This window comes from Glycine soja, chromosome 8 (assembly GCF_004193775.1).
Source record: "Glycine soja cultivar W05 chromosome 8, ASM419377v2, whole genome shotgun sequence".
NCBI classification, from domain to species: domain Eukaryota; kingdom Viridiplantae; phylum Streptophyta; class Magnoliopsida; order Fabales; family Fabaceae; genus Glycine; species Glycine soja.
In genome coordinates, this window is record NC_041009.1 from 13,723,396 (window position 1) to 13,774,980 (window position 51,585).

The following is a 51,585-nucleotide window of genomic DNA, read 5'->3' on the forward strand; positions in this document are numbered from 1 at the left end:
TAGAATTATCAGTAGAAATTTTACTGTCTTTGCAATACTGTAGATTGAGTGGTTCATGAGCAGGTAACACTTTCCTCACTTCACTCGCCTCTGCAAAATAATTAAATTTTCTCTCATGTGTATCACTCTCTCTCTTATGTGTATCACTCTTTTCCTCGGGTGTATCACTCTTCTTTTTCATATTCCTTTGTGGTGCCTCACTATTTTCTTTCTCTTGTTCTCTCTTTTCTCTCATTCTGATTTGGTCATCACACACTTCTCTAGGGGATAGAGGTTTAAGAGTAAACGAGGAAGATTTGGCTATTCGTCTGTAGGGCTTTTCTTTGTTACGGTTCAACAAATGTTGCATTTGTGTAGTCCACGCGTCCAGAAATAAGCATTGAGATTCGTCCAGTTGATGATATACACCACCATTGTCACCAGCTCTTGCCATGATTAAGGAACAAAGAATTTTGCAGTAAATTAAAAAAAATTCAGGACCTCACCACACTCTACTCACGTGTTTCTCTCTTTAATGGTAGTTCACTCGTGTTTGATGCTCTCAATATAGGCTTTTGTGTGATGTTTTCACTCTTGCCTTTTACCACTCACTCCCTCTTAAGTTCCTGGATGGATCGAATTAGACACACAAGATAATATAAAATAAAAGGAAAGACAATATAATTATCAGAGTAACAGATTTGATTTGGGATAATAACTTGGACTTGATTTGGATAGCAGATTGGATTTGATTTGGATAACAGATTAGATTTGGATAACAAATCTGATTTGGATAAAAAATTTGATTTGATTTGATTTGGATAATAGATCAGATTTGGATAACAAATTAGATTTAATTTGGATAACAGATATGATAACAAATAAGATAACAGATAGGATAATAGATAAGATAACAGATATGACAATTAAACTTCAAATGCTCATAACTTTTGTTACGGTTGTCCGTTTGAGGCCCACTATATATCAAAACGCTCAGAATTCAGAGGAGAATCTAGATAAGGGGATTTGGTACACGATTTTCTGCCAAAAAAAAGCCTCTAACTGCCTCAATTTCGTGTTCAAAGATCAAACACCCACTTTCTCTTTTTTCTCTTTCTTCTTTTCTTCTCTTTTTTTTTTCAAAATTTCTGCAACTTTTTTTTTTTTTACTTGAAACAGAACCCAAACAATTTTTTTTTTTGACACAAAGTCTGAAAGACACTAGAAACAAGAACAACAACAAGAACACAAACGTGACAAGAACAAGAACGAAACAAAGACACAAACAAGAACGCAACAAAACGCAAACAAGAAAAACAAATAACAGAACAAGGACAAAACACGAACCAGGACAAATTACAAAGAAAAATAATAGGATAAGATAGAACCTGTATCAAGAGCCGAAGCTCTGATACCAGATGATGTGAATCTTACGGGGCGGATCATTTGATACAGGCTACGAAGGTTTGGATGACGCCACTTCCAGTGAAGGAAGATAAGTCAGGGTAGACGCCACTTCCAATGAAGGAAGATAAGTCAGGGTAGACGCCACTTCCAGTGAAGGAAGATAAGTCTGGGTAGACGCCACTTCCAGTGAAGGAAGATAAGTCTGGGTAGACGCCACTTCCAATGAAGGAAGATAAGTCTGATATTGGTTCAACAAGGAACCCAGAGAGAAACTCTCACCCAATTTTATCAAAATGCCAAAAGTTTTTTTTATTCAAAACAAAAACCAATACTTATAGTGTATCTGAACTAAAAGATAAAAATAGACATGGGCCTTCTAAATAGTTTGGGCCAAAATTACAATAAATAAAAATTATAACTAAAAAATATATTTAACTTGGGCCTTCAGCAACAATTAATAGTCTTGATAGTATCTCTGCCTCTGGGCCTTCATCCTTCTCCACTTGGGCCTTCATCCTTCTCCACTCGGGGGCTTTGTCCTTCTTCACTTGGGCCTTCGTTCTTCTCCACTTGGGCCTTTAGCCTGTATTTGGCCAGTTTCATGATTCTCATCACGTATACTAGGGGTTTGATTCTCAAGTTTGTATATCAAAAAAATATACATTGATTTACCCAAAAAATTCTAATAGTGGACTTAATTTGATGTCGCATCTTAAACAGTTTTGATAATATGGATTTAATTTTTTTTAAAAAAAATAGTTATATTAAGACTTAAGATGTGTTTGGAATAGATACTAAAATTAAATTATTTCAATTGAATTAAATTATGATCTATGTTATATAAAAATAGTTAATTTATTACTTACCCGTCATTTATTTATTTTTCTGTAAAGTAATCCACGTATAAAGCACTCTATAACATGAGGATGATTGGTTGTTCCGAGGTAGAGGTCTTCAAAAAATTGAGAGGGAGGGATTAAAATTCCACTCAAGGTGTATTTTAATTGTGGAGAATATTTTTTAATAGGATCCCAGCAAAAATGAACTTACTTAGAAGGCATATCAACATTCAAGCTCAAGAGTTACTTTGTGTATTTTGTAATGACATGCTGGAAGACACATCACACTTCTTGTTCAATTTCACAACCTCACAAAATATTTGGAAAAGATGGTATTATTTGATTGGGCTAAGTTCGGCACTTCCTCATACACCTATTAAGCACTTTTGCCTACACTCTCATGGATGGTGGGTTGGTGTTCCATTATTTTGGAATTTATGGTTACATAGAAATGCAATTGTTTTAAGGACATTCTCTGGATAATGAGAAGTTGTGGCATAATATACTGTTTTTGGCATGTTCATGGCTTAAGGGCCTCCATAAACACCCTTGATTTGTATTTTCTTAGATGGTGCAGTGTTGAACTTGTTACTGGTCTATTAACGTTTTTTGTTAGTACTATAAGGGTAAGAATAAATTTGAATCATTTTCAAAACATAAAGGATTGAAGAAAAAATTTAGGAGATTGATGCAGATTAAATTGAACAAATAAAAATAAAATAAAGGGCTGAAAGTGAATTTTAGCCTTAATTATGAGACCAAATCTTTTGAGACGGATCCAGAACAAATGTTGTACTATTAAAAGAAAAAATATATATTTTGGGGGTGAACTAAAATCATACTTTTTCTTTTCTTTTTCAAGATAAATCATACTTATTTCAGAATGGAGGAAAAGGCACAATAAACTAAACTTCAAGGAAATGATAGGGAGAAAAATTAGAAAGAAAATAAGTTTCACATAGGTTTATCTAGTGCAAAATCATATAAAGAATGCAAATGAAGTGCATGAAGAAAAGACCAACGCCAACGCAGTCAACAAAGACCGATTGTACATGAAAACCATTTAGAATAAAAAATTGTGAATTAATTTCGAAGAATAAGAAATGTGATACGTGGCAAGCCAATTGTACATCCACCTGGCAACAGAGGTTCTAATGCAAACACCGACCTCATTTATTTTCATCATATAATAAAATATAATAACGCGTTTATAACTGTCCCACACGTTATTTGATGTTCTATTGCATTAAGGAACCATAGATCATAGTCCCCGACGAATCTATATATACCGTCAGGCATGCATATTGGCTTCCATAGTTTCCAATTTCACATCCTCTTATTGTTAATTAAACCCTTTGTTTGCACAAGAAAAGAGTAATAACTTGATCATCATCAACATGAGTCGCTTCAACAATCAGCAAGAAGCCCCTGGTGAGTTTTGATTATAATATCATTCAGCAAAATGGCACAGCATAATATGGTTTCATATGTGAATTTTCATTTGATCCAAATCAATTGACACCGTATTTGCATGCTCAATACTCAATAATATGTACTTTCTTTTACATAAAGCTAAAGCTAAAATTAATTTGTTACTTTCCTTGAGAATTGTGAATATCTTTCTAAATGTGGGATTAATGACATGATATTTTGATGCAGCAGTATCATATCCTCCAGCTCCATATGTTAGTGCCCCACCACCTATGGGTTATCCTTCCAAAGATGATCCTACAGCTGTAGGGTACCCCCAACAAAGAGTTCCAGAGGAAACCACAAGCAGGGGCGATGGATTTTGGAAAGGATGGTAAGTTCATACATAGCAAAAATCACTACACCTTCTATTTTCATAAACATGCACCAACCATTTGTTTTAATTACCTTCTTTTCTTGCAGTTGTGCTGCCTTATGTTGCTGCTGGGTCCTGGATTGTTGCTTCTGAATGAATCATAGCACATATTTGTGTTTGTCACCATTTTTTTTTTCACATTGCTAGTTTCCTATTTGTATTCTTTGTAGTTTAGAAGAATAAAGATCTGTCCTCTTGGACAGCTTGTATTTTATCCATTTGGTTGATGTTGTTCTTTTTCCTTGTACTTTGAATTTTTTTATGATGTATTTATTTATTATAATAAGATTAATTTTTTTATTAATAAGACAAAAGTTATCATGAATTGTTGAGTTTGAGAACATTCTAGTAGCTTAACTTGGTGTTTCAATTTCAGACACCTTTGCTACATATATGAATGATAATTGAATACCAATTCAACAAGTAACTTGCCTCAAAAAAATAAATCAACAAGTAACTATTATAAATACTTATGAAAGAGAGAGGAATTAATAATTAAATAAATTTGGTTGTATGAGGATTTTAGTATCCAACTCGTTCTATACATATTAGTTATGTAAAATGTTATATTTAAGACTAATATATAATTTTGATTTTTCTATTTTGGTAGTTCTATTAAAAATAAAGCCATTTAATTCAAATAGAGGCATTTACTTTCTAGGTTAAAAAATTAAAAAAATTGGTTTGAGTGTCTAAATCAGTAAGTTGAATGTTAAGTTATTAACGTTAATTGTGTTTTTATTTTATTTATTGATGATTGGATTATTCAATTTAATAAATTATTATTTAAAAATATATAAAAATATTAATTTTTTAATTTTCATTTAAAAAATAATGAGCACTCAAAAATTAACTAAATTTAATAAATGCAAGGTAGTAGACAATTTTGACCAATCGAAAGAAAGATAAAAGGCTAATAACCAAATGTGAAGTAAAATAAACTAGATGAGTTTCCCGTGCTTTTGCACGGTAGTAGACAATTCAATTTTTATGAAACTAAAAATGATAAATGCAAAATAAATAAATAAAATATGAATGCCGTAAAAAAAAGTGAGAGGCAGAGGAGTGTGCCAGTGCATTAAGTGTTAGCAAATTAGAAGTTACACAAAGGCAAAAAGAAAAGAAAGAGAGACTAATAGCATAACCCATTTGGGTTCTTGGATATTTTTTAGTGAGTATTATGATATTACATATTGGATATAAGAACGTTTATTATTTTTGTCTGCTAATAGAATTTAATTTGAGTTTTTAAATTTTACTTATTAAAAAAACTTGTTTTTATTCTTAAATGACATTAAAAAATAATATTTTTTGATAAAAGTAAAATTCTTTAAAGTTATTCTCCTAAAATTCATCTTCTAATACGAAGAACTTCTTATTAAAAATAACACTAGATATGATGGATATGAATTCTTGAAGTCAAGAATCCGCGTTAAAGACATTCTGAGAGAAAAGGAAACAAATATGAATTCAACATACATCAAATGGTGACACGTGTTAAAAAACAGTAATGACATGCGGACAACGAATTGGAAATTAGATGGTTTTATTATAAGTATTGATTGTAACAACTCAAAGTCAACATTAAAAACTTAATAGTTAAAATTAAGATTATTAAATTCGAAACTTTACTTAATTTGTGAGAGTTTCATAAATTTAATTCGTTTAATTTCGTAGACGTGTAAGAATTCACTTCTTATAAAGATAATAATAAAATATCTATAAATAATATACTAATTAAATATTTCAACAATATAATAAAACAAAATGATAAATCATAAATTTCACAATATTTAAATAATTAAGTCTAGTAATATATGAATATTAGATAATAGCTTAGAGATGTTATAGTAGTGATAGATCATTCCTATGGAGAGTTTGATGTTATTAGAGAATTAGAGTTTGATGTTATTAAAGGTGAGAATTTTCGTATTTGAGAATAACACACTAAATGAAAAAATGTTAAATACTAAATAAACAGAAAATAACTTAAAATGACTTACATTTTGGTCTAACTTTTTCAATTTATTGACTCTATAGTTTACTTAAAGTTTATAGAATCTAGTTATAATATGCTAAAAAAAAGAGTTTACTCAATAGTCAACTAACAAAGAATAAGTAAACTTCGTAAATTTGTAAAAGTCAACGAGTTAACTAAAGAGTTTAATAACTATGGTCAAATATTAAATTGAACGTTAGGAGTAAATTTTCTCATTTTAAAAAATTAGGGATTAAATTTATGTCTCAACTTTTTTAATAGGAGATAAAAAGTGTGGATCGAGAAAAAAAAAAGTACTAGAATAATATTTGCAACCTATATTTAATGTAAAAACAAAAAAAAATAGTACACTAATGGTCCTACAACTTTAACATCATAATAGACAAATCTTATCCAATATCTTATTTTTATCATTTTAAAATTAAAAACTACTTCTTGTTATTGCTATCTAATATCTTCATCTTCATAGTAATTTGTTGGTGGTGTTGTGAGTGAGATCATTCTTCGAGTTTGTTAGTCGCGGAATATCAGTGGATGATCACTTATAGCTTCGTCTTTATATTTAGGAAACGAAATGACAAAATTTTCACATAATTAAAAACTAGGTAATTTAATCTCTTTACTGATATTTTTAGTGGCCCTTTTGTTCATGTCTAAATCATTTTCCAAACATTTTCTCGATAGATCTCATGCTAATATACTTTCGTATACAATCAATATTCATTATTATTAAAATACATCCATCTTATCATGTATCAACTACGCTACACTTTTAGTCGAGCGTCAAATAATTATAACATGCATCAATTTGGAAGTTCGTAATACTTGCTTCCACGTTAAATTAATAATTTTGACATGAATATATATATAAGTAAATATAGATCATGAATGTACAACCAAACATAGTTAACATTTTTCATTTATACTACTCTCAAACTTTCTCATGTTTTTAGGTAAAAAAAAAATCATGTTTTTTTAGGTTAAATTTTCTCATAACCCTTCTAAATCACAATATTTATTACCATGTAATACAATAGATTATGTATTAAAGCATAATAAAAAAATCTTAATTTCGTAGACATTTTACAGTCACATAATTTTTAATGTCTTTTTTTTCTTTTTCTTTTTAACTATCAAAGTTGTATTATATGTTTGACATCTTTCTTAATTTCTTCATAGTTTTATAACATTGATTTTGGATACTTAAACTTAGAAACATGTAATTTCATCCTCAAATTCTTGCTAAAATTTCTAGGCATATACCCATACCCATACTCATTTAACTCCAAAAATTTAAGTTTGAAGTTAATCATTCCCTTTAATCTTTTTATCAATATTACAACATTTACTATGTTCACTTATACCCCTATTTGGCACATCCCAACCAAAGTCAATTTTGACTAAAATATCATCCAGGACCATCTAGGGAGTGGCAATAGCGTTTTCAAACCAACTCTCATTGTCTTGAGGTGTATTTAGAAAACCATTCCAACCACATTGAAGGGTAGTTTCTCACTTTCCCATGTAAAAACAGAAAAGCAAGGAGTCCCCGGATTGGTGCAGTCGGACTGAACGTAGATACAAACACGAAATTAGTTGCCTTCTGATTTACAAATTTTCAAACAATTGGTACCACGAGAAAAATGAATTGCCATATTTTATAAGAAAAAATGAATTTCCCACTCAATCAGTTTTGGTAAATTAAGCAGCAAAATATATTGACGTACTTTTCTGTGAAACATTCTAATTAGCGTGCCCAGAAATATACCTCCAGAAGTCCATGTACCATAATAAGCACCGGAAATGTGCTAATTAACGAGTACCGGAGTCTTATATTTTAATCCATTGCTTGTTTCAAAATAAAATGCTTCACGTATATAACATGTAGAACCAATAGTGCATAATTGCATATTGATAAGATACCATAGATTGAAACAAGTGCTTGCTGAGATTCTCACTCCCAGCCTGAATTCAATCACAGCATAGGATACAACTTCAATAAGAGGTACAGTTGGGAAAATAAACCAATAACGATGTGAAAACAAAATAGAAGACAACAATCAAAAAACGTTTTCTTCTCCACCTCACAAAAATGGTTCCCAACAATTGCCTCCCTTCCCACATATCTAAATTCATCTCAGTTTTTTATAGCTGCTGGTGTTTCTTGTGATCAGTGTTCAACTCAGATGGGGGGCGGGAGGGACATCAAGAGTGATTCCAGCTTGGATTTGTCCCCACCCGATAAGACGCCAATGCTTCTCAACACGTCGACTAAGTGCAATCTTCTCACCCTTGCTAGTGCACACAGGGGAAGTAAGTTGCAACTTCGCCAAGTCATTCTTCACAGCAACTACTCTAGCCCCCGTCGACATTGATCCAATGTTCAACATTAGCATCTCTCCTTTGGCCAGCTTGGATACCTTCCCCTGTCTCTCAGACCCTTTTGTTCGGACACCAAGAAGTCGTCGAAGCAGGAAAAAGTTTACCTGCAAGACCAAATCCAAAATTCATCTATAAATAAAGAATTTCAACCACAACGGAGGAAGTAGGGAACTGAGTCTCATCGTTCATGAGATGTGACAAAATAAGGTTTTGTTGCACAAGATTGAATTATTAAGCATATAGAGTTTAAAGAAAGTCCACATCTTAACCACTGACACAACCCCAACAGATTGGCAAACAAAGAGATTAATGAATATAAGGATCTTCATCCTCTCTAATCTTATGAATCATAAAACTCAAAAAGTTGACTGATCATTCATGGCAGGAGGCAAATTGACAATTGGGCATAGCCACCTACCTCCAGTTCAACAAAAACCTCAGGTAGTGATCCAACCTCTCCTAAAACTTGACCTACCAACCTATCAGCGCGTGTCAAAGTGGGATCCATTGTTGTCCCAACACCAATTAGGCCTCCAGGCACAGCAAATTGAAGCTCATTTTGTTCAGCGTACAATGAAACTATTCTTGAGTATATGGGTGTGCATCTGATATTTCCACTCTCGTCTTTAACAACAATGCCAGGACGAACTTCAATGAATTGATTGACCTTCAAAACACCCTGCAAAGAGCAAATTGACAGATGAGTCTGATGCTCATGGTCTTCCAGCAACTTGAAAGTTCATAATAACAAATCAATTGGTTTGGATGCAAAAATACCACACAATTGCATTCCTTTATTTTGGTTTGGGAATAAAATGGCAGTCTTCCTAGGTATTTTGGAAAATTGCAACCACAAAAATATTCCAAAACAAAAAAGACAATGCAATGCAACAAATTAGTAAGGTGCTTGTTTCATATTCATGGATTCATAGTGGACACCATGGCATTATTTGTAAAATCACTTTGAAATTGTAGCATGGAATTATCAGTGCAGATCAAGCATGATATATTGGAAATTGACCAACCAACCTACCCTCAGAATGCTTCCACCAGCTACACCTCCTTTAATTTCATCAACCTCATAACCAGGTTTATTGACATCAAATGACCGAATAACAATCATGTTAGGTGGAGAAACAAAGTTCCTTTCAGGGATTGGGATCTTCTTCACAATATATTCGCACACAACATCAATATTATACTTCAACTGTGCTGAAATAGGTACTACTGGTGCACCATCAGCAACAGTTCCCTGGCAAATCACAAAAAAGGGGGGAAATTGTCATTTAAGTTATCAAAAAGGAATTCACTTGTGTAGAAGAAATCTCTTTAAAGAAAACTTACTTGTATAAACTTTGAAATTGCCTCATGCTGATTGATTGCGACATTTTCTTGAATCAAGTCTACCTTGTTCTGAAGGATTATTATGTGCTGTAGACGCATGATTTCTACAGCAGCTAAATGCTCAGATGTTTGTGGTTGTGGGCAGCTTTCATTAGCAGCTATGAGTAGCAACGCTCCATCCATGATTGCTGCTCCATTAAGCATTGTAGCCATAAGAATATCATGTCCCTACAGAAATTGGAAAAGTAAAAACAAACAAATGATTTAGCATTTGATTGGAGACCTGTAATTACCTGCTTATAAAAAGGATACTCATAAAAATATGGAAAAACTTATGTGTTCTGTTAGGTAGCCCCTCTAGTTAGTTGAAATAGTTAGTCAGTGAGCTACTTAAGAGTGTACAATACGATTGACTATAAACAAGAGAGAGGAAGATTGGCAAGGGTTATCTTTAGCTTTGAAGAGGAATTTGGAAAGGGAGAAAGCCAAGCCTCTTGAATACCACAAATGTAATAGTTTTCTATCAATACAATTAACAACAATAATCTTATACTGTTATCCTACTAGGTGAGGTCAGTTACATCACACAATGCTGTTGGCCTCAGATAAAAACCAAATTCTCAAGAATACTATTCATCATGAGGTCCTTTTCAGTAATTTCTTTCAGTGTCCTTGACCTCCCTCTACCCCTTTTCACATGACTAGAAAGCACGCAATGTGATCTACCTCTCCTCACCAGTAATCTAAATGACTTTCATTGCATATATCCAAATTCTAAACCATTTTTAACTAATTTTCTGTCATTTCTCCTTAATGAATAATACCAATACCTTCTCATTTACAATCAATTCATATCTTGTCCTTTTTTGTACGGCCACATCCATCTTTCTTCAATAAACACATTGTCTTTCAAACTCTGAACCAGTACCTATCATGACTTTTTCTTACTCTATACCATTGAATGTATACCACTAGCACTTACATAGCATTATAAGTGTAACTACAGACAGTAATAACTAACATGGCTTCAGGGTATACATCTCTCTTCCACAGGAGAAAACCTAAGGATTATTCAATGTGTCATTCATACATACATCACGCATATATGCACACAATACCATGCCTTCCTGCCATTTAAGGAATTGGTATAGAGTACCAAGGACAAATGATGTATTAAGTAAACATATCTCAATATTATATCTCTAACTAAATGTACAGGTATATTATATCTAAATACTAACGAAACTATGAATAAAACAGCCCTAAAAAATAAATGTAAGTTCAGGACTTTACCGGACAATCCACAAATGAAACATGCCTTAGCAATTTCATCTTGCTGTTTTCAAACCCTGGCACGTCACACATAGGACTATCTTCCTTTCCACTTCCATAAGCCCTGTAGAAAAAAATTGATCAGCTCACCAAAAGTTAAACTAACTTGATATCATAATGGCACACAAATAAATACCCACTTGTAGCACATAGGCCTTGGACATCGTTCATCTTCACACTTGTATATTTTTGCATTTGCATAGCCAAGCTTGATTGTAATGTTACGCTCCAACTCATTTTTGAAACGCACAGTCTGCACAACATTCACGGAAACAACACAGGTCAACAGTGTAAATATCCAAAGCTAAAAGAAAATGTGTATTAAGAATAAAAGATGGAATGCTTATGTATAATCCTTTGTTTTAAAACCGAAGATGGAAAAAGTAGGTAGCAAACAAAATTGATCTAAATGTTGTCAAACAACTATGTGGCCTCTAGGAAAAGATAACCACATCTTAGAGGAAGGCTTCCCTCAACCAAAGTTAATCAAGAGAACCCAAGTCCTAAAATATATATCATTAGCAATAGCCTTAGACTTAAGATGCTGAGTTATACTCCTTTCCTATGACATAAATCACATCAATAATCTATGTTTAAATAGGTCCCTGATAAAAAAATCTTTCCAGAAAGGATTATAAATATACAATATATAGATACTCACTACTACCCTCAACCCTACTACCCAACAGAAGAAGACAAAGGAATACCTGGACACCTGATATTGCTTTCACAACTGTTGACTTGCCATGGGCCACGTGACCTATAGTGCCTGTCAGGATGCAATTCATTTCATCAGCCTCGACAGTCACAAATCAAAAAGAAGCTTACACAATATTTTTAATGAGAACTATTTTAGTTCTAGAATTTAATTTTCATGTGCCATGACTGTAAAGATTTTTACACTGTCAACCAATTAGAAATCACTTTAGTATGTGGTTGGATAATTTTACAGAAGTCAACAGTCTTACTATGCATGCCAAAATGTTTCGATAATAATATAAATAAATTTCACACTTCCAATACATTCTAATACTATTCTAATGTGGATGTACCAAATTTGAAATAAATTAATCATAAAATATGAGAGAAAATATTACCGATATTAATAGTAGCCTGCCGAGATATGACTTCTGGAGAAAGTGGATGCAACTTTGTTACATCCAACTTACTCAGGTCTTGCTCCATCAAACCCTTCCGTGACATTTTGACAGCTTCTAATGAAATTTAAAGTGATGATACTGCTTTATGACTTGACAACTAAACTATCTGCATGAACATATCACAGGACAAGAAAAAACATGCATCAGAATCTATAATTTCTTTTCTTTTTGTACTAGTATGCATATAAACATATTAAACAGAATCTAATTCTCTATTGTCTTATCCCACCATGATCCCTCATCAGTTAAAATATGTATGCTTCACGCAGATTCATTATTTTCTCAGTTTCTCTACAAATTAAAAATGAAAACTTACAAGAATGTAAAAATATTATTGTTCCACATTTATGCATAATTTTCTAATATAAGAGAGAGGTGCACAGAATCCCCTTGTGACATTTATGAATAGATTCTTCAACTTTCAGTTCAGGAAGTTAAGCCCTAAAATCATAGAAAATAGTTTTTCTACATACATTTTTTTGCAAAGGAAGCAATAGTAGATGGATGATTCATAAACTTAAGCTTGAGAGTGAAAGTAAAGATGAATTTACTAAACTAAATTGAAGTCTACTCAAAATAAACAGGAATCGATATACTTCTCCATTCTCCCTTTTCATAATTTCAACTCCCAACAGCAATTAACACATTGAGAAACAACATAGTTGATAACTATTTTTAACTTTTGGCAAAATCATTGTCTCAAATTACATCTAACAAGGTGCTCCAATTCTACCACATTATCTATTTGGTTTCACCACAGAAGAAAATATCATCTTAGTCCTCATCTTACCTTATATTCTAACTCCCATCCCCAATTCCAATACGGACCAAAAAATTATCCTTGAAATTGAATTTATCCTACATTCCCCTCTGTTTATAATCAGGAACATTTGACTTCAAAATGCATAATAACAAATACACGACAGACCATTACATTCAAGGATGTTTGATTAACCTAAATTTGTTCCTTGTGAAATCAGACACTACCACCGACATGCAGTAATGGCAGCAGAAGGAAAAACGGGGCTTCCACAGAAAACAACACTACCTATCTATCACATCAAAAACTAATCTAATCAATTTCGAATTAGATAATAGTGAAAAATCATCTTCTTCCCACACCAAAATACTCAACAATCTCCTTTTAATTCCAAAATCAAAGACGGCACCAAATGCCTTTCAATCGAAAACAACAAACTGCAAACATCATTCCAGACCCATTTACAGCGAATACACCAGCAATTCAGAAAAAAAAAACATTTCTCCGAGGCAAAATCAATATTGAAAAAAAAATCAAAACAAAAAAACGACGATGTATATGGTGTAAATGGTATTTTTCGTTTCTAATTCCTGAGAACACAGACCAATTCAAAATTATAATCAGATCCTGAAAAGAAAGGAACAGGTAAAATATAAACAAATTAACATAAAACTACGATTAATCAACAAAACCTAAAAACATAAAATAGATGGTCAATAAGGGAAGAAAGATGAGTAATGACAGGAAAATGATTTAACCTTAGCTCTCATCATAAACGAGAAGTCTCTCACGCTTCTCTCGACGATGGCGCAAATTTCTGCAGAAGACGATCCCTTAATGTGAACTGTGGCGACAAAACCCTAGTTTGTGTATTTATATCTAGCAAAAAACGCGAAACCCTAACCCCTTTATGGGTCGGGTCGGGTCACAAGGGAGGTGCTATTGTAATTGTAATAATATTGAAAAAAATATATATTTGATGAGAGAAGTTGAGAAATTTCCGGGCTCCCTCGAGGTTAAAATAACATTTGAATAAAATAAAAATAATTGTAACTTGTCTATTGTTATTTTTATTGTCTATTATTTCTTTTTTAACTATTTTTTATCTTTTTATTTATGTTTTTTAAACTGAAACATCGTGTTATACTTGTATTTATTGTCACTCCTATATCTTAAATACCAAAACAATAGTTGTAATAATTTATATTAAATAGGAAAATCAATTGCAGTTTAGTTATACATTTTATTTATTTATTAGACAAAGTTAGTACTCATCTAAAAACAATATAAAACACAAGACTTTCACTTAATAATGAAATTTGTGCCTAATCTAAGACATAAAAAAAGTAATTAAATTTGTGCCTCACTCTTGAAGTTGGGAGAACATGGTTTGTAGAATACAAACTAATTAAATTTTGGATTGATGATATTTTTAGTTTTATTTCTTTTTCAAAATCCAATTTTTGTTCCTTACTTTTTAAAATCAATTATTTTAAAATAATAAACTTAAAAAATAAAGACAAAATTATTAAAATATAATGTATTAAAACAAATTTTACTAAAAAAAGGAACAAAAAAGTATTTTAATCCATATTTTTCTGTCGGTAAGTTTTACGTGAATAGGAATTATGGGTAGGAGAAGATTTATTTTGAATTTAAGCTAATTCACTTTTAATTTATAATTTTTCTGTAACTAATATAGAATTGAACAAGAGTGACTTTAGATAGAGAATTTTCATTGAGGGAGTAATTTATTAGAGAATTTAAATTTTTTTAATCTAAAATTCATTATTTATATTTTTCTGTGAAGAATATAAATTTTTAAAATTTTAAAACAGAATTTTAAATTACTAAAATATGAAATTTTAATTTTTGAGTCAAATGAAACTTTGTTGTAACAATGTGATGTACTTTGTTATAAAAAAATTACTTACAAAAAAAAAAACACTTTTGGTAGCACAAAAGTAGAATGATCACATTAGAGCAAGTTTTACAAAATACCATGAAGCAAGTACATACAAAATCAATATTTCAACTTCAATATCAATTAGTGAAATGAACCTCAAACATAGTAGTTGAACATGAATACAAGCAGTAAAAAATACTAAGTTATATGATATAGCGGGTTTTCTCAACATCAGTCATAGAAATTGTGAAATCCATATATTTTATCTATATGAAACTGCTATTAGAAGAGCTTCTAATCAACTTCTCAAACTCATCAATAGTTCTAGGTGCATCTTCCTTGATTAATCTTTCTTTAACAATCCTTATTTTCTTCCCCCTTCATGGTATACTTGCCACATTAGAAATCAAAAAAGCAAAACAGAAAAAAATGATTAAGGGGTAAAAATTAGTCCAAACTTCTACAACCTCTTCCATATCTAAGCTTCAAAAAGAAAACACAAAAGAACGGAGAAATAAAACATAGATAATAGAGTTCAAAAATCATGGATCATTTTAAACTTGTCCACTATAAAAAGTTAAACCATATGTATTAACATTTGGATATTTAGCATAATCGAGCTAATGAGTATTTAGAGCAATAGTCTATTTATCTTACACCAAACCAAGAAACTTCAAACCCTTATGAACTAAAATATAGCAATTATAAAACATACAAAAAATAATCAGATTTCTAGTTAAGAAAAATCAAATTATCCATTAAAAAAATGTAACACAGCCAAACAAAACACAAACTATATATATGTTTCTTTTATCATATTGTAGTATAGTAGTCCAAGTCCACATTTTCATATGAAAAAAATCATAAAAATAAGAGAAATGAAATACCATGAAAGAAAAATGTTAACTAAACAAAGAGAAAAGATACCCACACATTTCCTTTTTTTGTTCCATTCTTCCTTTCCAGAAAAAACCTGCAAAGTGAACAAATATAGATACTAGGCAAAAAATAAATAAAACACATTTTAAATGGTCATATTCTAAATGTAGTGTGATAGTGAGTATGCATTGATAAACATTTATGTAAAAACAAATCAAGAAAATTCCATGTTAATTATGAAGGCTAGATAACTTGGTTGCATGTATTTACCCAATTTTTCAAATACATTATCACTTTGAGATGCCAGTCAATCCTATAATTTGCGCATTTGGTTGATAAATATTTTTTCTAGTGTTACATCTTGAATGAAGATAAAGCTCGTGCTTGTTCTTAATTGTGGCATGGTCTTTGAACCATTCTTATGAATATAAAGAAATGAGTAATTTGCCATTTTAATTTTTTCTGATAAAAAAGATATATACTGAAGAATACTGACAAAATGCATACCCTTATCAAGAAAGTATAATAAGATTTTTTTTACACCAATCTTTCAGTTTTGTTAGTTTCTCTAATTGTTCCACCTTCATATCTTACTTTGCATTTTTCTATCTTGGGGCTAAAAAAATTCATCCAAACTTCTATAACTTCTCTCATACCTAAGCTTAAAAGAAAAGAAAACAAAATAACTGAAAATAAAATACGATAACAGAGTCCAAAATAGCGACAGGACGGGAGCGGTGAGAGGTGGAGTGACAAGAACTCAATGACAACGAAATTCGAAACGGAGTGGACGATACAACTCAAAAATAACGAAATAGTGACTCGAAAAATAACGTCGACATCAATACACGTTTATCCAAGATGGTTTTTTTGTTCGATTTTGTAAAGGGGATAGATAAAAAAGAAGAATAGAGAATGAATGAAAATGAAAATGAGGGATAGAAAACTAAAAAAATGTGACATTTTAATTCAACAAACCTTTTGAATATCTGACCTATTTTAATAACAATTTAAGTAAGAAATTTTGTTTGTGATCAAATTTTCAACCTTAACAATGAAAAAAAGAATTATATCATTTATTTATTTCTATTTATTATATGATTTATGATATTTATATTTTTTTAAAAAATTGTTTTTCATTTCTAGTCTAATGCTATACTTATTTTTTTATTTAATTATAAATCATTCAACATATTTTGTTTTTTAAAAAAATGTTTTACATGCAACATAATAAATTAAAGTTCGAATCTCCGATGTATTAACATTTATTAACGGATTATGTTTAAGAAAGAATTGTGATTGGAGGAACAGAATTTTGGGAAACAAAAAAATAAAAAATACGGAGGTATGGTTTATTCATTTGTCTATTTTTCTATTATTTCTGTCTACAAATACAGAGTTTGCTAGAAGAAGGTGAATTGTGGCGGTCTTTAAAGATCCATCAAGAACTGTACTCAGAGCTCCTCTCTTCAACACAAACTCAATTTCTGTCTCTCTTTTTCTTTAATCCTCGCACAAAACGAAGAAACCATGAAATCCGACAGAGAGAAGGAGAAAGAGAAAGAGAAAGATCGCTGCATCAGTTCTCATATGCAGACCCTTCATCGCCGTCTTCTCCACGCCTTAAACCTTGGCACCAGGTCTCAACTTGCACCCCCACCCCACCCAGTCACTTCCCTCCCGTGAAATTTTCTTGAAATTTTCTATCTTTTTTACTTCCCACATAGCGGGCACCCTTCTACCCATCATTTAATTTTATATCTCGTTGGTTCAAAGTGATTGAATTGTGTTTTTCGTTTCTTGGCTTTTTCTTTTGGTCCCGGGTCAGAGACCACGGTGTCCCCCAACCCATTGGTCAGAGAATTATCTGCTCGCGGTGTGTGGCTGCTGCTGTCACAAGAGAATTTTGCACATGGTGAGAATCACCCACTCATGTGAATGCAGCAGGGCGTTACACCATTGTGCCAACCCTTCGGGTCTTTAGTTTCATGGGTTGTTGTGAATCTTTTTGAATCTTTCTCTCTTTTTTACAGACATTTTGATGAGAAGACTTGTAGATGGAAGTGGCAGTGTGCCAACATTGAAGTGCAGAAAAATGTGCTACGATCAATTGGTGCGTTTCTTGATTTTCATTATCAGGAGATGCACGTGCAGCACGTCATGCTATTGCTAAGGTGCATTGTTTACATGCTTATTTATTTATTTATTTGGGGCTTTAACTGTAGTTAATAGAACATGTGAACCTGAATTTGGAGTTTCATGCTAGTTCATTAGAGTTCTAAATCATACATGACTGTATTTACTTGAAAAGATTGAAGAACTTAGAGATTTTTAATTATGAATTTGCTTGAGTCAATTGCACTCGGCATACTTAGGAAGTTAGGATTATATTTACATCAGGGGAATCACCTACAATGACTTATTGCATTACAATTCAATTACAAATAATTAGAAGAAAGCATTTCCTAAGGGGCCATTTGGTTTGAGATTTCCCTTTGTTCCCTGTTTTCTGATGTATATACAAGAATAAGTGAAAATAGAAAACAGTAAAAAGTCATTTTTTACTGTTCTTACTTTTGAAATCAGTAAATAAAGTGAAAACAGAAAATATTTTCTCAAGGCAAACAGATACTTTTTGAAACTGGTTACTAATGCAATACTATGTGAATTCCAACATATATATTTATGTAGAATGGTTTGATATAAATTAGTTGGTCTGATATTTTCAATATCATTGAAATATGTACTTCCCCACGTTGCTTTACTTCTTTAGGAGCCTGTTGCCGATATTTTGGGAGCGCACTATTATGGATTCTTCAATGCAAAAGGTTTGTCATGCTTGAAAAGCTTAGTACATACTCTGGATTATACATCATCCCTAGAAAGTTATGGATCATTTGATAAACTTCAACTGGCTATTAACTTAATTGGGTTGACTTGTCTTTCAAGTTTACCAGAGTATCAAAGATGTATCATAGAGAGCAAAGGGATAAAGGCAATTGCTCTTCTTGTGAAACAATGCTTAAGTAATGACATTCATGTAGACAGGCGCGAAACTTCACTCCTCATTTGCACACAACATTCCCGGAAAGGTCTTGTTGCTATATTGATAAAGAAGATTGGTAAGGTTCCAATGTTCTCTTATTTTATAGTTTGTTGGGATTGGCTGAAATTCTTCATCAGTGTGACCTTCTACAAGATAATTCTCAACAATTTTCTAGAGAGGTGACAAATATTAGGAGCTCAATTAGTTAGCAAACTTCATGAGATCTGTAGTGGCAACTCTTTCAGTCCTGGAGTGAGATGGTATGTTTCGCATATTCTAACTTATTTTGGATTTTACGGTTTCCCAAATGAATTAGCCAAAAGAATTGGGAAATCTCTCAATAAGGAAGAATACTCAGATATGTGGCTCATTGTATCTTCTCATGTTGAATATGAAGCATTGGTGTTATTGTTGAAATATGAATACTCGGGATGTTTACATGCAGGAGAAGAAACAGTGAAGAAGCTGAAAATTCTTGCTAAGCGCTGCAAACTACAGCCTCTCTTGCAAATGCTTTATAGACAGCGTCCAAAGTGGGGTACACCTTTCCCCAGCATTAATCTTACTTCATCTCTTGGTATAGCTTCTTATAAAATATCTTGAAATTGCATGTGATTGGTGTAATCTTGCATTTTCTTTTTTGTTTATGGCTATTCCCATCTTTGTTTCCCACAAAACCCTGTGCAGTAATTCACATATACTAGAATAGCAGCCTTCAGCTTAATAGTTTGTTAGGTTCATTTGGTGTTTTAAAAATAAGAGATATGTTTCTGAGAGGACTATTGCACTTGGAAGCTATGAAGCACGAAGTTGGACATGAACACGGACACAACTAAAATCTAAAAAACATAGGACACGGGGACATGACATATGTGTGTGTGTGTGTATATATATATGTATCTATGATCAACATGACAAAAATGTGAATTGATAATTAAGATTTATATCAAGACGAACAAAGGTTGTGCCAAAGACACACGAAAGGAGAGGAAAGTCAGTGAACTAGAAAAGAAAAAGTGACGAACAGAGGGACCACAATGTGAAGTCAGCCAAGCAAGACGACTAGACGCCGACGAGGCAATGACGAAATGAAAATAACCAATGACACCGACGTACTTAGAATGTGAACAAATAGTGTCGTACAAAAGGGGCAAACTGCAAATGTGAATAGAAGAGAAGGAAGAACTTTATTTGAAAGAGGATATCAAAATAAGCTAGTTTTAATAAGAAATTTTTATAATCTAAACTTTTAGGTTGATTTAAAAAAATTTAATAATAAAAATCAGAGAAGTATCTAATGTGCGTCCAGAGAAGTGTCTGATGCCTGTCCAACTACTTGGAGAAGTGTATGCGGTGTGTCCAAGCCCAAAAAAAAAACTGGACACCGCAAAAACGTGTCAGACACGGTGTCCGCCGCATGTCCAAGGAGTGTGGGTGTCGGAAACGTGTCCAACACGTGGACACGACATTCATCGGAAGTTTCCGTGCTTCCTAGTTTGGAAGCAGTTGCTAAATGGAATTGTATTATTATTATTATCAAGTATATAGTTAGACAACTATTAGCTAAACTTACTGATTGGAGCTTGCTTATTGATTAGATATTTATTGACTTTGATTTAGGCGAAGTAAAGGGTTTCTACTTTCTATACAATGAAGAATAGTAACAGTGATATTGCTAACATTTGTTTGCAAGGTTTGGGAGAGAAATTTTTATTTTTTTCAATTTGTTTTCAGGGAGGTTACATTGGAAGCTAAATCAAATAAACTTGTTGGGTGGACATGCAATATTTGTTCTGACATGGTACCCTATATGCATGTTCACAAAGTTATATTGCTGTCTGGTTGTGATTATTTAAAAGGTTTATTCCGGTCAGGAATGCAAGAAAGGTGATTATTGATCAAGACATTGATAATTGATCTATTTTACAGTTTTTTCTGATATACAAATGATGAAAATGTCACCCAAAAGCTTTGCCTATTATTCAAGCTGGAGCTCATGAAAATTGAACATGTAGATGGTCCAAAGGAAAGCATGCATGGGTGTCTATATCTTATCTCTGTTCACAATATCTATCTAATCTGTTTTATGATTAAACTCTTATTAAAGACCTGATAAGAACCTTGGGGCTTCTAACCCCCAGTACTAGAATCCTATACTTTTAATGTGGGACTCAAGCTCCACACCTTGCTATAGGATCGTGACAAGGCCATGATTCAAATCTTTTCTTCACAAGCATATTCTAACTAAATATATTGCCTTTGGAAACTCATTGACACTTGTTCTTGAGTCTTGAGTTCTATTAATTTAATCTAAGAATTGGTTGGAAATGGTTTGGAACCATGTCTGTTGTTAGAATTATATATTATTCTCTTAATTATCATTAGAGAGCAATGAGGGATTTGTTCATTATTACTTAAATTAGATTGATTCTATGTAATTAATGTAGATCCTATTTGCTCATTATAAATAAAGGATTAGTGGGTCATCCAAGACACATCATTACTGTAAAAGATTGTTATAGGCGTCATCATGGTTTGCATTGTTATGTTCATCCCATGTTAACTTCATTTGAACTCTCAAGTTAGTCTGGTACATCCTTGGAAATTAGACGTGGAAGAATTTTTCTTTTCTAATGAGAAACTATTCAAGCCTTCTTTGTTTGCTTTAATTTTTGTGTCCCGTTTGCATTTTGATTGCCTTGTCTGTTCCCCTAATGGTCTGTCTTAAATGTTATTCATTCTTGCAGTCATTCAGAAGTCATAAAAGTTGATATTAGCTGGGAAGCATTGATCAAACTAGTGCAGTGGTTTTATTCTGATGATCTGCCTAATCCTCCTTCTGGATGTATGTGGGATAATATGGATGATGAAGAAAAGCTATTCAATCTACACCATATGTGGAGCTTTGTTGACTTGCTGAGTTCTGGATTTTGGAAAATATTCAGGAAGCCTGCTGCAATGTGATTATGTCTTGTCTTGATAATGAACAGTTTTTTATTCTATGCATTTTTATTCAAATTCATACTATAAACTCTAGATGCTATTATCGCTTAGAGAATTAAGGGTTTTGATGCTATTATTGATTGAATTTTATCCCAATTAAATCCCTCCCCCATACCTTCGCATAGCGAAGAGCCTCTGGGCAATGGGGTACGAAGTTTTTTTTAAATTCATATGAAAAAGTTGGGATGACGGTTTTGAGGCAATTATTGTATGAATTTGATTCATACTATAAAACCAAGACGATATGCTTTGAGAATTGACGGTTTTGATGCATTAATTGTATGAATTTCATTCTTACAATAAAATCGAGATGGTTTGCTTTGAGAATTGACGGTTTTGATGCAGTTATTGTATGAATTTTTATCCAAATTCACACTAGAAAATTGGGATGGTATGCTTTGAGAATTGACGGTTTTGACGCAATTGTTGTATGAATTTTTATCCAAATTCATACTAGAAAATTGGGATGGTATGCTTTGAGAATTACGGTTTTAATGCAATTATTGTATGAATTTTAATTCAAATTCATACTATAAAATCTGGATGGTATTATTGAGGGATTTGATGTTATTATTGTATGAATTTTATTCAAATTCATAGAAAAAATTGGGACGGTATTTTTATAAAAGAGGAGTTGAACAACACTCACAAGGTGTGAGATGTTGTAGCCCTCAAGAGTTACAGACACCAGAACAACCAACTAACAAAATACACCACATAAGTAAGCACTAGAGACGTCCATGTGCAACCAAACAGATTAACTCTCCTAATGCCATAGACAACACAGTATTGTTACTACTGCTAAACTGCAACAAAGCCCCCAACAAGAAAATTGGGTATGAGAATTGACGATTTTGATGCAATTATTGGAATCATACTATAAAATCGGGATGGTATGTTTTTAGAATTGACAATTTTGATGCCCATTATAGTATGGATTTTTGTTCAAATTCATAGTACAAAATTAGGATGGTCATGGAGTTGGATTAAGGTTAAATTCAAAAGAGTATATTTCTCTTTCTATCAGTGGCAGATGCTTATGTATGAAAGATGTCGCGTGAGTTAGGCTTGATGGAAGGCCAACCACTGGCAACCTCTGTTTTTGTCGTGGATTTTTCGATGTTCTGATAATATGTTCATCACAGTAGACATATGTTGACTTGTATGTGGGGTTTTAGTACTCTGTTGTGCTGGGTTGGTTTTGTTTGTTAGGTTGACTCTTACAAGGCTTTCTGTTTGTTGTCATCCTCTATGTTTGTTTGTTGGGGGTCATATATCAGACCTTGTGAATTACGTTTCAGCCTCCTTTTCATTTTATTAATAAAACTTATCTTTGCCTTCAATTTTTTTTTATTCAAATTCGTACTAAAAAATCTGAATGGTATTATCACTTTGATAATTGATGGATTTGATGCTATTATTGTATGAATTTTTGCCAAATTCATACTAGAAAATTGGGATGGTTTGCTTTGAGAATTGACTTGATGATTTTGATGCAATTATTGTATGATTTTTTATTCAATTTGATACTGTTAAATCGGTATGATATGCTTTGAGAATTGACAGTTTTGATGCAATTATTGTATGAATGTGATTCATACTATAAATCCAGAATGGCATGCTTTTAGAATTGACCAAAATGTGCAATTATTCTTTGGCAGACTGGTTTCTGTTTCAACTGTATGTGTTTAGGTGCACTTCCTAGTGCTGTTGAATGTTGATGGATAACTACAATGTGGGAGAGCATCTAATTTGGAGCCATATTCGATGGTATTAGATTATAGCTGCTTGCATGGTTAGTCTTGTAGCATGTATGAATGTAGTTATGCAGGACATGCTGTTATGGAGTGAATGTATGTCTATTTTATATATCAGATGTTTATATGAGCAGGACTGGAGGCTATCAGATTCGGATTATTATGTGTGAGCAAAGTTTCGGGGAAGGCTACTGTTATTGCTGCAATAGGTGTCAGGTATACAAAGAAATATGCCGATGGGGGATATACAATCTCTGGTATGCAGGTGTGCAAGATCTTATGCCCAAATATGTTTTTGCAGTGGGGGACATTCATAAGGCCTTTCACGAGTTTTTAAAGGAAGGTTAGGGTGTTAAGAATTGCCATTTGTGTAAGTATGAATGTCTTGGTGATGGTATAAAGTCAAGTGGTCTTATGCAGACAGAACTTTTTCGGCACTCATAATGTTAGGTTGCGATGCATGGGAGTAATTGAACAGTTTTAGCAAATAGTGGATATGGGGGGATAGTATGATCATATGTGAAGCAACTAAGATGGGACTGCTTGCTGTATTATGGGTAAGTTTTGGTCAGGGTAGACTAGTAATGCTGCAACTTTATGTATTTGCAGAGCAGTTTTTAACATAACTTCTGTTAAATCTGCCTACATCTACTATTAATGAAGTTTATTTTGCCTTTAAAGAAAATGATGAAACCAAGTTTAGCAATACTAAAAAACCTTTGGCTGGTAAGTGACTCCATTTTGGTAGTGCAGGCCTTTCTAATCATACTTTGGTCCCTTTGGAAAATATTCAGGAAGCCTGCTGGAATGGGATTATGTCTTGTCTTGATTCTTCCAGTCAGTTGTCGATTAAAATAATCAAAATGGTATATAATCACTATTTGTGGAAGTTGATTGAGGTTGCAGCAAATCTCATGGCTCCTTCATATCGTCAATTACAAAATTCTGGTAAACTTGAAGAATTTGATGATGCGCTAGTGCACTTAATTTATTCTGCTTCTATTCAACTTTACCAAGAAGGCACAAATTGCTTTAGGTGATTCAATATTTCCTCAAGATGATTCATAGTTTAGGAGATTGAGGCATATGCTAAAAATTTTTAGGAGCTAAAAACTTTGTCATGTTAGGTATGCTGACCTTTCTGTCACATTATTTTTTTATTTTGAAGGTTTTAAAATTACTTTTAGAATTTTAATATGAATCCCAAAACTGGTTCTTTTCTGCTTCTTCATTAAAATCTGAAAGGCAAAATCTGCTTAATTAGGGACATTAAGCATGTTCTATATATTAGTCTTCCTTCCATTTCCTGGACAATATTTGTCTTTTCATTTTGCACTTATTATATCAGTGCTGCTTTTGCATAGCTGAAAGCTCTATATAATTCCCCTTTTCAAATAACTGAGAAAACCAGTTCAAGTTCTCCTGTTTTATGTAACTTCCCGATTATTTTATTCATAGATTTTCTGGCTTCTGTAATTCATCAAACTCATAGTATTGCTAAGCTGTTTCCTAATCTGTAGGAGTTTTTTTGTCAAATATCATGTTGGATAAAAGTTTTTTTTTACAAAGGAGAGAAGAGACATCTGGGGGAGAATTAAAAAATTTCCTTATTAAAAAAAAAAGGAAAGAAAACAGTGAGCTGAAGTAGCTCAAAGCAAGTAAAACAATTTGTTGTAGTGGAGGTTAGAAAAAACTTGTTGCTCTTTTAGAACTATAATATTATGTTGGGTCTGTTAAGAATAAATCTTTCACTTAGTAGTTCTTATAAACAATTCATAGTAGTCAATGTGGATTTGCTCTCTCCTTTATCTTCTTTTTTTATCTGTTTTTCGAATATAAATTGCAGTTGAAGATATCATGTCATTTGATTTCAGTTCATAAACCATCAGTTTAAAGCTCAGTCTACAAATCATATTAAGTAACTATGAGTTCCTCCATCTAATTTATTGGTAGGTATTTCTCTTATATTCTGAAAACACATTTTAACTAGTTATGCTTTTCATATTAATAGGTATCCATGATGCAAAAAATCTGCTTTGAGAAATTTTCTATCCCGTTCCATCAAAAAACCATGCCATACACCAGTTAATTATTACTTTGAAGACTTTCTCATCTAATAACAATAATTGAAAAGAATTAATTTAGTGTTCCATTTGGTTCACGCATGAAATTAGTTAGTGATGTGTTTTTCCTTCTCTAATTTGCCTAGATTATGGTTAAAAGTAAAATAGTTAATACAACTCCCCCCTATTAGCCTTAGGAATGGGCATTTGGAAGAGTAGATTTCTGGGAACTTCAAGTGGATGGTAGTTTTTGCTTTCTGCAACCCTGTTTGTTAAGGGGTGGGTGTCAACACAAGTTAACTTATGAACAACAGTATCATTGAGGAATTTAGAAAGGATTTGATTCACACTCTTTCCCATTATCTAAATGCAATCTTTTAATTGGGCTCCCAAACTGTGTTTGAATCATAAAGTAAAAAAGTTGACTTACAGCTGAAAAATGATAAAGAATTTAGGTGGGAAAGATGACGAAAGAGGGGAAGAGGGAAGAAGAGAACAGAACAGAGAGGATAGAGAGATGAGAAAAACAAAGATACGAGAGACCTGTAAATGTAAACTGCACTTCTGTTATTATTGTTCTAGTCTGTCTAAAATACATAGCCCTATTTTGTTTATAGGCAGCTACCCAACAGTTATGAAATCCTATTTGATGGTAGCAGGCTAACTAACTAATTAACATTCTTATCCTATTTGTATTTACATAACAATACCCCTTCCCCAAAATAGAACCCTTGTCTTGAACTTCAAACGAGATGGTAAGAGGAAAATCTTCAGTTCAATCCCAAAAAAGTTTTGAAGAACTCTTTCCAAAAATTACTCAATAACAGGATCCTTATCACTAGTTATCTCTACCGGTGCTCCATGTAGTCTATAGATTTGATACATGAAGTGCTGGGCAAGTGTTAATGGCTGCTTATGGATGCGAAAGCGCCACAAAAAGGGCATACTTTCTCATACAATCTATCAAATGGTATCCTTGCCTTGGTTTTGGCAGTAAAAAAAAATTGGGCTGTTTAGATGCTTCTTCTACAGTTAAAGTGTGTGTTTGTATTAATGTTTTGTCATCCATTGCAGACGTTCCTAGGAACCAAGTGTGACTGCAAGAATTTGTATGATCTCCGTTGAATGGAATTTTAATGAGTAATCAAACACAGCAAAAACTTTCAGTTTTTTTGAAGAGTTCTTGGGGGCGAAAGGAACATTCTTGGCTATCCCAGTCGCTGACTTCTCTCTTTTGGCTAGGTCCCACTTCCCGCTAACTCATTCTTGCTGGACTTCCACTTGTGTACTTTCTGCCATGTTAACATTGGCAACTGCCATGTTACTCATGTTCTTATTCAACATTTTCCTCTCAGCCTTCGTTGCAGTATGATTTCTTGTATATGCACCAAGCTCAAAGCTTCTCTCATGATTTTTTGGCTAGGCCAGCATATTGTTCTGCAGACCAGCTGCCCTGTAAGCATCAACAAGGTATTATTGAGACAAGAAAAGTTTCCAGAAAATTGCATTAAATTCATCATTGAATTCTGCCAAGGTGCCATGTCTAGACTCTAGACACATCAAATTTAGAAAGTGATCTTTTTGATGTGTGTACGATGGTGCGCTTTGCTACCACGTCGAAGATTTTTGGAGGCATGGTCTCTTTCACATATTAGTTGCTGGAGCTGATTAGATATGCCCTCCACCATGTATGATAAATAATGTATAAATAAGAAAAAAGAAAAATAAAAGGGCCTAAATAACTCCTAGAACTGAAAACAGACAGCGTAAGATAGTACTGAAAGCAATAACATAAGACCCGACTCTTAGCTTTCCTTTTATTTTTCTTAGTTATGACTAGCTTAGGAAGTTTATGTCATAAATGTTTTAGACTTTTGATGTATTTATTCCTATGCATGGTACTGCTAGACTTGTTAGTTGATGTTATGGGTTGTATTTTTTGTTATGAGACACCAAACTACTTATTTCCTCTTATGCATATGGTGGTAGGACGTGTGGTTGTTTAGCATGAAGATGTTGTTTGGTTTGGAAAGCAAAAAATTTGTCTTTCCTTAATAACTTAATTTAAGGATTTCCTAAAATTAAATGAAGAATGAAGTTTTCCGCATCTATAGAAGTGAGTTGTCATGTAGCAAATGTGGGTCGTTACTAGGGGTGAGAATAGGTCAGGCCGGTCTATATATATATATATATATATATATATATATATATATATATATATATATATATATATATATATATATATATATATATATATATATATATATTATTTTTTTGTACCAATATATACGTGTCATTGCATTGAACAGAACACACGGTATAATTAATATTTTTTTTTGAAACTAGCCGACTTTGATTACAAACTACTGCTCCATAACTTTCATTCTTATAATCAATTAAGACTTTAATTACAATTTAAGTTGTGTGAGTCATGTGTTGACTTTCATTCTTTTTACTAGTTTTCATTCCCTTTATATTTCTCATTATTTTTATTGGCTTATTTTCCTATTCCTTTTGAAGTAAGACAGAGAACACAAGCTTTGATAGAAAGAACACAACCTAACAAAAATTGTAGAGCAAACAAAAATCGTATCCTTTTCACTTCAAGCTTTGATAAAGGTAAAACTTCAAAACTTTGCCATTTTTTCTTTCATCTTCTTATTCTTTTAACAAGTTTCATTATGAGTCTTGTTTATGTTCACGTTGGTCTTTTGTTACTTGGTGATATATGATTTCAGTTTTGGATTATTTTATATCACATGGTGATTTCAGTTTATATTATTAATATATTTGTAAGACTACCAACTAAATTAACGTTAGATTAAAAATTAAGTCAAATTATATATTAAGGCCTTGTCTAGTCTATTATAGAAGGTGTGCTATTTTTTTCGTAAAAACAACTATCAAAGGGATATTAAAGGTTTAATGTGAAGAAGATTTTTAAAAAGGCTGTCAGGCTAGGCTTTTAAAAAGGTCAGGTCGAGTTAAAATAAAAGTCTTTGATAGGTTATAGGTCAAACTCAGACCTAAAAAATTCATTTGGAGACTAAGCTCAGGCCTTTTAAAGTCTGATCTAGTCTATTCCCACCCCCTAATCGTTACAGTGATAATAACTATTTTTCGTGGTTTTTGAAGCCCTTTATCTTTCAAATATGACGCGATAGAATGAGACTGAAGAATCCAATAAATAAAATGAAAAGAAAAAAACAAAAAATTAATCAAGTGGATTATAACATTAGGATGAATTTATTATTAACTAATCCTACATAGAAAAAAAGTAGCACAATAAAAAAAATTTTAAAAAAATGACCAGAAGTTCAAGCTTCATGTGAGAAACTGAAGAGTAAAAGGATTTTTACTAATTCAATATAAAAAAAAAATATGAAGCAAACCATGAAAGCCATGACCAAAAAAGGAATCTACCAAAATGACATTAACTTCAAAGAAAGAAAAGTTTAACCGTCGATGAGTTTTATAATTGAAGAAGAATCTAATCAAAGTCTTTTGTTTGAGAATCTCAAAGGAGGTTCATTTCTTTTCTTGTCACTGTTTTCATGGTTTGCTCTATATTTTTGTGAATTAGTGAAAATGATTTTTTCTTCCGTTTCTGGTATGAAGCTTAAGTTTTTGATCTTTTTTTCTTCTCTGACTCTATTTTTCATTTAAAAGATTTAAAACTTTTAATTAAACAATGTTTCTTATATATGAAATAGGAGAGAAGTACAAAATGAGAATATGTGGAGAGAGATGATAATACTATCTTATGTGAGAACATGAGTACAAAATTTTAAATTAAATTCTAATATATCATCAAATCAAGATTAATCAAACAAATCTATAAAAATCTTAATCGTGACTCCCTCAAATATCTCAAGTAACATATATATATATATATATATATATATATATATATATATATATATATATATATATATATATATGGAGTTTATTATAATACTCTCCCTCATGTTTACGAAGGAGTACAGTAGCAACATGCACCTTTTTTAATTGGAAAAGAAACCCACTTTTTTTGTTTTAAAATTAATTCAATTTAAGGACACTCAAGTAAATTTGTCTAACTACTCACTCATTCTACACCTTTCTCTCTCTTACCTCATTACTGTTCATTACTGAAAATAAGCATCGTTTCTCTAATGGATTTCCCACGTGTTAGCTTGATCTTTATTCCAATCAAAGAGACAAACTCATTTTAGAATTTTTGTTGCTAGTTTAAACAGTGATTAATTTGTTCCAAACAAATCTCTTTTTATCTTTACTAATATGAGGAATTCTTCAAGAAGTTTGCCGAATTTTGAAAAGCACTGAAACTGGCGTTTTCTGCTTCCATAACTACTGTTCCGCTGTGCCTCACTACTAGGACGTTCACACGCAAATCCCTCTCCTACATGTTTTCTAGTATTAACGTTAATTGTCATTTAGGATAAAGATATTAGTGATGGTGTTAAAATAGAGACTTGCAACTCAGAATTGGATCCAATAGTGGTTGAGAAGATGGAAGAGATCAGGCATAATGGAAAAGGATTCGTGAGGCATTGAATTGGAATTGAGAATAGGATGAGTGTATTTAGCAAAATTTAGAGAATTAGCAAGTTTTGGAAAGAAGAGCAAGGATGATGAGTGTTTCAGTTTCAAGGAGACTGCGGTCAACCATACCCAACAAGAAAAGACGCGTGAAAGAGAAAAGGATTTTTTTTTTGTTTTATTTTTTTAATTAGATAAAAATACATGGTTATCCTTTGTTTTCGGCTGGTGTTAAATAAAAAGATAATGACTTTTGTCCAATTAAAAGGGGCATGTTGCTATTGTACTCTTTCATAAAAATGAGGGGAAGTTTTACCGTAAATCCATATACACACACGAAGAGATCAAATTACTCTAAGAATAATTTTAAGGGTGTGTTCGGATGAGTCAATTTAAAATTTTAAAAAATTTTAAATTCTAAGAATTTCAAATGCTTCAATTTAAATTTCTTTATTTTTAAAATTCTGTGTTTAGATACTATGGCTATGTTGTTGAACCAACTTGAAAAACCTCATCAACTGGTTCTTCTCCTTCAGCGAAAGTTTCTTGTCTCTGAAAATTGCTCCTCGAGAATCCGACACGTTAGCCAAACCCGCGTTTGCTTCATAGACAAAGCTCTCGTTGATTCCTTTGAACTCCAAATATTGTGCCGCGCCCGATTTCATCAACAGATTGATCGTCTTGTCCGCGAAGAACAATGCCCTCAGACCTCCCAAATCGATGTTGCAAATTTTCACTGAGAAACACAAATTCATCGCAAGTTGCGATTTCCACATCGATGCAGAGGGGTTGGTGGACGAGATCGACAACAACGATGTCGTCAAAATCAGAGGATGTGACGACGGTTGCGACGAAGGGGAGGGAGTGCGAGGAAGTGAGATAGGAAGTGAGATTGTGAAAGGAGAGAAAAGCAAAGTGACTATCGTAGAAGGAGTTGGGGTCGAGATGGAGGATGGTTTTGCCGACGGCGAAGGCGGTGACTGCAATGATGGATTCGATAGGGCAATGCCGACGATGATAGGATCGAAGTTGACGGGATCAATGGAAGGATAAGAGAAGACAATGATGATGAGGTACGTGGAGATGAGTTTGAGAGAGAAAAGTTCAAAAATAATTTATAGAATTTTCAAATTCACTCCTTTGAAGTTAGAATTTGAAATTCTATTATTTCAACTAACTAAAATCCCTTTTAAAATTCAAAAATTTTGAATTTTTTTTATTAAAATATCCAAATAGTTACTGAATTTTCAAATTCACTCCTTTGAAGTTAGAATTTGAAATTCTATTCTTTCAACTAACTAAAATCCCTTTTAAAATTCAAAAATTTTGAATTTTTTTATTAAAATATCCAAACAGTTAGTTTTGATAAAAAAAAAAGAATTTAATTCTCTATAAAAAAATAGATTACCTAATTAAATTACCCTATCTAAATACTCTAAAAGAATTAAATTTCATCCTAATTATTTATTCCCTTAAATCATTAGATCTTAAAATAATCAATAGTGAAAATAAAGAGTAACTCTTGTGATCCCTTTGATGAATCATATGTAAAAGATTAACATTTCACTGAAAAACATGATCGTTCTAGTACAGAAGTCAGCAAAGTCTAGAACCATCCATCACATCTCAAAAACAACATTTGCATTACTTTAACTATTCCAAAATTCCATATTATTGCTTATAATAGAAAAACATTAAATTGAAGACAAAACAACATGGGGCTAACAACAATAGAGCAATAATAGTCCAATTGACTTGAGAAACAAGAAATGATGATACAAAACTACACATCTACACCAATGGAAAAGAAGAGAAAACTGAAACCATGAAACTAGGTTAACACAATTTATTCTTAGGCATGCCAATGCCACCTTGCCGACTGGTTAAATTGGTGCATCCCATCCTACTTCAATTTGGACACATGATATCTATAAAGGTCGATATGGAGTATGAACACAACCACAATCCCATGCCTGTATGGTAATAATAAAGGAACATGGGAATCCAACTTAAACACCTAAAGCCTGGACACACTACCCACTACTTTGCTCTAGAAACCACAAATCGAGCAACAATAAGCTCCCCTGTCAAAAGAAAAAAAGACAAGACAAGAGGAACAAATCAAGCCAAGTCTATCATAATACACAAAGGGCCTGATTGCAAATTTATCACAATGCTACATGGCATTACCACAATATAACAAGATATGAAGCGGTTAAAACTTCCAAGGTAGATGCATGCACCCGGTCCTTCCACATCAGACTGCTCCAAAGATATTAGACACACAACAGTTGTCCCTGCAAAATTTACTGCCGTAATTTGAAAAACAGTTCCATAGATGAATGTCCAATTATCTAATTAACTCAGGACTGACTCTGAGTTCACATGGTGACCTTGATCCCCCGAATTACTATTAAATCCAACTACAGGAATAGAGCGCTGAGCAAAATCAAGTAATTGTTTTTTCTGGCGGTCATCAGTGTGAGGTAGACTTGCACGTAAGAGCTCAACTGGCATTTCCCTACTAATAGCTCTGGCAACATCTGAACCAATGGAAGCCATATTTGGTGTCCCTTGTATAAGGAATGATTGCATGACACTATCATATTTATTCACACAATACTTGGTTAGAAGGCCAAAGAATTCATCAAATGTAGCCTGCCAAAGTGAACGATTTGCAATATTGTAGTTGCTAGCAGCATGAGGATCAGTTAGAAGTTCAGTTGCCCTCTCAAGCACAGACACTAGAATAAGGGAAGCCCCATCTCCAGCAGAACTTCCAAGGGGACGTAGGGGAGGCGGCTCGGAAGTATAAACAACTGCTGCTAGACAAGCACTTACTGCACCTAGATCCATTTCACGAATGCACCTCGAAACAACCCTCGCAAGGTTACTTATAGTTTCTGCTGCAGCTGGGTCGGAGGGAAGGCCACCAAATAAGAACCTTAAATGCCGAAAGATGGCCATGCAGACTATTCGCATTAGCTCACCACCAGGAAAGAGCAGTTGAAGATACCTAGCAAGTAGCTTTCGACCCTTGGGTAGAGAAACTATCCTGAGAAAAACAAAGTCATCTTTTGCAGCAAGTGTAACCGTACGTCCATTCTTTCCCAGTGGATCAACTAACTGAAGCGAGGTAGCAAGTCCTTCCAGAAGACCTTGCCGTTTCCGTTTTAACACAAGACCACCATCTTGAAGCTGATTAAACTGTAGGAAACGGTCAATATCATCTACGTCAAGAAGAAGATAAATACCATCTTCAATTGTAACCCTAGCTGCAAGCATTGGTTCCTGTTCAAGGGGTTTCTCTGAAATGCTTTGCTCGGGGCTACCTGCATGAGAGGAATTGGGAGGATCAACTTCCAGTAGAGGACGGGGCCTGCGAATTGATGAGAATGGAACCCTCCCTAGTGCATCAACCTGAAGAAAAGCATGTGGTTCAGCATTAGAAGAGGGTCGTAGAGGGAGTTCCTTTATTTGAGCTGGAGAAAAGTGATGCCTCAATTTAGCACCAGAAGACTTTTTTGCGAGACAGCCTTGGTGGTAATAGTCATCAACATATGGATCATTACTGTGTGTTGCAACAAGCTGCATTCTAAGAATATTCTCAATTTCCTCAATAGACATATACTTGGACCTAAATCGGGGCCATCCACTATTGCTTCTCAGGCTACCCATATCAAAACCCTGTGGGGGAAACCGGAGATTCTGTCTACCTAATTGAGCTGATTTTGGCATTGGATCCCTCATTTCCATCAGCCCAAGCATCTGGTCATATTTGTTAATCATGGGTAAACCTGATGAAATATTGGGATGATCTCCAGGATATAATCCTGCCTGGTTTACCAATTGATTATGTACTATCTGATTAAGAGGGGAACCAGTAGGAAATTGACGCATGTTTCCACCAAAAGGTGGCCCATGGTTTATTCCACTCAACTGTAATGCAGAATTGGGGAAATGAGATCGATTTGGTGGTGATAGTGCCATCTGAGCTCCCGTAGCATGATAAGGAAGGTTTAAGTGGCCTGAATTCTGACTTGGAGAAGCCTGATGAGATCTACCACCAGGTGGAGGATAAGAAGTAAATGAGGAGTTCGGTACCAAAATTGGTTCACTAGAAAAATGAGGAAATTCCTGCTGCTTGTCAGGATATAAAGATGTTCTATGCAAGGGCCTTGACTCTTGTAAGTGTGCAATGGTGGAATGCGGTTGTGATGACCATCGTTTGCCATCCTGATTAGTTTCCGTACCATACAAATGCTGATCAAACCAGTTGGGAGCCGATTCACTAGGTTGGAGCTGGTGATGTTGCTGCTGCCTTTGCTGCTCAGGATAAGAGGATGTTCTGTACAAGGCCTTTGCTTCATGTAACTGAGAAAGAGAAGAATGAGGCTGTGATGGCATTCTTCTGCCATCCAAAGAACCTTCATTATCATAAGCATTCTGGTCATACCAATTAAGAACATCATCCTTGTGTGCCCATTCAGCCGCAGAATCTGAACAAGGTATAAGCTTATAAATTCATTTCAGCGGAAAAACATTGCAAACATTGACAAAGGACGAAAACTTTAATCATAAAACATTTACTCATGAGATAATAGTTTGGAATTGTTGGCACTATAAAGTGGGATCTTGAAGCCAGATTATCTGTAATAAGCTTGATGCATATGATTTATATTCCCTAGCTTGAAAGGGAGTATTGTATATCATATTATAACCAGTCAAATCATGCTGAGGATATCCTTAAGCAAATCAATTTTTGTTCACTTGTCAAGTTAAACAAAGGCCACTCCAATTTAATCTATTCCAACTTTCAAGTATTTAATCCTAAATTCTAACAGCTTGGTTTATAGCTTACACACTTCACATAAACCAAGCAAAAAAGGGGCAGTATTATTTTTTGATATAAAAATGGTAAATTCTTTACAATTGCTTTACTCACTTTCTCTCGATCCCTGTTCACCAATAAATCCTGCGCCTTTTGGTTCACTTACAACCTTGTTCAACTGAAATTAAAGCCCAAAAAAAAAACTTAATCTTCATATCAGTAACATAAAGCATAAATGAGCATTATTATCAAAATTATAACAAACTGAAAGCTGAGCACACAAGTAACCCAGTAAATAAAGATAAAAGAACTAATTTTTGTGTTGGAGGCAGAACTTATTAGCTTAGTTAATAAATACAGTTGAATAAGCTTGAAATGTGAAAGGAATCAAGTAAAGTAGAGTAGCCTTTTATTTAAACAACTCTTGTACTTTCCTCCTTCTTTCACTTTCTTTTTTCCAATTTTCCTTTATGAGCAATAACGGGTAAAGTCCCAAAAGTCTAAAATCCCTGTATACATGTTTGCATAATATAATTTTCTCTCACGTTTTTATCCAATAGAACAATTTCAATTTTCAAGTATAAATGAGCAGTAAGTTGAAATTTTATCCATATATCTTGCTCAGACTAATAAATTTAACCAAGGGTAGAAAACTTTAATAGTCTGCCAAGATTTTGCAAAGGTTCTAAAAAGATTGAAGTAGCATGACCCACACCATACTGAGTCATAGGAAAGACATATATGATTTGGATTTAACAACAGAAGAGATTGTGGCATACTACTCATAATGATTTTTCTCTCATTTTCAAGAAGGCACATGTCATAACAAGGAATCATAAAATAACAATGGGAATAAAATATACAAATTTATTAAGTACCAAAATTCCTATGAAAAACAGTCTCTCCATTTTGGGTCAGATCACATGTTGGACCAGGCCCAAGATGAAATTCAAACTACTTTATAACAGAATAAAACAGGATCTACTGATTTCCTATCCCATACAAAACAATAATATCAATCTCATTTTTAATTCCCCACCCCCTATTCATCACCTGAATACTATTTCAAAAAAAAATTTGTTCAATTGTGGAACTTTCTTAGCATATTTCTAGATAGTTGTCTGGAATAATATCTAGCTAGCTAGGTAACCTTTATCCCTTTCCTGCTTCCATCCTGCATGATTCTATCAAACATCAGCAGCACCAAAAAAAGGTCCAGGGACCAAGATTCTATATGTACTATCTATGTTCATTATTTATTCGAGGAATCACCTGTATTGTCAATATTTTAAAGTGTGGAATTGGTATTAGAAGCAGCAGCTAATGCTAATCTCAAGAACATTGCTAATATATGATATGCTTGTGGAGAATCAAATACTAGAAAATATGGTACAATTTAACATATGAAAATAATCTAGAAAGTAGAAACCACTCTTCTCACTTGTCAAACTTAGAAACACCAACTCTCTATCAAAATACCCTGGTCAACAAGCCTAGAATCACTAAAATGAGAGTTAGCACACAATAAGAATATTACACTCAAGCAAAAGATCAAGCTTCTTACGTGATACCTCAAACTAATTTAAAAGCAAAACCCATCAATATGAGAATATTGAGAAACAGGACCGAACCCATTTCTTGTCTCAGCTATTTGTCACAGGAACATTGAGAAATTAAACAATAAAAAGAAAAAGAAAACAAATAACACTGAACAATCTGGTAAATTAGAGGTTCAGAAATATCAATAATAGTAGAAAATCATTTTTTACTTCTTTCTCCAACACAAGCCTTAACTTATATACACGAATCAATACAGGGTTACTTTGTTCATATTACAAACAGATGTTTTTTATATATTATATAAATATAAATAATTTATCAATTCTTTAATGAGTGCAAGAACATTGAGATATTATCAACGTGACAATATTCAGTCACTTATCTAATTAAAATCTCAAGCTTTCAAAGAGAGAATGGTATATCATAATTTGACAGCCTTACCTTCCAAAAGGTAGTACTCAGATCATCAATATCTGAAAGAGATTTTAAATTGTCAGCCTGCAAAGTGAAAAAGTTAGTTGATAAAAAAATTTCTGGCATCATATCCATAAAAACGACTAACGGTAAATATCCGTTGATTTTTAGGAGGGGTTGATTTTTAGGAGGGGCGGGGGAGGGGGCAGAGATTATGCCAAAAGCATAGGATTAACACATTTATATTTCAAATTATTCTATAAAAAATTGAACTTAAAATCAAAACAATAGTGGACATTAACCTCTTCTCTATTGAGAATGAACTCCTCCTCATTAGACTCAAGCAAACCATCATCGTCATCTAACCCTCCCAACTCAACTTCTTGAACAGCAGTGTCTGAACCGAAAAATGCATACTGTGATGCATCAAAAACTACATCATAGAAAAAAACAAGTTTCCACCATTAGAAATATTTAACATGAAAAGTACAGGATGATGCACTGTTGGACATAGCAGAGAATTCCCATGTGGCTGAGACACCAAACATAACATCAAGTCAAAAAAATCCACTAGTAAGACAAAAAAAAGCTGAGAAAAATGACATAGTAATCCTAATTTTGAAAAGCGTGCAAATATCATTGGAAGTGCAACAAGTCTTTCATTAAAATGGAAAAAAGGAATGTTATTTAAAATAATTTCCAATAACAAAGCATTGACACGTGACAAAACTGCTCTTAACTCAGCACTATCTGGATTTGCAGCAAATAAAACGGCATTACACAGCAACCAAACACTATGGTCATCAACTGAAGCAGTCAACAACACCACACCCCAAAAGATGTTAACACAAAATTCCAATTCATATGGAATAATCAGAGCATGTTAAACTTTCTAGAATTTGCAAAACTATCAGCTATAGCTGAAGGTTTTGGTTCAGCTACTCAGCAGGCCATGTAAGAACTTAGAACCTTTAGCTTAAAAGGATGCTGTGTGAAAACTGAAGATAACAACCAATCAACAATAGAAATTCAAAAATAAGAACTTCGTAAAAACAATAGCAAGTAAGTAATATTGGATCAATTTTCCTAAAATTCAAATCAAATTAGTGGTTAAAACAGACCAGATCTACATAAACAAACTGAATAAAAAAAACACACAAAAACAAATACCCATCAAAGAAATGGTTAGGCAAAATGGAAACAAAAATTGAATCCCAGAAGATGAAGCAAACCTGTGGGAACATTTCCCAGTTGCCTAAGATCCCCTGTCTTGGGAGTTCCCCCAACATCGCCCCCAGTTCCAAACCCATCCGTATCCACCATGAAAACAGAAAACCCAGAAAGAAAAGCAAAAAAACTCAAAGAGAAAAGAGAACCCAATACGAAAAAGTTTGAATCTTGAAACACTATTTTCTTTCTTTGATTAAAACTTGAAACTTAAACCGAAGCAAAAGGGGAAGAAGAAGAAGAAGAATATCGGTGCAAATAATTGAGCAAATGAAAAAAGGATTAAAATTTGGATCAAAGCGAAGGAGAAGAAAGGGAGACAGAAGATAAAAGAGAGAGAAAGGAGAAACCCTACAACTACAAATACAAAGGAGATATTGATTGAGATTTATTTGAGAATTCTTTTTTGTGCCCAAAGAACCCTAAAACAGGAACCAGAATACGACTAATCTATAATCAATCATCAATCTATCTTATATATATATATATATATATATATATATATATATATATATATATTCCTTTCAAATAATTCAATTAATATTAATAAAAAAATTATATTTATTTTATTTTATTCTATTAAAATTATTTAATCATTACATTAAATCTTAAATTTATTGATATAATATATATTAATTGATTAATTCAAATTAATTAATAATTAAAAACTTTATTTATCATTCTCGTAATAAAACAATTAATATTTAATTATTTTTGGAATTTTTTTATTTTTTTATTTTTAATTATTTTAATTAAATAATTGATGTCAGGTAACAACTAAAATCAGTTTTGAGTGTATACGTATGAAATGTTCAGAAAAAGAAAATTGTCACTCATAATAAAATTGTTTCCATGAAAGATACTTTTACTCGTACCAAAGAAAGATAGACATTGTCATGTTTATCTATGTACATTTTTTTAAAGTTTGAGATAAAACACTAGTAAACTTTTTCGTTTTTTTAAAATAAAACGTTAAATTTGATATATTATAAGAATTGTTTGTTATTTATTGATGTGTATTTTAGTGTTAGTTTGTTAGTTAAAATGGATGTTTGTCTATATTTTGGTTTCTTTAGGAAAATATCGTGGTTAAGGAATCAATTTAAAATTTGTTTACAACAATCCTAAATGAGACTAGTGAGTTTGCATAGAAATTACATGATAAAAAAAAGTAAAAAGATAGAGAAGTCCAAGTAAAAATATATACCAAATAAGGAAATCACATTTATTATTGGTAAATGTATATATACTATACAACAACAACAACGCCTTATCTCACTAGGTGGGGTCGACTACATGGATCAACTTCCGTCATAATGTTCTATCAAGTACCATACTTCTATCCAAATCATTAAGTTCGAGATCTTTTTTGATAACCTCTCTTATAGTCTTTTTGGGTCTTCCTCTGCCTCGAATTGTTTGTCTTCTCTCGATCTGGTCTACTCTCCTCACTACAGAGTCTACCGGTCTTCTCTCTACATGCCCAAATCACCTAAGTCTATTTTCCACCATCTTCTCTACAATAGGCGCTACTCCAACCCTCTCTCTAATAGCTTCGTTTCTAATTTTATCCTGTCGAGTCTTACCACACATCCACCGCAACATCCTCATCTCCGCTACACCTACTTTATTCTCATGTTGACTCTTGACCGCCCAACATTCTGTTCCGTACAAAATCGCCGGTCTTACCGCAATCCGATAAAACTTTCCCTTTAGCTTGATCGGTATCTTTGCATCACATAACACCCCCGATGCTTTTCTCCATTTCATCCATCCTGCTTGAATGCGATGATTCACATCCCCTTCAATTTCCCCATCATCCTGTATTATAGACCCAATATATTTAAACCGTGTGACTTGAGGGATAATATGATCTCCTATTTTCACAATAATTAACATTTAATTTAACTATTTACAAATTACTATTTTTAAATAGCACTTTTATAATGTAGAGAGGAGTTTACATTTGTGTATATTATTATATTCAACTATAACAAATAATAACTATAAAGTATGGAATTTTTTTGATGTGTGTATATGTTTGAGATTAATTTTTAGATGATTTTTCGTCTTTCCTAGTAATATTAATGTTTTCTAGTAGTGCTTCAAGTAGCAAAAATGACTCGTGGGAGCTTTTTTTGTTGGGGGAGTATATTTTTTTTTGTCAAAGATTATATTTAGTGTAAGTGATGAAGAAAAACACACATTTATTTTATCGAGCACAACATGAGAAAGAAGACATAATAATAATAAAAAAAACCAACACTTAAACATTATTTATTTTATTCAACGTGATTTAATCTTTCATCCTATATATCTACATGATTTGAACCTAGACACAATCTTTTCACAATAAGTTTTTAAAATAAATTGGATAAACTTACAAACCTTACCTTCCCTCCACATGACCTAACATTCTAAATTTTAAATGAAAAAAAAATATAATTTAAAAATTAAATAATATCTTTAAAATCTAAACAAATCATAAAACTAAAATAATATCTTCTAAATCTAAATAATATTATAACGATTTGAAATTACAAATTTATCTCCAACATTAAGTACTTGTTGATTTAAAGAGTAAATGTATGCAAGTAAAAATCTATGTACTTTTTCAAAGAGTAATTTACTCTTTAAATTATTGAGGTATTTTTATCCTTTAGCTTGACAAGAATGCATAGATTGGTAGAATTTTTCATTCCTATGCACGGATGTCGTATTGGAATTCCAATCAAGAATCGGATCTTTCCACCCAAAAAAAATCATGAATCGTATCATATTAAGAATGGTAAGATCCATGATTAATAAAAAAAAATATAATGTTAAGGCTATTTTCGCTTTAGTCTAGTCCTCTTAAAATTCCTCTTAAAAATATAATGTTAAGAAAATATAATGTTAAAAAAATATAATGTTAAGGCCATTTTAACTTCTATTCGTGTTCGCTGACCTAGACAAAATTATACATGTTGATAGATGCAACAATGGTATAAAATAGACATCCAAATCCAATAGCCATGTCAGCATTTAACTACATCTTTATGGCAAGGACCAATGGCAAAAAAAAGTATAATAGGAACAATGTAAAAAAATCCCTATATTACAAAGTTAATTACACCATAAAATAAAAATACAAGGCTAAAACACTTAAGAAGTTAGAACAGATATTCATTAAGCCTCCCTAGTCAAAATAATTAGGTACCAAGCAGCCTGCCTAAATCATTTGCCAAAAAATCATGCAAATTTTCAACCATCCATCATCAAAGTGGCCACTTAATTATATTTCCAGATAGGAAAAGGAGCAAGTGAACAACGAACCTCAGCAAATTTCCAAAGAAAACAATGCCAAAGTCAGAGAGAGAAACAGTGAAGGAAAAAAACTAAATACTCTCATGTTAGGGAATCCATAAGAACACATATCTACAAATTGACAACTCAAGTGCAAAAGATAAATTATGCAACAAGTTCAACATGACTTATTCTTCACCAGTGTTCCTTTGAATGTCAGCATGCCATTGCCAACTGGTCAACCTGTGTCTCAGTGAAATTTGCACCCCCTCAATGGCCCTTACCGTTTCAGCAGAACGGTTCTATCAAAGATATGATGAGTACAACCCATCCATCCCCATCCTTCTATATATAATAAGGAAACATGGGAACCAAATATGTCCTAAACCTGTACATGCTAACAACTACTGTGTCCCTACCAGCCACACATAGTAACAATTATATAAGCTCCCCTGTCAAGAAAAAGAAAAGACATGAGGAACAGATCAAGCCGGGCCCGACATAAAAGGCCTGATTGCAAATTTATCACAAAGCTGCACATTATGACAAGTAGACAATTAAGGGTGAGGCAGAAGCCTCCATCATAGATGCAACTCGGCAACTCGCACTCTCCACATTTAAGATTTTTCTCCAGATGTACTTGAACAGATCCAAGGTTGTCCTTACGACATCGGTGTGATCATCAACCTGAAAACCATAATCAACAAGTGAACTTCTGATGTAGATCCATCAACTTAGCACTGTTTCTGAGTTCACATGACCGCCACTACCCCCAGTGTTGCTGTTAAATCCTACCACAGGAACAGAACGTTGAGCAAAATCCAGCAATAACTTCCTCTGGTGCTCGTCAGTGTGAGGGAGGCTAGCACGCAAGAGTTCGACAGGCATTTCTCTACCAATAGATTTGGCAGCATCTGGTCCAATGTCATCCACATTGGAGGTACTTTGTATAAGCATGGATTGCATGATACTATGATATTTATTCATGCAATACTTAGTGAGAAGGCCAAAAAATTCATCAAATGAGGCCTGCCAAAATGAACGATTACCCATATTGAAGTTGCAAGCAGCATGTGGATCAGTTAGAACTTCAGTAGCCCTCTCAAGAACGGATATTAAAACAAGGGAAGCACCATCTCCAGAGGTGCTTCCAATGGGGCGTAGAGGAGGCTGCTCTGCAGAACAAACAACTGCAGCAAGGCAGGCACTAAGAGCACCAAGATCCATTCCTCGGACACATTGGCAAACAACCTTGGCAAGGTTATTTGTAGTCTCTAAAGCTGCCGGATCTGAGGGGAGACCACCAAATAAGAATCTTAAATGACGAAATACGGTCATGCAGACTATCCTCATAAGCTCACTTCCAGGAGGAAGCAACTGAAGATACTTTGCAAGGAGCTTACGTCCCTTGGGAAGAGATACCAACCGAATGAAAACAAGATCATCCTTAGCAGCAAGCCCAACTTTGTGTCCATTCTTTCCCAGTGGGTCAACAAGTTGAAGTGAAGTTGCTAGTCCTTCCAACAGGACTTGCCTTCTTCGTCTTAAATGTGTTCCACCATCTTGTGGCTGATTAAACTGTAGGTAACGATCAATATCATCCACATCAAGAAGAAGACAAAGACCATCCTCAATTGTGACTCTAGCAGCAAACCTAGGTTCCTGCTCAAGAGGCTTCTCTGAAATCTTTTGATCAGAGCTAGAAGTGTTTGGAGGGTCAACCTCAAGAAGAGGGCGAGGACAGCGAATAGAAGAAAATGAAACCCTCCCTAGGGCATCAATCTGAACAAATGAATGTGGCTCAGTATTAGCACGGGATCGTGGAGGATATTCCCTTATTTGGCTTGGGCAAAATGGATGTTTTAACTTAGCCACATTAGGTTTTTTTGCCAGACAAGCTTGGTGGTAATAGTCATCTACATATGGGTCATTACTATGAGTCACAGCATGTTGCATTCTAAGAATGCTCTCTATTTCATCACTTGTCATATACTTGGACCGAAACTGAAATGAACCACTGTCACTCTTTTGGCTACTGGCATCAGAACCATGTAGGGAAAAACGAAGACTGTGTTTACCTTTATGAGTTGATTTTGGTTTATGATCTCTACCATCGGTAATTCCATGCATATGTTCATATTTGCTGATTACAGATGAGCCAGAGGAAGGGCGGGGATTGAATAAATGAGACTGGAAGCCTGATAAGTAGCCTGCAGATCGCTGACCAGGATGATGCAGTCTATGCTGCTGTTGTTGTAATTGAGTCATCAAGTGAGGAGCTACTGATCCATTATGAAGGTGTAATTGTTGCTGTAACATATTATTAAGGAGATTTGAATGATCTCCAGGATACAACCCTGCCTGGTTGACCAATTGATTCTGTATTCGCTGATTATGATGGGAACCAGTAGGAAATTGGCGTGTGCTTACACCAAAATGTGACCCAAGATTTAATGCACTCGGCTGTAGTGCAGAATTAGAGAAATGAGAACGATTTTGAGATGATAGCACCATCTGAGCTGCTCCAGTATGATAAGGAATGTTCAAGTGTCCTGTACTATGGCTTGGAGAACCCAGCTGAGATAGACCACCAGGGGGAGGATAAGAAGTGAATGAAGACTTTGGTACCAAAATTGGTTCACTAGAAAAACGAGGAAGCTCCTGTTGTTTTTCAGGATATGAAGATGTTCTGTACAAGGGCTTTGATTCTTGTAAATGCGCAACAGAGGAATGTGGCTGTGATGACCATCGTTTGCCATCATGATCATGAGCAGTTTCTGTGTCGTAAATATGCTGATCAAACCAGTTAGGAACTGGTTCACTAGAGCAATGTTGGAGGTGGTAGTGTTGCTCCTGCCTTTGCTGCTCGGGATAAGAAGATGTTCTGTACAAGGGCTTTGAATCATGTAAATGGGCTAGGGAAGAATGAGGCTGTGATGACCATCTTTTGCCATCTGTAGAACCTTCACTATCATAAGCATTCTGATCATACCAGTTAATACTATCTTCCCTTTGTGACCATTCAGAAGTAGAATCTGCATAAAACATAAAAATATCAACAAATCACTCAACTAAAAAATATTGCATATATTGAAAAAGGAGGAATAGAGTAGAGGTGCTAAAAACCCTGGAATACATAGTTAATTTGATAGCAAGACACATAAGTGACATAACCCCATCTTAAAGCATAATTATGAAGAGAATTTTACACACACAAGACCAGACCTTCTGAAAATTAAAGATACTAGAGGCAATCCCTCAGATGAAATGTCACATATAGCTTACAACTACATGCCCTTCCTCAATTATTAGTGTGATTACTACATAGCACAAGGAATTTTAGTAAACTTACTACATATTAAGTTGCCATCACGTTTGCCAGAGGAAGTTTTCTACTTAAACACCATCAAATAAAGGATAAGCTTGTAGCAGAAACCCCACTCCCTATCCATTAGGCATAGAAAAGTTGTACACATGCTATCACAAGTTGTAAATATATGCTTGTATTCATGATTTTATACATCCCCCGGTCCATTAGCATATGCCCACTAACTTAAGGTAATTTGCAATATTTGTCTATTGGAAAATAATATAAGTTGTGGCCTTGTAGGTGTGTTTGTAAATATAAATATGCCATGCTAAAACACTATTTAGAAGCAATATATAACCATAGAGTATGATAGTAGTATTGAGTCTATTGACAATGCAATTCTTACAAAAAAAATATAAAAAGGATTGCTTACATGCATCAATTTTTTTCTCAGCAAATGATCAAAATATAATAAAAATCTATAAAATAAATTAATAATTATAATTATTATTAAAAACGGAAGCACTTGATTTATTGAATCATAGTTTTCCCACAGCTCATGAATCACTATGTCTATTAACCTCATAAGAACTAAAGAGTAACAAATAGTGTATATTCAAAAAATCTATGGATATCTGTTACACTTGCACATAAACGAAATCACAAGTTTTCTTGCCATTAAAAATCCATTAAAGAGTGAGGGGGGAGTCTAATCTAGATTAAAAGTGCCAAACTGAAAGTATAAATCTGATATCGGATATCCAAATTCCAAACAGATAGTTTATAGTTTACACTTAAACAAGCAACACATCAGAGTATAACGGAAAAATATTTATTAGAAATGATAAATAAATAAATTAAGAAAGATAAAAGCAAAAGATATATTATTTTTATTTTAATAAAAGAAAGAGAAAATTGGTGAGTTCTTTACAATTGTTTTACTCACTTTCTCTTGATCCCCGTTCACCAATAACACCAGCACTTCTTGGTCCACTCACGACCTTGTTCAACTGAAATGAATAAAATAAAAAAGATTCTTAATCTTTGTATTGATTTGCATTAAGCAGAATTAATAACCATTCATGGAGACAACCAGACAAGCAGTATGATCAAAATCATAAAAGACGCTGAATAATAAAATAAGTACAGGTGGGGCATATATAATGACAATATAAAACAACTACTGTGATGCCAAAAACAATCAAACAAGTTTGAAATGCCAAAGGAAGCAAGCTAATCATATTAACCTTTCATTTAACTACCTCTTCCACTTTTCCTTTCCTTTTTCTTTAATGAATGAGAAACAGCTACATTTAAAAAATTAATGGAGTTACCAACCGCAGGAACTTATGTGCCAGTAAGCATAAAAAGGGAACAGAAAAAACTAGTATGCTGCACAGAGAAACTTAGAAATACACTATAATACCGACAGGCTCCATTAATGTGGTAGCACAAATAACTTTAACCAACAACTTCAGAAACTCAAAATTCTCAAAAATCTAGAGCCTTTTACCAATATAGTTTCTTTTGGTATTTTTCTATAACTTTCCAACTTTCAAGGTTAATCACAAGTGCAAAACAATTTGTTTATTACACTATGGTTCAAAAGCGGGGGCAGGAAAGGAGGGATTTTAATAAAGGGGGGCTGAGGGAAAGGGGAGGGGAATGAAGAAGAGGACCACCTTGTTTAGGGCGTATGGTTGAAGGGGAGGCCGAGAGTGAGGGGTGGAAAGGGGCCCCTTATTTGGTTTTTAAGAGGAGACGAGGGAAAATAATAGTATGATACTGTTAGATCCTTATAAGTATTAATGGAAGGGACAGGAAAGGATATAAAACCTCATCAAAAACTATAAACCACTTTCTCTCGCTCCACAGCCCCCAATACTAGAAAGTGGACAAAAATGGGGAGGGGGGGGACTTTTTTAGTCCCCTCTCATTTAAAATAGAATAAAAAAGTTCACACTATTTCTTTCCACTGATCCAAACAACTAAAGAGTAAAGAGAATTTTTTTCCACTTCTTCCTTATTTTTATCCATCCAAACAACACCTCTTTTCTACTCTATTTCCCTACTATTTCTATCCTCCCTATTTCTTCCCTTTTTTATTTCTTCTCTCTCTATCTCACTTCTGATCCAAACAGAGCAGTCTTCCAAAATTCCCCTTAAACCTCAAAATTTTCAGCTGGGTCATGGCAGAGATATTTTAGTGATTTTCATGAAGGTTTTCTAAAAGAAAACTATACAGATTTTTTCGTATCTGAAATGAACAGACCTCTTTGTGTGATGCTCTGCCTCCTGTGTTTGATTCAGGCTTCTTACCCATGTTTACCAGCCAGCACCTGCATTTTCTGGCAAGCACATGACTGTTTCCGGTGAATCCAGATTCTGTTTTTGTTTTCCCCTTATGTTGCTTTGTCTGCCTGCTCACTGTCTGGCCCATTTTTCCGCCCTTTTTCTTTTTTTCTCTTTTTAGTGTGTTTTGTTGTTTCTAACAATGTTATCAAACTTAGACAGGCGATTGACTCAACAAGGGTACTGGATTGATGGCTCACTGGTCGAGCTGGTAAGCCAGTGGTTAAAATTGTATGAAGTAGTATAAATTATAATGTAAATAGTTAAGCTTAGGTATATGTTTTATCTTTGCCATATGCATAATAAATGACTATCATGGCATAATGGTGGAACTTCCCATTGCAAGCTACACAGTCATGGGTTGATTCCTAAGGATGCCATTTTGCATTTTCCTCCTTGCACAGAAGTGACATTGACAGAAGCCTACAGTGAGTTATGCATTATAGTGACAGGACGCATGACTGCAGAAGCAGGCCAGCTGGCCTGATTTTCGTTGAACCTAACAGAATGGTTCAGTTGGAGACGGTTCTTACTGATTGAATCCAGTTCAAGGTCAGTTTGATGAAATCAAAACCCAATCCAATAATAAAACTTAACAGGCCACAGGTCCATTTCCCAATCCAACTGGCCGGGGTAATCTGGTTTCAATAACAGTGGTTTCTGAATTCATATTCAATTTTTTTAATTACAAATGTTTCATGAATTTTGAGCAATTTTAAAAAAAAATAGCATTTATATGTATGCAGTTACAGTATTACTAATTAGTTAATTAATAAATACTATTATGTGTAAAAATTTAAGAATCAAATAGCATGTGCACTATCCCACTGTAATATTTGTGATAAAGTATAATGTATTAATTTTTATTTAAAAAGTTATCAAAGTTTATTTTGGTCCCTCCTTTAGATGTTTTCTGGATCCATCCCTGATGTTGAGTGCAAAACATATTATGAAATCTGTCTATACATCCTGCTCAGACCAAAAAAACTAACCAATGGAAGGAAACCAAGATAACCTTCCAAGTTTCTGCAAAGATTCTAAAGTTGCAAGATCCATGAAATATAAACACACAGAAATAACAAAGGATTTGGATTTAACATCAGAAGACATACTAGCCCAGTAGCCCATCACTTATAATATTTTATTTTTCTTCATTTTTGAAGAAAGCATGTGCTGTACCAAGCAAAGGAAAACTCACTATGATCAATGAAGAATAAAGGGTAGTCAGTTAAAAAAAACAAATAAAACTGAACAATCAAGGAAACCAGAGGTTCAGAAATATTATTTAGTGTGGAATATTCACTTTTTTCCATGTCTTAAATCATATTTGAAGCATTGCATCAATCATATTGCAGAAGCACAATTCCTTTTTCTCTAAAATTTATAAATTCAAACATGTAAATTTTCTATTTTTAAATGCATTAGCGCAAATTAAGAAATTATCATCATCGCAAAATTTGTCACATCTAAAAAAATCTCAAGCATTAAGAGAAAGCATCATAATGGTGATTTAAAAACCCTACCTTCCAAAAAGTGGTAGTAAGATCATCAATATCAGAAAGAGATTTTACATCCTCAGCCTGCAGAGTGAAAGTATAAGTTAGTTGATATGAAATTTTAGCACTGTGTCTGTAAAGAGCTGCTGGACTAAAAGCATAAGCTCAACATGTTTATACCCAAAAATATTATAACCAAAATTTGAAATCAAAAACAAAAAATCGTCGTCATAAAAACTAAGAAGATTGAAAATTAAGTAATTAACCTCTTCTCTATTGAAAAAGAACTCCTCCTCATTAGACTCAACAATAGGCAAACAGCCATCATCTTCTAACCCTCCCAACTCAACTTCCTGGACAGCTTCTTTACCGAAGAATGCATATTGCGATGCGTCAAAAACAGCACCTTCTGCAAGACAAATAATTCCAGTCAAAGACCTAACAATATCTCAGAACAAAACTTAGATATGTAAAGCCAAGGAAAATAGCAAACATCATTGCAAGTACAACAAGTTTATTTCACTCTAAAAATTGGGAAACACATCAATGCAAATAACATTCTTTGACCTCAATCATCAACAAAGAGTAAGCAAACACACTACACAATACAGAGAGAGGTTATGCAGTCATGAAACACTATGCTCAATCAACTAAAGCAGCAAACAACAGCATAAACCTGAACATAACAAAAAATATTCTCAAAAAAAAAAGAAACTTAAAAAGCTTCATCATTAAGCTTCTGGGAGCTGAAGCTGAAAACCAAACAACCACCTTGAAATGCATCTTAAATCTTTTCCCATAATTCAAATTAAAACAAGTGATTAAACAACACCAGATCTACAAGACCAAGCTGAATCAAAGAACACAAAAAAAGACACCCTTAAAGAAAAGGGTAAGAAGAAGAAAAAACGAGATTTGAAACCTGAGGAAACATTCCCCAATTCCCTAAGATTCTCTGCGTTGGGAGCGCCACCAACACCACCCCCACCTCCAAACCCATCCATATCCAGCATAAAAACGAAGGAAGAACGAACCCCAGAAAACAAAAACCGCGAAAGATCAAAGATTTAGGGAGAAAAAGAGAATTAGAGAACCCAATGAGAAAAGGGTCGTTGTTCAAACTTGAAAGAAACCCCCTTTTTTTCTTCTTCTGTTTTTCTCAGAGCGAGAACGGTAGAACAAAAGGGGGGAGAAGAAGATCTGTGCTGACAATTGAACACATGGAAGAAGAGAAAAATGGAAGAAAAAGAAGAAGAAAAAAAAAAGTTTGAGATTTGGATCAAAGAGAAAACAGAAAGAAAGAGAGAGACAAACAGAGGAGAGAGACAAAGAGTGAGAGGAACCCTACAAAGGAGATATTATTGAGCCAAATTTATTACAGAAAAAAAAATTGTTCTTTGCTTTTGTTTTTTATAATTTTATTATTATGTTGCGTAAAAAGCAGGACGAGAACGGGACATCTTGGCTTCGGAAAAATTAACTTTGGACAACTAAAAATATTTATTTATGAATAAAATTTGAATAAATGATTGATTTTTTTATTGGTATAAAGTTGTCCAATTAATAATTATTTTTGTTTGGATGTCAGAGTATATAGTAAATATTTTTTACCAATATAATTTATTTTATACCAAATATCAATCAGGATTTTATAATAAGTGATTTTTCATTTTCCTGTCTTTTTTTAATTTTCTTATCTTATTTCTTAATTAAATTTGAATTTAGTTTTGATAATCGCGCTAATATTACATGTTATTAAAAAAAATTGTTCAGCATTAAAAAATATATAATGGTAACTTTAAATTTAATATTAAGTATAAATGCATATCTGAAATCTGAATAGTATTTATAAAAATAATAATATATTTAATGCCGTAATATAGTAAATAAATTTCATATTTTTACATAGTAAATATGATTTTTATTAAAAATATAATTTTTTTATATTTATATTTAATTATAGATTTATATATGGTAAATTTGTTAACTATTATGATAATTATTTTATAAAATGTAATTAAAATGATTTCTAATTAATAAATAATGTAAAAAAAGTTGTTTTAAAAATTAATGTGAAAAATTTACACCAATTACATATGAAAATTAAATTCTAATATGTTTTTATCAATTTTTATTTGTTTCTTAGTATTTTTTAACTTTTCTTAAGTTTAATTATTCTACAAGTATTTATGATTTAGTTTTATATTATAAACTGGGACATATTTGTTTCAAATTAAAAAGTGTTTTTGATGGGGAAAAAAAAGATGATAATTGTTTTTCTAGAGATTTATATAAAAAAAACATAAGCTAATTTTTTTTAGTTATCATCATGAAAATTACTTCTAAGAAAAACAACATTTGTTTTTTTAAGAAATTATTGAAAATAACTTTGGATTTTCATTAGATTTTATATTTTTTTGTTTTTAATTATTTTGAAAGTTTTGAATAAATGCATAAAACATTAAAAAAATGAATTTAAAAAAAAAGTATGTTTTTCTTTTTATGGAGAAAAAAAAGTTACAACACGCTTTTTTTTTAAGAAGTTACAACACGCTTAAAATACATAACTTCACTCCCACGTTCTGTCAATTAAATATTCTAATTATTTTATATTTTCTTACGCTACTCTCGCAACTAGTAAAAAAATAGTTACATTAATAAGTAGGCTTTGGAATTATTTTTAAATAAGTCCTTTAATTATTTTTTTAGGCCTTTCAATTAAATATAAGTAGGTGCCTGTAATTAGTTTATGACTGGTTGAAATTACCAGAATATAACAATTTATGACAGTTTTAAAAAAATTGAAACTCAATTAAAAAAATTAGATGATTAAAGATTACTAATTTAAAAATTCTAAAATAATTAA

At 33.0% G+C, this 51,585-nt stretch overlaps 4 protein-coding genes and 1 pseudogene across 7 annotated transcripts; 2 read left to right on the forward strand and 3 right to left on the reverse strand.

The window, feature by feature from the left end:
- Positions 1-3,498: 3,498 nt before the first annotated feature.
- Positions 3,499-4,376, forward strand: LOC114424357 (cysteine-rich and transmembrane domain-containing protein WIH2-like). Of its 2 annotated transcripts, none has more exons than XM_028391201.1 (3): positions 3,499-3,656; positions 3,885-4,029; positions 4,119-4,376. In XM_028391201.1, exons 1-3 carry the CDS (start codon positions 3,623-3,625, stop codon positions 4,162-4,164), a joined length of 225 nt encoding a protein of 74 aa, XP_028247002.1. In that variant the 5' UTR covers positions 3,499-3,622; the 3' UTR covers positions 4,165-4,376. The 2 variants fall into 2 exon arrangements, 1 of the variants encoding a protein (XP_028247002.1); XR_003668976.1 differs by having other exon boundaries at positions 3,527-3,656; positions 3,888-4,029.
- A 3,572-nt stretch (positions 4,377-7,948) lies between these two features.
- LOC114422112 (eukaryotic translation initiation factor 2 subunit gamma-like) lies at positions 7,949-13,937 on the reverse strand. The gene is made up of 9 exons (XM_028388319.1): positions 13,807-13,937; positions 12,226-12,394; positions 11,836-11,897; positions 11,269-11,381; positions 11,090-11,192; positions 9,797-10,024; positions 9,486-9,704; positions 8,871-9,131; positions 7,949-8,556 (listed from the first exon to the last, which is right to left on the reverse strand). Exons 2-9 carry the CDS (start codon positions 12,329-12,331, stop codon positions 8,248-8,250), a joined length of 1,401 nt encoding a protein of 466 aa, XP_028244120.1. The 5' UTR covers positions 12,332-12,394; positions 13,807-13,937; the 3' UTR covers positions 7,949-8,247.
- Positions 13,938-17,363: 3,426 nt separating this feature from the next.
- LOC114423930 lies at positions 17,364-27,792 on the forward strand (annotated as a pseudogene).
- A 4,136-nt stretch (positions 27,793-31,928) lies between these two features.
- On the reverse strand, positions 31,929-38,718 carry LOC114422113 (protein PAT1 homolog). Of its 2 annotated transcripts, XR_003668625.1 has the most exons (6): positions 38,282-38,718; positions 37,352-37,482; positions 37,077-37,133; positions 35,190-35,253; positions 32,435-34,743; positions 31,939-32,328 (listed from the first exon to the last, which is right to left on the reverse strand). XR_003668625.1 is itself a non-coding variant. In XM_028388320.1 (5 exons), exons 1-5 carry the CDS (start codon positions 38,370-38,372, stop codon positions 32,603-32,605), a joined length of 2,484 nt encoding a protein of 827 aa, XP_028244121.1. In that variant the 5' UTR covers positions 38,373-38,718; the 3' UTR covers positions 31,929-32,602. The 2 variants fall into 2 exon arrangements, 1 of the variants encoding a protein (XP_028244121.1); XM_028388320.1 differs by having other exon boundaries at positions 31,929-34,743.
- A 2,798-nt stretch (positions 38,719-41,516) lies between these two features.
- On the reverse strand, positions 41,517-50,036 carry LOC114422115 (protein PAT1 homolog 1-like). Of its 2 annotated transcripts, XM_028388321.1 has the most exons (5): positions 49,642-50,036; positions 48,986-49,128; positions 48,747-48,803; positions 45,818-45,881; positions 41,517-44,596 (listed from the first exon to the last, which is right to left on the reverse strand). In XM_028388321.1, the coding sequence occupies exons 1-5, from the start codon at positions 49,730-49,732 to the stop codon at positions 42,291-42,293; spliced, it is 2,661 nt and encodes an 886-aa protein (XP_028244122.1). In that variant the 5' UTR covers positions 49,733-50,036; the 3' UTR covers positions 41,517-42,290. The 2 variants fall into 2 exon arrangements, with proteins under 2 accessions (XP_028244122.1, XP_028244123.1); XM_028388322.1 differs by lacking the exons at positions 48,747-48,803; positions 48,986-49,128; positions 49,642-50,036 and adding an exon at positions 47,144-47,939.
- Positions 50,037-51,585: the final 1,549 nt, after the last annotated feature.

Bases quoted from the DNA above. Each gene is read 5' to 3' on its own strand.
- LOC114424357 (XM_028391201.1), top strand. From the start codon at position 3,623: ATGAGTCGCTTCAACAATCAGCAAGAAGCCCCTG. The intron at 3,657-3,884 runs GTGAGTTTTGAT...ATTTTGATGCAG, and splicing joins CAATCAGCAAGAAGCCCCTG to CAGTATCATATCCTCCAGCT. The intron at 4,030-4,118 runs GTAAGTTCATAC...CTTTTCTTGCAG, and splicing joins GATGGATTTTGGAAAGGATG to TTGTGCTGCCTTATGTTGCT.
- LOC114422112 (XM_028388319.1), bottom strand. From the start codon at position 12,331: ATGTCACGGAAGGGTTTGATGGAGCAAGACCTGAGTAAGTTGGATGTA. The intron at 11,382-11,835 runs GTATTCCTTTGT...AATGTTGTGCAG, and splicing joins AAGCAATATCAGGTGTCCAG to ACTGTGCGTTTCAAAAATGA. The intron at 11,193-11,268 runs GTGGGTATTTAT...TTTTTTCTACAG, and splicing joins CCAAGGCCTATGTGCTACAA to GGCTTATGGAAGTGGAAAGG.
- LOC114422113 (XM_028388320.1), bottom strand. From the start codon at position 38,372: ATGGTGGATACGGATGGGTTTGGAACTGGGGGCGATGTTGGGGGAACT. The intron at 37,483-38,281 runs GTTTGCTTCATC...TCTATGATGTAG, and splicing joins ACTGGGAAATGTTCCCACAG to TTTTTGATGCATCACAGTAT. The intron at 35,254-37,076 runs GTAAGGCTGTCA...CTTTAATTTCAG, and splicing joins TGAGTACTACCTTTTGGAAG to TTGAACAAGGTTGTAAGTGA.
- LOC114422115 (XM_028388321.1), bottom strand. From the start codon at position 49,732: ATGCTGGATATGGATGGGTTTGGAGGTGGGGGTGGTGTTGGTGGCGCT. The intron at 48,804-48,985 runs GTTAATTACTTA...TTCACTCTGCAG, and splicing joins TCTTTTTCAATAGAGAAGAG to GCTGAGGATGTAAAATCTCT. The intron at 44,597-45,817 runs GTGAGTAAAACA...TGTTTTATGCAG, and splicing joins TGAACGGGGATCAAGAGAAA to ATTCTACTTCTGAATGGTCA.